Genomic DNA, 53,967 nt, shown 5'->3' on the forward strand with positions numbered 1-53,967 from the left:
CTGTGCACTGACACGTCTCTACCAGTATGTGGTGTGTGCCCCCAGGCTGGAAGCCACTGGGCTCTTCTGGGGAAAGCGTGCTGTACTGATAATTGCATCATGTTAGGTGGAAATATGACTTTGCTTTTGTATTTATTTGGACCTTACGTATGGTTAAGGAGATGTGTATGGGTGCCAAATGAACAAGGACAAGGTTATGATGGTCAGTTTTATGTGTCAACTTGGCTAGGCTACAGTCCCCAGTTATTTAATCAAACTAGTCTAGATGATGCTGTGAACGTATTTTGTAGATATGATTAAAGTCTATAATCAGTTGACTTTAAGTAGATTATCCTAGAAGATCTGGGGAGTCACATGGGGGGGTGAGGGCTGATTCAGTCAGATAAATGGGCAGAGCTGTGGCTTCCTTTCAGAAGAAATTCTACCTATGGGCCACAGCTTCAGCTAGTGTCCAAGAGTTCTGCTGCCCTGCGTGAAGCTTGCCCCTATGTGCCTGGCACTTCAAGGAAGGTCTGGGAGAAAGGGGAGGAACGTCTGGGGTGTATACACACACACACACACACACACACACACTTCCCAGGATTCCAGTATGGGGACCTGGGCTCTGGGTGAATCGCAGGTCTCCATGGTCCCGGGTTTTCCTTACAGATGTGGAGTCCAGGACAGGAGGCCTCTGGGCGGTGCCATGGGAACCAGGGTACAGAAGGTTTTGGGTGGGTCAGTCCCCCAACCAGGCTGAGTCACTTGAGCCTTTCACACCCACCAGCTGGGCCTGGGCTGGTAGCTCCGCCCTATACTTGCCCAGGCCTGAAGGCCATGGGGAAGCCTGGTGGGGCACTCCCTCCCTGAAGCCCCCTCCCCAAGGTCTGCTTCCCGGAGCTGGGGCCCAGGCGCCTGTCTTCTTCCCCAGGACTGATGATTCACCCCTGCTGGGGCCTTTTCACTTCTCCTTTGGGGCTAAAAATACAGGGACCCAGGCATCCAGTTGGGCCAGGCTTCACCGCAGATTGCACAACGCCCCTCGTTTGAGTGCTGCTGACGCAGACCCCAGCTACGGGGGGTGGCGGGCTGGGTTGCTCCCCAATCGGGCGTGCTGAGGTCAGGGCCTAGACCCCTCCACTTCCTCTTTCCTGGGTCAAGTTGACATGGGAGGTACTGGGGATCCCTGGATATGACTGTGGTCCCTGGAAATGAAGCTCCTTCTAGCCCCAGGTAAGCCAGGGGTTCTGGCTTCCATTTTGGCCCCCTGCACAGACACAGAGTCCCAGTTGGGAGCTGGGGGCAGAAGACAGCAAAGGGGCACTGGGAGAGAGATGGTCAGAGACAGGGAGATGGGGACAAAGAGATCGAATGACACAAGATGCTCAGAGGAGCAGCTAGAAAAAGGAGCAGGCACAGAGACCACCCCCAAACTGGGACAGAATCAAGGAAGGATTGAGGGAGAGGGACCCAGTCAGGGCTCCAGAGCCAGGCCAGGTCGGGGGAGAGCCCCTGGAAGAGGTCACCAACAGGCACAATCCAAAGTCCACCCTCAGCCAGGGAACAGAAAAGGCAGCCCGCAGAGGCCAGGCCCCGCCCTGGGTGCTCCCTGCTGGCCTCTGCTGCCCCCTGCTGGCGCCAGCCGCAGTGCGCAGGCAGGAAGAAAAGTCAGAGACATAGCTGCTTTGAGGCCACTCTTCATTCCCTCCCCCACTGCCAGCCCCACTCCCAGCCCTGCCAGCTCACAGGGCGCCCCCTGGGCCCGTAGGCGGTGCAGGCGTCTTGCCTGTGACCTTGTTGGCGCAGTCCAGCAGGGCAGTGTGAATGTCCTTGGCACAGGCAATCTGGGCTTTGATGACCGCCAGGTATTGCGGATAGGGCAGGCTGTCAGGCTGGACGGCGTCAGGCTTGGTGGCTGTGGGCACCAGTGTCGGAGAGTGCTTGGCACTGTCGCAACTCTGTGACAGGCACTCATGGGCCAGGCGCTGTGGGCAGGCAGGCAAGGCGTGGCATCAGCCTTCACTCTGGGTACTGCCAACCCCACCCCAAGGGCCAGCCCGGGGTAGCCTTTTCAGCCTCTGGAATCCTGGGGTCTTGGGGTCAGAGCCTGGCCCTGCCGCTCGCTCGGTGACCTCAGGCATGCGGCTGCTCCTCTCTGCATCTGTTTCCTCCTTTGGAAAATGGGTTTAATAACTACTCCTACTATCTAATAAGGTGAGAATGGTGAGAGCAGCGTGCAAGAGACACAGGCACAGGTCCTGGCAAGTTAACTTAAGTGCTAGTTGATGAATGTCAACTACTATTGTTGTGACTGTCCTCACCCTAGGCTTGGCATTGGCACTAGCTTCTCTGGCGGCACCTGCTCCTCCTGGTTTTCCTCCTACTTCTCTGGCTGGTCCTTCTAGATGCTTTTTAATCTACCTAAGCCTTAAATGTGGTCATTCCCGTATCCCTTCTCCTCCTCTCATTCTCATTCCCTCTAGGGGTTGTCTCACCCACACACACCACTGTTCCGACCTCTGTACTGATGACACCACTTCTGTGCGCCCAGCCTCCCCTAAAATTCCAGAGTTCCCATACTCTGCCCCCAAAACCACTCTCCTTCCTGGGTCCCTGTCTCAGGGACGGCCCTACCGTTCCAACTAGAGCCCTGGGCCTCATCTTGGAGGCTCCTCCCCCAGCCTGTCAGTCCCATGGCCCTGTGCACAAAGCCTTCTGAGTACCTCTCCCACCTGCCCTTTCCCACTTCCTCAGGACCCTGCCCTGGTGGAACCTGGCCCTCCTGAATCCTGCCATGGGCTCCCAGCCTCCACTCTCAGCCCCTTGCACCCATCCCTCATGTGGCAGCCAGAGGCATATTCCTAAAAAAGCAAATGGGTCCATGTCCTTCCCTGCTTGAAACCCTCCATGGCTCCCCAGCACCCTCCAGGCTATATTCAAAATCCAACAAGCGCCAACGCCTACCACACCTCAGCCAGACTGAATTTCATGATGTTCCTAAAGGGAACTTAAAGCAGAAGCTGTTCCGTCTGGCTGGAATATCTTTCTACCACTACGAGGCTCCTCAGACTGACTTTTCCTTCAAAGTCCAGTTCAAAATAATCATGACAATGAAGATACTACAGGAAACATTTGCCATGTGTCCATCACCAGGTTAAGTGCTTTATATGCAAGATCTTGCTGAGCCCTTCCCAAAAATCCATTTTCCAAAGGAGGAACCCAAGGCTCAGAGGTAGAGATTGGTGGTCCATCTGACTCCAAAGGCTGTGCTCTGAGCCATTTGCCCTCCTCTCAACTCCTGCCCTTTTTCCATTTTTGTTCCAGCCTCCGCTCAGATGTGCTCTCCACTAGTAGTCTACCCTGAGCCACTTCCTCCCTAAACCTGCCCTAGGCAGGGTCAGGGGCCTTCTCTGGACTTCCACAGCCCCCCTGAGCTTCCCTCATTTTAATCCTGCCCCCTCTGCCTGTGCCTCCACGACTCCAGCCCTGAGCCTTCTGTCTGTGCTTCCCCCTTCAGAGCCCTCCATGGCCTGAGTTTCTCCCATCAGAGCCCTGACTACTCTGAGCTGTCACTGTTTGAGGATATATTTGTCACCCCACTGAACTGGAAGCTCTGTGAGGGCAAGGATTGGGCAATATTGTGCCCCCAGCATCAGCTGCAGCGTCAGCACAGGTCTGGGCCGCAGGAGGTGCTCAGTGAGCGTGTGTTGATTGACTGAATGAAGGTTCCTGAAGCACCAGGAACTGAGGCAGGGCTGTGGTCACCCGGTGGCTGGGAGACCCCTTACCAGGCAGAGCTCTAGCTGGTCACAGAGTGCGTAGAACTCCTCCAGACACTTGTCAAAGCGCTGAATGGGTCCATCGCTGCTCTTCCTACAGTCCAGGAGAGGAAGGTGCGGAATGTATTTCCAGTCTCTGGGACTAAATGACTACCCAACCAAGTATCCATCAGAAAACCAGGTATAGGCCCAGGAGACCCAAGGCAGGGCCTAGGGGACAGTTAATAGAGGAAGGGGCAAAAAGGGCAAGATCAATTGCTAGGGAGCCAGGCTTGAAAATAAGAGAAAAGTGGGGTGGGTGTGGTGCAAGGGGGATGAGTTTCTAAGACTAGGATGGAGTTAGGAGAAAGAGGAGTACTTACTGTCCATTGTCAATGTTAGTGTTCTGAATCAAGTTCTGGGCCGCAACCTTCATCAAGGTCTAGTTTAAAGGAAAAAAAAACAAAAACAAAAAAGAGGTGCAGGAGATGGAGAAAGAGAAGAGGACACTTTTGGTAGATCTACACTCTTCCTTAAGATACACCAAATCTCAGGCCTCCTCTTCACTTGGCGCTTACCCTCCCGTCACTCCAGAGTAACTCCAGCTTCCATTCCTCTATGGCAATAACCGCCTGTATTTTCCCGGAGGCCCGCTCTCACCTGCGGTTCTCGCCAATACCCTCCCGGACATACCTTAGAGTCCTCCCTCACCCACCAGTCACGGTCAGTCTCTGTACAGGCCAGTCCTTTCCTCAGGCTTTAACGACTAGAGCTAAGTTTCTCCTTTAAATTCCCTCCCCCTCGAATTGCAGTCAGTCTCAAGCTCAAGATTCGCCCTGATCCCACCTCACACTGTCAATCCACAGAGCTTCGCTTTGGCCTCACGAAGAAGCTCAAGTCTCATCCCTCTTCCCTGCCTAACGCTCCTTTTGCTCTCTCCCTGACTAAACAGTCCCTCCGCCCACCCCCGTGATGTCAGAGAGCCAAATCTCCCGACCAATCACCTGCAGACTTTCCTTCAGCTGCGGGATAAGCATCTTATAGCGCTGCACAGGATCGAAGTCCTGTTGCTGTTGCTGCAAAAGCCCGCTCTGGGCAGGTCCCACAAGCTGTGTTGGTGGTTGTGGCTGCTGCTGGGGAACCGAGCCACCGGCCGAACCCGGACCTGACACACTAGCGGCAGAGGAAGCCGCGGAAGCCTGCTGCTGGGATGCAGCCATCTTTCTCGCTTCGCGCGCGGGAAGTGCGTCAGAAGCGCGTCTTCCCGGTTTCTTCTTAGCGTCTTGATCGCTAGGCCCCGTTTACTGGTTAGCTCCGCCTCCCATAAAATTTAACCAATGGGAGGAAAGAACCCACCCTCCAACTCGACTCTCAAATCCGACGTCTAGACTGAGATACCGATTCACCAATCACAAGAGGCCCTCCCTGCCTCGCTCCGCCCTCTGCCCAGACGCTCGCCAATCCGGGTGTGGTTCCAATCAGACTCTATTTCCCAGAAGGCGTCGCCGCCTGAGGCGACCTGCGGTCCTCAGAGCACTGGCGGCAGTTGGTGTTCTGGAGCTGTGAGTCAGTCCCTGGTGTTGTTTGCGTGTTTACCTGAGTACTACGTAGTACTCCAGTGTTGCTGGAACGCTTCTCACCAGCCCACCTCACTCCGACCCTATCCCTGAGGAGAGCGGTGTCAACCCGAGTCCTGCCTCGGATTGGGCGTGCGCCGAAGTCGGCACGCCTTTTACCGTGGCTCTTTGAGGCTCTTGTCAGGACTTATCTCGCGTCGTCGCCATGGCGCCCACTATCCAGACCCAGGCCCAGCGCGAGGATGGCCACAGGTAGGCATTACGGCGCCTGACTGTACTGTTTTTCTTTACGTTTGGGTAGGCATCGGCGAGGTGGGAGGGTCGAGCCCAGCTGCCAGCCTACAACCTCACCAGCCCCCCAAGTCAGCCCGTAACGTCACGGAGCGCTCACCCGTTCACGGGGGCGGGTCTCAGAAGGCGTATTGCCCCCGTCTTTCCCTGCCGCGGAGTTCTGGAATTAAGCTCTTGGGGACTTTACCCAGAAGGGATTGAGTTTTTATTCTTCCAGTCAAACGTTTGGAGATCCCTTTTCCCAAAAACAATTGAGCATGCGACTCTTTATTAAAGCACTTGAACACATCTCCTTCAAAAGGGATTGAGCACTTGGCTTCATTCATTAAAGCCTTTAGGGACACTGAAAGGAATACGTGACACTCTCATTAGAGCACTTGGGACACCCCTACCAAGAGGAATTAGCGTTTGTCATTCTCTCCTTCCCTTTTAAAAGCTTGGAAAACCCCCCTTTGCTCTCCTGTCAGTCCCGTTCTTTCCATCTTTTGTCAGCGTCTCTCTTTTACCCACCAGGCCCAATTCTCACCGGACTCTGCCTGAGAGGTGAGCTCCATTGTGTTTTCTTAGGACGGGTGGGCCAATGGGGGCTGCGAACAGAGGTGGGGCATCAGGGGCCGGGTTTTGAGCCGCTGTGTTCCCAGGTCTGGAGTGGTCTGCCGAGTCAAGTACTGCAATAGCCTCCCTGACATCCCCTTCGACCCCAAGTTCATTACCTATCCCTTCGACCAGAACAGGTGAGACTGCGCATGGGGGTTAGGGAAACACCTCACTTAGAATATGAGTTCCTTGAGGGCAAGGACTGCTTTTCTCGTTGACTGTTCAGGCATACAGCAGTAGCTAGCACATACTAGTCGGTGCCCCGTAAATATTTAAGTACAGAAGCAAGCAGCATCCAGGTCTCTTCGAGAGCTGCTAGCCTGCGGACTCCAACATGGGGGACATTTCATTCCGAGTTCCTCCCTGGAGGAGCTTAGCCTCTGGGAAGCAGGGATGTGAGGGATAAGGCTGGAATTAGGCAACCATAATGGGCATGTTTCCCCACCCAGGTTCGTCCAGTACAAAGCGACTTCCTTGGAGAAACAGCACAAACATGATCTCCTGACTGAGCCAGACCTGGGAGTTACCATTGACCTCATCAACCCTGATACCTACCGCATCGACCCCAATGGTGTGTTGGGAGACAGGGAGGGCCTGCCCTAGGCTAGCGAGGGCTGGCTGTGGTCCTCTGTCATAGTGCTTCTCTCACCTTGCTCTCTTCTAGTACTCCTAGATCCAGCTGATGAGAAGCTTTTGGAAGAGGAGATTCAGGCCCCTACCAGCTCCAAGAGGTGAGGGGGTGCTGAGTGGGGACTCGGGACGGGCTCTGATGGGAGGAAGGCAGTGGGGTCCTGAGGTGCCCGATTCTCCCGCCCCAGATCCCAGCAGCATGCAAAGGTGGTGCCATGGATGCGGAAGACAGAGTACATCTCCACCGAGTTCAATCGTTATGGCATTTCCAATGAGAAGCCTGAGGTTAAGTAAGTTGCGGTGGGTAGCGGGGAAGGTGGAGCATTCACGTATATCCCGTGGCCTCTAAAGGCCTTTTTCTTCCTCCCTAGGATTGGGGTTTCTGTGAAGCAGCAGTTCACTGAGGAAGAAATATACAAAGACAGGGATAGCCAGATCACAGCTATTGAGAAGACTTTTGAGGATGCCCAGAAATCCGTAATTGAGGGACCGGGACCGGGGGGAGGCAGGCAAAGGTGTGGTTCCAGAGCACTTTGTACTCCTTCTCACCCCGTTTTTGCCTCTGCCAGATCTCCCAGCATTACAGCAAGCCCCGAGTGACACCAGTGGAGGTCATGCCTGTCTTTCCAGATTTTAAGGTCAGATCCAGGGCAGGGGGCAGAGAGGGATAGCCTGCCATCTCTCCCTGTCCCAGTCTAACCCCAGTGCCCTCCATCTCCCAGATGTGGATCAACCCTTGCGCTCAGGTAATCTTTGATTCAGACCCCGCCCCCAAGGACACAAGTGGTGCAGCTGCATTGGAGATGATGTCTCAGGCCATGATCAGGTAAGTGGCCCTGCTGTCCACCTTGGCCTGCTTCTTATTGTCTCTTTCTCCTCACTCACTCTTAACTGCTCCTCCTCTTCCCCCAACCAGGGGCATGATGGATGAGGAAGGGAACCAGTTTGTGGCTTACTTCCTGCCTGTGGAAGAAACACTGAAGAAGCGAAAACGGGACCAGGAAGAGGAGATGGATTATGCACCAGATGACGTGTGCGTGGGTTGGGGTTAGGTTTTGGGTATTGAGAAGTGTCTCCTTTTCTCCCTCACAGGGAAGAAATGGGGCTGACCCTATCCCCTTTATCCTCAGGTACGACTACAAGATTGCTCGGGAGTACAACTGGAATGTGAAGAACAAGGCTAGCAAGGGCTACGAGGAAAACTACTTCTTCATCTTCCGAGAGGGTGATGGGGTTTACTACAATGAGTTGGAGACCAGGTACTCAGCACAGTCCTACCTCACGCAGATTAGCCTGGGCTTGTACTTCAGTACCCTGGGGTATGCAGGAGCCACCTTGGAGGTCATTTATACCTAAAGATTTGCCATGTGCATTTGTAAGAGCAGAAGCCTGTTCATGCATGTGGGCTGGACCTGGTTCTGACACAAGAACCCAGAAACAAAATCTTTACTTAACACTGGAAATATTTAGAGCTTTCACGTAGGGTAGGACTACCAAGTTTACCGATACTAAGGAGACTTCATGTAAGAGTAAACATAGCTAAAGTATGGAGTAATACATAAAATTAGCATGAATGTTTTAAATGAAGCGCTAGATACCCAAGTTCAAAAACCATGACCCCCCAGACTTCCCTGATGGTTAAAAGTTTACTGCCATGTTGGGACCCTTGGTGTAAGGTTGGGAAAGTGTGACCTGGAGTTTCTATTTAAAGGAGAGATCCAGATCCTGATCCCATTAAGACAGGCAAAAAATCTTAAAAGGCACAGTGGGCTGCTGGGGGCTGGGTGACCTGGAGCTCTTGGCAACCTCCAAGGGGCACTGTGACCAGCACAGCAACCCATTTGCCGCTATGCTCGGGGTGGGGGTGGGGGGTGCTGGCAAGGCAACAAAGGCCCAGGGGGGGTCACAGAATCTTATTTTCCAAAAGCCAGAAATCGAGATTATGTTCTTTTAAAGTGTTGGTATCCAATTCACATTAAAGTCTCTTTCTTTATACGATTATGTGTATGTGTACAGGGCATACATATACACATATATAAAGTGCAGGGCAACCAAACTGCTATCCTGATGGCTATCATGCCGCCCGTCCCTTACCCCCAAGTTTAGTCTCCTTTATTCAGTCTGTACTTATTCTGGTCTGCTCTAGGCTAAGCATAGATGAGTAAGGATGGGTAAAGAACCATATTAGACCAGATTCCCCACGGGGGTCCTTAACTGAATCTCACGCACCCCTCCCCCAACTCCACCACCGCAGGGTCCGCCTGAGTAAGCGCCGAGCCAAGGCTGGGGTTCAGTCGGGTACCAATGCCCTGCTTGTGGTCAAACACCGGGACATGAATGAGAAGGAACTAGAAGCCCAGGTAACAAGCACCACTGACCCAGGGCACCCATGGGGTGGGTGGTAGTTCGTGAGGAGTGGGGCAGGAACCAGATAGAACACCCTCCCCTTCCCCTCAACCCTGCTGCTTCCAGGAGGCACGGAAGGCCCAGCTGGAGAACCACGAACCCGAGGAGGAAGAAGAGGAGGAAATGGAGACGGAAGAGAAAGAAGCTGGGGGCTCAGGTAAAGCTGGACGGGCCAAACTCTGGGAGCCCTGGGAGGGTGGGGAACTGGGTCTTACTTCTTCTTGCTCCTTCACAGATGAGGAACGAGAGAAGGGCAGCAGCAGTGAGAAGGAAGGCAGCGAGGATGAGCGCTCAGGCAGCGAGAGTGAACGGGAGGAGGGTGACAGGGATGAGGCGAGTGACAAGAGTGGCAGCGGTGAGGACGAAAGCAGTGAGGATGAGGCCCGGGCTGCCAGGGACAAAGAGGAGATCTTCGGCAGTGATGCTGATTCGGAGGACGACGCTGACTCTGATGAGGAGGACAGAGGACGGGCCCACGGCAGTGACAATGATTCAGACAGTGGCAGCGATGGGGGTGGCCAGCGGAGCCGGAGCGCCAGTCCCTTCCCCAGTGGCAGCGAGCATTCTGCTCAGGAGGATGGCAGTGAAGCCGCAGCTTCTGATTCCAGTGAAGCCGAAAGTGACAGTGACTGAGTCCCAGGGCCTTCAGGGCTGGTGCGGATAGTTATTTCGTGCAGGAAGGCACTTTTCGAGTGGTCTCTTTGTGAGCCTTTTGCTTTGTTTCCCTCTCCTCCAAACCTCTGCTGTTAATAAAGCCAACTTCCCTTTACTTACCCTCCCAGGCACCATGGTCTCATTCTCCTGCCCCCACCCCCACCCCGCACCCCTGGTGCTTAAGGCATAGAAGCAAAGGCCACAAAGGCAGGGCCACTAGGTTTTTCATGAAATGTAGCATAACAAAGGTCAGAATCCTTTTTGTTTGTTTTGTTTTTTTTTTTCCAAAATAAGCCCAGACCATTAAACAAGTGAAACTCCAACAAATAAGTCTTCTCCAACAGCGAGAAAAACTGTACAGTTACTCAAAGCTGATTCTGCCGGTGGGGCTGGGAATAGAAGGGAGAGTGAAATCATGGAGGAGGAGCAGGGGCCGGGGAGGGTCGGGAGTGGATCAGGGTCCTGCCCATCAGAGTGGGGCCGCCTGCGTCCTGCACACTCTGCTGACAGGTGGAGGGAGGGGGGCAACTCTTGCCTCCCACTGTGTATGGGGGTGTCCCTCACCACCTCCCAGGGCCGGGAAGACCCAGCTCACCCTGATGGGTAATGAACAAGACAGGACTGGCTGGGAAGAGGTGAGGGTCTCTAAGAGGAACACCCTGCTGATTCCAAAACGAGGTGGCCCCTGTCCATCCCACTTCCCCGGGCTAGGAGAGGATTGGAGAAGCCCTGGGAGTTGGAGGGGAATGAGCAAAGGCACAGAAACATGGAGGGGCCGGGGTGGGGGACTTGCATAGGTTGATGAGTGTGCAAGAGGTACATAAATAAACCTGACACCCTACCCAGCCCGGCACTGGGAGAGGAGGTGGGGACCTAGAGCAGGTCCCCAGGGCCACCCCACCCCCTGGCTTCCTCCCCCTCCCTGGGCTCAGAGTTGAGGGAGGTCCAGACCAGGAGAGCAGAGGCAAGAAGGTCTGGGGAATGGGTGAGTGCAGGGAGGGTGGTGGTTTTAAAATTTTTTTTTTTTTTGGTTTTTTTTTTTTCCCAACATTTTGTATCTTTAATAACATACACAATGGTTACCAGCCATATTCATAACAAAAGTTATTCATAAAATGTATCTAAAAATAACATTTTTTCCTTTTCGGTGTGAAAAGCTTGAGAATGTCCCAGTGTGGGGGGGCGGGTTGAGGGGGACAGGGGGTTGGAATAGAGGACCCTGGCTTCCCTACAGCCTGAACCCCCAAATCCCCTCCCTCCACCTGGGCCCCAGCACAACCCCTCAGGAGGAACAGGGATCAGAGGGTCTGTATGACTCTGGGGCTGGGACGAATCTCTGGCTTATGATATAGTGTTCCACTTAAGTGAGGTCATGACAGAATGGGGGGTGGGGGTGGGGTAAGGGTGAAAGAAAAGGGGATGGGGGTGGGGAAAGAAACCAAAAACCATCCCCTTTCCCTTATTCCTTACCCCCAAGTCTTTCAGCAACCAGACCTGGGAGTGGAGAAGGGTTTGTGTCGGTGGGGGAAGGAGACGTTAAGGCAACAGACTTCCTGACCTCACTGGCTGCCCTGGCTCCCGGCCTTCAACCTCCGCATCTGGGGAGCCAGGGCTGGGGGCAAGTGGGGAAGGGCTAGAGGGGTCTGGAGGAGAGGGCGCTGCCCTCCCCCCTCGTAAAATTCAGGCTCCCCCTGCCACCTTCTTGGCTCAGAGAGAGGCCTGGGGATTCTAAAAAAATGAGAGGGAATGATCAGAGAGAAAAACCGTTAAGAACTATATAAATATGTATCTTAAATAGGCCTAAGAAATTAATTGCAGAGAACCTCTGATAAACAGGGCAAAGGGAGGTGAGGGAGAGGAGAGTGGCTCCTGTCCTTGGGGAATGATGGGAATGGGGAAGGAGGAGAAGGCGGCAAGGAGGTGAGGGGGGCGGGGGGAGGGGGGAAGGAGAGAGAGAGACAGAGAGCATGCCAAGACAGACACGCTCCTCTCCTCACCCGCCTTTATCTCCTCAGCTCCTCTCAAATAACGTTCAGGAGAGCAGATTATCTACCTCACTCATCTCTCCCCAAATGTCAGATGGTTCTGAGCAGGCCCCACAAGATAGTGGGTCAGTGAGTCTCTGGGGGAGACTGTTTCCTTGGGAGGGGCAGGTGGCCGGCAGTCTGGAGGAGGCAGGGGTGGGACGGGGCCAGGTGGGGGATGAAGGAGGGAAGGAGGGGGCAGGCAGGCTGGCCAGTCCCTGCCCCCTTTATCCTGGCTGCCCCCTACCTCCCTGGGCCTCAGCAGAGATCCCTCGACGGGCCTGGGAGTGAGCAAGGCATGTGCCAATGTTAAACAAAAGTTAAAAGGGTGAGAGAGTAGAAAAATATTAGAATGTATAGCTGAGCCAGCCCACCCTCTCGCTGTCGCGGAGAAGCCCGTTGGGGGTTGGCCCCCGCCCGCCGCCCGGGGAGCCTATGGGTGCGCTGGGCTGTGGGTCCCGTCAGATGGTGGAGGTTTTGTCTGTCCCATCTGTGGTAAGAAAGGGAGGAAGGGAGGAAGGTCAGGAGCTGGCGGGAGGCCCAAGAAAAGGTGCTCAGGTAGCCTGTCATCCCAGTCAGGCCCTCCCTGGAGTCCGGCCTCCCCTGGGGACCCCTCAGGATGACTCTGAGTTGCTCAGTTCAGAGGTGGAGACGCTGGTGGGTAGGTGGGAGCTGGGTCAGGGAAAGAGGAAATGCTCACCACCCAAGGCGTGTTCTGTCATGCTCAGACACAGAGACTCCAGAGTGGGATTGATCTCCAGGTCAGGCCCAGGGACCGGGCAGTCTGGGTGGGAGAGAGGAGAATGGAAGCAGTAAGGACTGGACTGGGGTGAAAGGTAGAGTCATGAAGACAAAGGCTGGCATGAGGGAGAGGCTGAGGGGGACGAGAGGGAAAGGGAGGAAGGGAAAGTAAAGGCAAGAGACAGAGACACAGAGAATGTAAGACATGCACACACTTGGATGGAAGGTATGACTGGGCAGAGTTGAAGGACAGACAGGCCTGGGAGTGCCACTAAGCAGGCAGAGGTGATGATGGCAAGGGCAGAGGCTTGGCAACACAGAGAAAGGCTGACAGGAAGTAATGTAAAGCTGGGGGAGCTGCTTGGAGGCCACGACTATTTTGGACACACTACACATTCCCTTGGGCACAGTGAGGGCATCTGCCCTGAGCACTGGGCAGCCCCGTGCTCCCTGACTAATGACTTGCTCTGTACTTGGTGTGGAAGCTTCATTAGAACCCTTCTCTCCCACCTGGACTTGCTCCTCTGGCAGGATGCTGTTGGGGAAGGCCTAGCAGGCAGGGCAACTCTGGACAGCAGCCATGGGGGCTGGTCTTCATACAGTCTTTCAAAGGGCCTCCTGTTCTGGCACCTGGGCAAGAGCCCACTAGGTCCCTGGGCAGACCTGACAGCACCCACTGCTTAAAACCCTTCCTGGGCTCCTCACTGCTTCTAGAGGAACTCTGAGCTCTCTACCTAGGTTTAGAAGACCCTGCTCTTTCACGCTCCAGCATCACCTCTCACGACCTCCCCTCTGAACCCATGAGCCATGTCAGACCATCTGTCTGTCCTTAACAAAAAAAAATTTTTGACCTTGGGCAAATCACCTCTCTGAGACTCAGATTCATGACTAATAAGATGGGAATCATATCAGTGCCTTCACATGTGCAGTTGGGAGGATTTCATTCAACAGTGCAGAAAAGCTGTCTGACACACAGTCTAGCACACGGCATACTGGTGAAAAGAACTGTTCTCATTTTTTACTCCTGTAATTCATCCATCTAGTCATTTAATATCATTTACAGATGCCTACCATGTGCTAAGCCCTGTGCTAGGATGAATGGGACGAATGGGGTCTCTTGCCTCCCACAGATGGCAGTTTGCATAATCTCATAAAGAATCCCTATTGATTTGGCTATTTGTGACATGAAGAGTTTAGGGTCACAGGCAAATCTAAGCTCTCTCTAGAGGCAGCCCTTTCCAAACCAGCCTTATCTGCTTCTGCAGCCTCAGTGCCCAGCAGCAGGCCTGGCACAGGGGGTCACCTCTGACTTACTGAGCAAGGCAGGGCTAGCGCTTCTCTAACCTCCCTTTTGCCCACTTTGCCCTCATTTTAATCTCCCATCTCTAGGCTGATCTGTGAGCAGAGGGGAAGACAGCCCTTCCACCCTTTAGTGTAGAACCCATCCCAGGAGCTGAAGTCTGCTGGTTCCTGCTCGGTCGCCTGGCTCCTGAACGAATGCCAGCGGACTGACAGGCAGGACGACTCCCTTCTACAGACGACTGGCTGCTGTGGCTGTCTCATCCCCTCCACCCTTCCAAACTGAGTACTTAATGGTTCTCGAAGAAGACGGGGACAGAGACCAGTATGAACACTAAGATTATGACACAGGGAGGGAGAGAGATAGAGATGGGGGGTGGGGTGGGAATAAGGAGTGAGAGAAGAGGACAGGGAGGGGGAGAAAGACAGACAGACAGAGAGACAGAACACATGCAAGGGATAGTGTGTACAAGACCCAGGAGAGAAAAGAAAGGCCAGCTAAGGGTGCTGTTGAGGCCGAGTCCTAAGGGGGGGCACTGTACCTGGAGGGAACATGAGAATGGCCTGGGGGGACGAGTGGACCGGGAGCGAGTGGGTCCGCTGCACAGAGCTCCGGCTCTGGCTGGGCATGCTGTTGCTGCCTCCAGGGTTGGCGAACCACAGGTTCTGCATGTGGCATATGGGAGAGAAGGCAGTGGGTGAGCGGGGAAGAGGCCCAGACCCAGGAGCGGTGGAGCGGGCAGAGTCGTCCCCTCCCCTCTACGCTGGGCCCAGACACAAAGATATGGACACATGTCTCAGGCACCACCACCCCAACCCCAGAAGTGCCAGGTCCTTTGCTTCCAGCTGGCTCACCTGTCGGCCCTGGCCCCCAAGGCTGGGGCTGGTGAGGGCATGTCGAGGGGAGATGCCCCCAATGCCCGAGGGGCTCAGAAGGCCCATTCTGCCAGGCGGAAGGGCCCGGGGAGGCATTGGGAACTGCCGCTGGGTCCGCCGGGCCACCCCCATCCCCACAGAGCCAGCTATGGGGAGTGAGTTGGAGCCGAATGCCCAGCTGTGAGAGAGCAGAAGGCAGGGTGTCAGTTTAGGTGGATGGAGCCCATCTGTTCACCTCTTCCCCACACCCCCCGCAGCCCCCATGGGTAGACAGAACACAGATCTGCTCTGAGCAGGGATTCCCTGTCCAAGTCCCTGCTCTGTACATTGTCTCCTCCTGCCCCAAGGGTACTCCCAGGATGGAGACGGGGAGTGTACGAAGGTTTCCTCAAGTCCACTCCAAGTAGTTCTCCTAACCTCAATTCTCAAGCACAATATTTCTGTTGTTTGTTTGGAGTGAGAAGGGACTTCAGAGTCCTCTGCACACAGGTGAGGAGAACAAGGGACAGGTAAGGGGCCAGCTATGGGGACACCTGCTAGTTTTGCCAGCTCAGCACTCTATTCTAATGGAAAATCAGGGACCACCTGATTTTCTTATGGCAAAGTCCTCACTGGGTGACTTATATAACGACACCCAGTTACTGAATGAGTGTAACAGGATTCCCAGCCCAGAACGCAATCACCCCTCTAGGCACTATCTGTCAACCAACGAGGGCCTAGGGAGGGAAGTCCCTGTGCCCTGGCCGCCCGCCTACCCTTTCTGCTGCCGGTAGTTCTGCATCTCTAGTGCGGCTTTGCGCGGGAAGGTCCGGAGGAGCTTCAGCACTTGCTGTTTCCAGGACAGCAGCCGTTTCTTCTGCGTTTCCGTGAAAGCCTAGAATTAGGGGGGTGAGAGGGGTGTGTGTGCTTCTTTCACATTTGCCTTCCATCCATTTGCTCAAATATTTATCAACTGCCTGTGCTGGTCAATGCTGGGACACAGAGGTGACCTGTGCTCACGGAGCTTACAGTTTAGTTGGGGAGAAGGTACACACGCATTCATAACAGTGATAACGCTGTGAGGGAGAAGCACAGGAGGCACAAGAAACCTGATGTTATGAGGGGCTGGTCAAGGCATCCCTGAGATACAGATGTATCAACTGAGATCTGAGGGGTCAGCAGACGGGAGGGGGACTTACTCCCCAGAAGATTATGTACTAAGGCTCTAAGAATGAGCGCTCAGGGGCATCCACTGAACCCAACACTGGGAAGGATGAGGGCTGGAGAGGTGGGCACGTGCCAGTCAGGCAGGGCCCTATTGGCTGTATAAGGAATGTTGGTCCTGAGAGTGACAGGGCAGCCTTTCCCTTCTTGGGACCCCTAGAGAAGGCCTCACCTCATGAGTCAGGCACTTTTCGATGAGCTGGAGGTAACTGGTGATGTTCTCCTCGTCTGGTCGGGACACCAGCAGCTGGGTGCACACTTGGGGACATGGGAAAGGGCAGGAGGTTAGCTACCAGCGTGCCCTCTGCCATGTTCCAGCTTCCCTGGCCCAGCTGGGTGGCCCAGAAGGTGGGTCAGGAAACTCATGCTGGATGAGTACTAGCTATGTGCCAAGCACTGTACCTGGCTTATCACAAGGATATATGAAGTGCCCACCATAGTGCCTGGCATAAAGCAGATGTGAAGTCAATGATACCTTTTCTCCTTTTTAAGTCTTGCAACAGTCTCATCAATGTAGGCACTTTTAGCCTGAGGCTCAGAGAGGTTGAGTCACTTGTCCCAGCCACACAGCTAAAAGAACTTAGACCTGGGACTTCCCTGGTGGTGCATTAGTTAAGAACCCGCCTGCCAATACAGGTGACACGGGTTCGAGCCCTGGTCTGGGAAAATCCCACAGGCCGCGCAACAGCTAAGCCCGTGCGCCACAACTACCGAGCCTGCGCTCTAGAGCCCACGCGCCACAACTACTGGAGCCCGCGCACCTAGAGCCCGTGCTCTGCAACAAGAGAATCCACCGTAACGAGAAGCCCGCGCACCGAAATGGAAGAGTCGCCGCTGCTCGCCACAACTAGAGAAAGCCCGTGCACAGCAATGAAGACCCAATGCAGCCAAAAATAAATACATTTATATATAAAAAAAAGAAAACAAACTTATTAAAAAAAAACCAAAACTTAAACCCAAGTGTAAAGTTGCCTACACTGTGCTGCCTTAGGAAAAGGCGAGCCCATTAAGAGCTTCACCATACCCATCCCGTGGACTTCAGTCCCCTCTGAAAGAACCAACGGATTCGCCTTATCTGTTCACTCTTTACTGTATGCAGTTTCCACTGACACAATGTCCCATCTTCTGCTCAGGCTGGAGACACTTTGAGGGTAAGGGCTGTCTCCCACCATCAGCCTGGACGCACCGGAGGGCAGGGGCCCTGTCATCTCAATCTTAGCCACTCTCTGTAGTGCTCTAATCCCCAGAGTGCTTTGAAAAGTTTTGCTTCCATCATTTAAACTGGATTTGACCTTTGATGCCTGGGTTCACTTGGCACCCTGCCCCAGAATTTCCTGCTGGGCCCTGGGTGGTCTCACCTTTGCCCATCACCCGTGTAAACTGACTGGGGATGTCTCCGTCAGCGACGGGAGCCGGGGCTGGCTCACTGCCATCAGTGGGAGCTGGAGCTGGTGGAGGGGGGTAGCCCTCTGCAGCTGGAGGGTCCTTGGCCTCACTGCCCTTGTCTGTGCCAGGGTGAGCCAGGGGAGGCTCCGCACCTGGCAGCGGCGGCTCCCCCCGGCCCCCATCCTTGGCAGTAGAGGTGGTGGCGGCGGCCACAGTGGCCTGGAGGACACTGTAGGCCTTGATGGGGGTGATGATGATCTGCTGCAGCTCCTGCAGAGCGTTTCGCAGATTCCCGCCTTCCAGCACATCCTGAGTGGGGAAGACACAGCCTGGGTCACATGCCAACCCCCAGAGCTACGTAGAATGACTATACACGTGGGTTCAAACAGTCCTTGCAGAGGGCTGGTGGGACCCTGGGTTCCAGCACACAGAGAAGGCAGGTAAGGGCACCGCCAGAGCATACACACACACACACACACACGCACAAACACACACATGTGTACATACACAGTCCCTCTTCCCCCCCTCAAGGTAGAGTCCCACGTAGCTTAGAAGGTGGGGCCTCAGGGTCCCACCGAGGATGGAACCAGATTCAGACCCAGAGATCTGGACTAAGGCACTGAAGGGGGCAAAAACCAGAAGGTAAGTGGTGGGGAAAGGGAAAAAGGGATGTAAATCAAGGCAGATGTGTAAGGAGAGTGAGCGGATAAGAACCAACCAACTGGAAAGAGATCATGCACACAGGGGAGACACTCTGCTCTATCAGAAAGAGCTGTTAGAAATGGAAAAGTGAAATGGAAGAGAGGGGCCGAGTCAACAAACAAGATTCTGGAGACACAGGCCAGGACAGACAGGGAGGAGAGCCTCTTAGCTTAGCCACAGCAAGTGGGCCCTGTGATCCGACCTGCACTTGGTCCCTGGACCCTGGTTCCCTAGGGCTGGGGAGGTCCCGAGATGGGGGCCACATGGGCAGCAAGGCTGACCCAGAGACTTCAGCCACTAGCACCACTGGGTAGCCAGTTGGCCTTGGATGGGGATACCAGGTCCTCACCTTCTCCAGGGATTTGAGGACACTCTGCCTCTCGCGCAGCTTCTGGATGCTCAGGGCTATCTTGTGGCGGGCACCTTTGGTGACATTCTGTGGTAGGGCAGAAGGGGATAGGAAGCTGGAAATGGGAGGCTGAGGTACTCAAGGTGCCCCAACAAGGCCCAAAGAGACAGAGGAGGCTTGGGCTGCAAGGGTAATGCCCAAATGGTCCCGCCCCCAGCCCCGCCCTGATGGTCCCTCTGCTTCACCTGAGACTCCAAGTGCTGCTCTGTCAGTGTCATCATCTCCTCATAGCTCATCTGTGAGAAGAGGGCCGCGTACTTGTGCAAGCGGAGGCTCTTAAGCCACGAGGGCACATCTGTGGAAAAGAAGGGAGGGCCTAAGATCAGGAATCTGGCCCTGGTAACAGTTGTGGGGAAGGAACAGGGATAAATCATAGGCAGCCTTAAAAGCTGTAGAAAATTGGAAGGAGGTAGGGAGAAGCCAAGGGTCCATAAGCTACCTTCTTCTGTCCAGCCAGACCCTTCCAGGTGGCCTTCCCTGGTCAGAACACCCGATCCTCCTGAGTTGCTGGGTTGGATGTGTACTAGGATGACCTCTGATGCCTTTAAAAGTATTCCTGGAACCTCTATTCCATCAGTTACCTCTGTGTCCTGGCTTTCTTGTCAGACTGGCGTGCCTGAGGGCAGGGGCTTTTCCCCCATCAGACTGGGACCTGTGGGGGTCCCTCTGCTCAGTCTTAAGCCCTAAGGGCAGGGCCTGTCCACTCTCCTCAGACCTGTCCCCTTCTCGGGGATGGAGTGGGGGAGAGGAAGAATTGGGTGGGGAGGGACAGGACAGGTGGGGTGGCAGCTACAAGCTCTCTTCTGTCCTTTTAAGTTCTGTGGAAGCCTCTTGAGGAGGGTCCTAGTGCTACTCTCCCCCATTGTACCTTTCATGCCACTGCCGTCCTCCTGAAAAGTGTTCCGGCTGGAGCCCTGCTCCTCCGTCTGCTCGCTGCCAGAGGAGGCCACGCTGCTCTGGGGCGAGAGGGGTGCGTGGTCGGGCGTGGTGAAAGCAGCCCGGGCCCCAAGCTCCTCTGGACTCGGCCACTCACCAGGGGCCTGGGGGCTCGTGGGGATGAGCGACATGGAGCGCTTCAGCGGGCTGGGGTGGATTTGGCAGGGGAGACCTGGCCGGAGGGGGAGAGAGGCAAAAGGTCAGGCTTGGGGATCTGACCACAGGAGACCGTGTCCCCCTGGTCAGTGCCATGGACGGCAGCTCAGCCCTGGAATCCAACAAGAGGAAGGGACCCTGGGGTCTGAGGGGAACCACCTACCGGGTACTGCTGGTTCCCTCATTCCCCCACCCCCCAATCCATCAGCAAGCTCTCAGCCGCTTCTCTGAACTGCTCCACTTCCTCTGCTATAGCACCTGGGCCAAGTCACTGGCGTCCCCAGCTGGAATTACTCTCACAACCTCCTCACCGGCTTCTTGCCTTCATCCTTGCCCCCTACAGTCTAGTCAACTCACCACAGCCACACTGATCCTTCTTAAAAATGCCAAGTCTGACCCAGTCAGTCCCCGATTAAACCTTACCTGTAGCTTCCCTTCACACTGAGAATAAAATTCAAACTCCTCCCCCGACACCTACGAGGCCCTGCAGGATCTGGGTCCTGCTCACCTCTGACTCCTCATCTCTCATGACTCACCCCTTTGGTTCAAGCCCTTTTAGCCTTTGCCGCACACCTGCCCCAATTTGTTCCTGGAACACTCAAGCTTGTTCCAGCCTCAGGACTTCCGTGCTTGCTCGCTCTTCTCGTTCTCCTGATCTTAGCAGTGGGCTCCCCCAGGTCTCATCTCAATCACCTCTTCTGAGGCTTTCCCTGAACCCTCAGTCAGCAGTAGCTGTCCCCCACCAACCCACCATCATATCACTCTGCCTTATCTTTCTTACAGCACCTATCACAGCTTGAAATGACCTTATCTAGTTATTTGTTCACTTATTGACTGTTCGCCTCTCCTACAAGACCTGTGACAGCAGGGCCCTGTCCTGTCGTAAACATCATGGTATCCTCAGTAATTACAATGGGGCCTCGACTAGAGGAGGTTCTTCACAACTACTTGCAAAGTAAGTGAATGAAGTACATAAACTGCTTCCTCAACATCTCTGTTATTGGGCTTCACCACCTCCCAAAGATTTTTCCTATCCTGAGCCCAGATCAGGGTGAATCCAGGCCCTCATCCACAGGATGTTTCGCATCCTCCACCCATCCCATTCCTGAGGTAAGAAAAAGGATCCAACTTGATTTTTAACCATTCTAAGGACAGGGCAGGTTCTCATGAGCTTCCAGACCTTTACAAGTGCTATTCCCTCCCCCTAGCTCACTGCTCGTCCACCCTTATCTGCCAGCCACTTCAGCCTTCCCTCCTGGCTCACGTGTTCCCTCTTCTGTGACTCCTTCCTCTGCGTTCCCTGGGCCCCTGTGCTGCTACCTGAAGTCCAGCACTTACTGCCCCCTTCACGAGCCTGCCTCGCACTGGACTCTGGGCTTCTGTAGGATGGCAGCAAGCCTGCCCAATCATTTCTGTACCTCCGGGTCAGGGCAAGATACACAGGAATTTTCAAAGTTTCACTAAGTCCAAAAGGAGGGCACCCACCATCCTAAGGGTGCTAAGGGGGCCTCTGAGCTTGACACAGGAAATCTAGAAGTATCCCAAGTCAAAAAAAGAAAAGGAAACAAAGCCAAAAAGCCTCACCCTGGGTAGGTGAGAACATCAAGGCCTGGGGAACTGAAATCCTTTGCCCCAGTTCCCACAAAGAGTTGGGAGGCAGAGACAGAAGAACCCCAGCCTTGTTTCTGATGGAAAGGCTGGGATTCCTGCCAGTGCTACACTGACACCCAGCCTCAGAAGGACAACCAGCCTGGTACAGGCCCCCAAAGCACCTTCCCTCATCTGTGACAGTTATCTGTGATCCTAGCCAGGAAGTCACCTGAGGGAGAGGGCAGTGCATTGATCCCACCCACTAAGGCTAGCCTCCTCCCCCTATCAGTGATTTCTGGGGCTCTCTGCAAGGGGCTTCTCCAAGCCTCTGGACTCCTAGAAGATGTTACCCTCTGGGCCCTGGGGAGGGCTGGGTAACCCTTAACACAGGCCTTTTTTTTTTTTTTTTTGCCTGTCTTGGTGTTCCTGGCTTCCTCCTTCCTCCCTTCTCAACCAAGAAGCGGGAAGGCGAGGCCGAGAGGGCTGGAAATTATCCTGATTGGAACGATTGTGCAGTTCCTGAGGAGCCCTTTTTGGACCCACACTGGGGTGGAGGCTGGCCACAGTATAAGAACCATAAAAACAGGAATGCCGGCCAGACATCCAGGGCCTCACACTCTCCAAGAAGCCCTGGCCTGCCCTTGGCAGCACCCCAAACCCACCCTGCCTGCCCTTACGGGCCAATCCTTGCTCCCCACTCAAAAATAGTTTAATGGCTTCCTGTTTCCTGCAACTGCTTGAAATTGAAATTGAAAAGCTTCATCCTAGCCTTCAAGGCCCCCTCTGAATGTGGCCCTAACATACTGAGATCTGAGAGTCAAGAGAGACCTGCGTTCAAATTCTGGCTCTGCCATCTATTAACTTCATGATCCTGGGCAAGTCACTTCATCTTCCCCCTCTGTCTCCACTTCCATGTGAAGTCTCTGGCACAGGGTAAACATGAATATTTGCTACTGCTATTACTCATTTAAATCCTCGCACTTCTCCATCCTAGCCGGACCTGTCTGCATACTGTCCCCTCCAATTTGTCACCCCTATACCTTCAATTCATGCTGTGCCCTCTACCTGGAATGCCCAATTCCTCTTCTGGTTCAAATCCCCTATTCAACATTGTTCCAGCTTGGTCCTCTAAAGCTGCTGTCCCCATCGTGGGGAGGAAGGAATGTATGGGCACCCTGCATAGGTGACCCCTCCCCTTGATGAGCATCTTCGGGAGGGTCACTTTTAGGTGGGGGCAGTGTAGCACAGTAACAAAGAATATAAGCTGAGGAGCCAGGCTGCCTGGATTGAAATTCTGGCTACAACACCTTGGGCAAGTGACTCCTCTGTGCCTCAGCCAATGAACTTATAAGTATAAACTTCTCAGAACAGCTCTTGGCAAAGACTAAACGCTGAATATATTTTATCTAGAATTAGCATTATTAATATACCCTCCCAACCTGGACCCAGAAACTGTCATGCTCTGAGACTAGAAAACCAGGTCCAAGACACCTTGGGTTGCTAGAGTTCCCGAAAGTGCCCTTCTACCCCTGTCTTCCCTGATTCTTGCCAGCATCTGGGAAGGAGGCAGGTGACCAGGATATCCATATTCAGCTGGGGAAGAAAGAGGCTCAGGGGTAACTAATATGTACCAGGTGCCACACAGCTGGGCAATGAAGACCCAGGGTTCACCTTACCCACTGGCACGGGTAACATTCCACTGCCACCCTCTCCTGGCCTGCTTTAACCAGTGCCTGCAAAAAGGGGCCGGCTACCTTGACGTTAAATTTGGAAACTTCTTGCTTTGAGTCAGGTCCTGTCACCTCATCAATCCTTGGAAACGCCATTCTCCCTTATACTGTTCAACGAATATTTCAAAAACTCTCTGGAATACCAGCTCCTCCCACTGACCCCAGCCTCTGCGGGTGCTTGCTAAGAGACCACTTAGTTGAAGGATGGCACAGTGGTCAGACGCAAGCTCTGGTATCAGACTGCCTGGGTCTAAACCCTGGCCAGTTCCACCACTTGTTCTGTGACCTTGAATACAAGACTTCGTCTCTTTGAGTCTCAGTGCCTTCATCTGCAGAATGGGGCTAATAATATTGTTGTGATGAGGATTAAACGAGATCATGCCTGAAAAGTGCTTATAAAAGAATACCTAGCACAGTCAACGCTCCACAATGTTACCTACTATTACTAATGCCTTGCAGCATGAGTTACATCTAGTATGAACAGGCTTACAAACATACATTTCTCAGAAATGAGTCTGTACGCTGGAGCCAGATACAAAAATCCAGAATGTCTGGGCTGGAAGGGACCTCAAATTATGATGGTCTACAACTGAAGTCAGGCAGTTATCACACATGCCCAAAGTGGGATGGTAGGGGCAGAGGCCGACTGGGACACATGTGCAGGGTCAGAAGGCGGTGATCAATATTCAACTCCATCTTACGGTTGCCACCAGGAATACAGGCCTTGAGTTGCCAGATCTTTTGACTTTTCAAGAGAAGCTGAAAATCCGGATTTTTAGGAGAAAATTCCCAATTCCTTACATCACCAAATTTATTTAAAAACATAAAAAAACAAAACCCGAAGTTTTGTTGAGTTTGAGCTCAATAAAACATGTCTGCAGGTCAGAAATGGCTCTGGGAATGCCAGTTCACAACCTCTGCACTGTCTCATAAAGCTGAGGCCCAGAGAGCTTACGTGACTTGCCCAGGGACACAGAGCGAGTGAAGAGAGAGCCCAGTCCAACCCTTTTCAAGTAGGCATGGCCTCCCGGACTCCCACCTCCTCACCTGCGTTTGCGTTGCTCCCAATACTGTTGATGGCTGGCGGCACTGAGCTGGGTGGGTGGAAGGGCACGTGTCCATTTTCCCGGGGTGGCTTGTCCTGCCAGCCTGATCCTGCCTCCCCAGGGCCCAGCTCTGCAGGGCCACCCCACTCATCCGAGCCCTGGCGTGAGTGGTAGGTGGGCTCAGGCCGGGTGCGGAAGCCGCTAGCTAGCCGCTCTTCCAAGTGACTCAGCCAGAGGGCCAGCGCATTGCGGTCCTCCAGAGTGGTGGCCGGGTGGATGAGGGCATAGGAGAGCAGCTGGCGGCTCTCCTCGATGAAGGCGTTGCTCTCAATCGAGTAGGCCAGCACTTTCTGCAGCAGCCTCATGTACTCCGACTTGGCCTCTGTGTTGCCTGGCTGAAGCAGGGGTAGGTGGGACAGCAGGAGGGACACCACCTTCTCTTTGGACTCCTGCTGCCACTGGCTGACGATGGCTGCAGAGGGGACAAGAGGGAATGTCAGGGGAGCCAGGGTGGGGGACTCCCATAAAGCCAGGAGAAGTGCCTATAGCCTGCTCCCTCAGCTCCAATCTCATTTCCCTTCTCCTTTCAGGACTCTGACCTTGTCCCTCATACAAGTGATATCTAACACACTCAGCCTGCTTCCAGAGTAATTTTTTTTCTGGTTTCATCACTCCCACTCTCAGAAACCTGCTATGACTCCTAATAAGCCAAACTTGCTACTCTGGAATCTGAGCCCCTCCTGCTGCCCCCAGGCCTGCTCTTCTTGCTGTATCCCCACTCTTTATCTTCATGGCCTGTACCTGCTTTCCCCTGACTATCAAAACAGCCTCTCTTTCCTGACTTGGAGGACAATGGAATACAGTGGTTAAAAGCTTGGACTCAGGAATTCCCTGGCAGTCCAGTGGTTAGGACTCCGCACTTCCACTGCAGGGGGCAGAGGCTCAACCCCTGGTCTGGAAACTAAGATCCCACATGCCACATGCGTCGGCCAAAAAAACCCCAAAAAAACCTTGGGCTCTGGAATCAGATGGTCTGGACTCCCCAGCTCACTAGCTGGACCTCTGTCTCTTGAACCTCACTGAGCACTGATTTCCTCACCTGAAAATTTCTGAAGATAATTACAGTACCCAATTCACAGTGTTGCTCTGAGATTCAAGAAGTTAATAAAGAATGGAAAGTGGCCTGGCATACAGAACATAGTTAATAAATGCTTACTGTTGCTTTTTATTTTTATTTTTTTTCCTGGTATGCGGGCCTCTCACTGTTGTGGCCTCTCCCGTTGCGGAGCACAGGCTCCGGACGCGCAGGCTCAGCGGCCATGGCTCACGGGCCCAGCCGCTCCGCGGCATGTGGGATCTTCCCGGACCGGGGCACGAACCCGTGTCCCCTGCATCGGCAGGCGGACTCCCAACCACTGCGCCACCAGGGAAGCCCTTACTGCTGCTTTTTAAACTGGACTCAGCCTCTAGATTCTCCCCTTCCAATTCATCCCATACACCCAGATGGAGTGATCTTCCTAAAGCACACCAGGATATCATGTTCCTGACCAGGAGCTTATAATGGCAACCAGTACCAATGGACTCAAGTTCAAGAGCTCCTAGCCCAACATCACCTTCATTTCCAGGGCACTCCCCCACCTCCTATTCCTCCAGATAAAGACTTGGTTTAGGATATCCCCAAACTCCCTGGGGCTCTCTCCATGCCATATTCATCCAAGCTTCCATACTCAGGCTGAGATTCAAGGCTTTAGCCTGCAACAGTCTCCTTCCTCCTATCCAAATTCTACTTCTTTTAGGGACTGCCTACACCTGCCCTTCTTCAGGAAGCCTTCTGTGGCTACTCCATGCCCTGGTGATCTGGTGATGTCTCCTTCCCATCCCATCGTCTGAGGGCCTGTCTGTCCTGTGAAGATGAGTAAGGTTTCCTCTCTCTACCCAGAAGTGAGCTCCCCAAGAATAAGGCCCCAAGCTAGCCACATAAAGGAGGCCTCGGTACTCCTTGGTGGTCCAGTGGGTATAACTCCACGCTCCCAATGCAGGGGGCCCGGGTTCGATACCTGGTCAGGGAACTAGATCCCACATGCATGCCGCAACTAAGGGCCTGGATGCTGCAACTAAAGGTTCCTCATGCCGCAACTAAGACCCGACACAGCATGAATGAATGAATGAATGAATGAATGAATGAATAAATAAATATTTTTTAAAAAAAGGAGGTCTCAGGAAGGAACTGTTACAGGACTGACTGTCCTCCTTGAAAACCTTGTTACCACTTCCATGACTAGTTCAATGGAGTGGAGGATGGCAGGTAATGCTGATGGGGCAAGGGAAAGGGACAAAGTATACCAATACTTGAGAAAAGAGACAATGATCAAAGACTGGGACCAACTCTGCCCTCACTCTTGGGCAACTGAGCTCATATCTATAGCCACGGTGATGATTTTCAAACTTCTAACAAGGAAGTTCTGAGAGTTGAGTTACTGGGATATTGGTGAGGTTTTGGAAAGGGACAAAGGAGCTGGTTCTAACCGAACAGAGCTAGGACCCTAGAGGGGTGGGTGATGAAAAAGAACAGGCAGTGATGTGGCTTATGTCCCGCCTCTCCTACTTACTGATGTAAATGGGATCACTTCACTGAGCTCTACTTTCTCTATCTGTAAAGTGGGGCTCACAGTCACTCCTACCTGGCATGGCTGCTATGAATTGAGACCAAAGCACAAAATAGGGCACAAAGTAAGTCCTCAGTAAACATCAGCTGTCATTTCTAACACCATGGTTATTATATCTTACAGGGGCTCCTTCCTTTTGAATACCCACAGAGATTCTCAAGGCATAAGCCAACTCCTGGACCAGGAAACAGAGAGGTTGGGAATGGGCATGTATAGAAGGAGGGCCTCAGAATTCTAGCCATCTGGGTTTCAAGTGAGCCCCGATCTGGATCCCTCTGCCTCTGATGGCGTCTCAACCCAATTTCCTTAAGGCTTAATATTCCAAGGACCTCTGGTCTCCTCTGGCCACACTACAGACCGGACACCTGGCCACTGGGAGCCTTGCATAAAAACCTGAGAAATACCTTTTTCACACATTTCTTTCCCTTAATGACCTGTCTGGAAATCTATGTCTTGGGAATTCACATAACTAATTCTTACATTTGTAGCTCTAAGAAAATGAAACACATACACCTCTCAACTCCTGGCCATATAAGTGAACATTTTCTTGCCTGGGCCTCTCTGCCCCAAGCTTCCTAGAGAACCCCTGTTAAAATGTGCAAGGGTTCATCCATTTATTCAGAGTCATGTTATGCCCACAGTACTGGCCAAAAGAGAACAAAGAGTAATACTACACAATAATAGTAATAATGGATATTTACTGACCATTTACTCTGAGCCAGACACATGCTAAGAACATGACTGTCTTTCATCCTCACCTCAACTCTCGTTTTAGCACCCCCATCTTGTAGATGAGAAAATACATTTGGGAAGGTGACGTCCAAGGTGACAGAGCCAAGATCTGAACCCAGGTCTCTCTGCCTCGAAAACTGGGAGGAACTTTTACCCACAACCCTCTACTATCTCTCCAATGCCGCGTATCTTCTTCCTCCCCCGTCCCTGGCTTTCAAGATCCCTTTCAGGACCTGCCACACAAGGCTAGGAAACCTCATCCCCTCCACCCATCTTCTCCTGAACTAGCTCCCCATGATCATGAAGCTATCTCTTAGGTCAGCTCCATATCTAAAGATCTTTCCAAGGTGGGATAAGCCTTCCTGACTTCAGGGAGCCTTCACCTTTTGAGCTCTCCCACCTCCATCTGGCACTGGATCACATGGGAAGGACCTTCCTGGTACTCCATTTCCCTGACTTAGTCCCTGAGTTTTTAGTTTTTGATGAGAAGGAAGAAGAAATACAGTGATTGACGATTAGGGACAGAAAGTTAAGGACTTGCATCCCAGCTGTGTGGTACAGTTGCCTGGGCAATATGCCTCCTCCTCTGTAAAAGAGGGATTACAGGGCTGCTGAGAGGATTTAGGGAGACAATGAATATAAAGCACCTGACAGAGTCTGCCCATAGTAAGCACTCAGTATGTGACTCAATGATTGGTGTTTTTCTCCCTTCTCCTCCAGCAGAGTTGGCCTACCCCTTTAGCCCTACCCTGATGCTCTCAATCGCTGTTGTTCAGGCCTTGCAGGGTAGCCAGAGGCATCTGGGACAGAGAGAAGCCTTGTCTAGTCCCTCCCCCACCCCAGAGTACTGCCAGGGCTAAGGGACGCAGCTTCTCCTCTGGTACTGCCAGGGGACATGACAGAAGAGCCCCAAGGGTTGGGCTCAATGAAGGACCTTGTTCTACTGCAGTGAAAGGGGAGAGTGGTTTTGGAAGAATGGAGGCCGACCCTAGGGAAATGTGTGTTCATGTGTCTGTACAGCGATGAACTGGGAAGGGTGGGCCTCCCATGACTGGAAAGCATCAGTGAGAACTGGAACTGGTCCAAGGAATCTGCACAGCCTCAGGCCCCTTGGGGTGAGCCCAGCAGGGGCTGCAGATGACGGGTAGGGTAGGGATGGAACTTCTAGTTTCCTGCCCAGGGCAGAAAAGTCTGGCCCAGAGTTGAGGCACAGCAGAGGCCCAATGAATACCTGCACAGCTGAACCCTGATGGTCCCCTGGAAGGTAGTGGTGTGTGTGTGTGTATAATGTGTCCTGTCTAGGATTCCTTGACCTTAGGTCTCTCTGTCTCATGTCCTAGCAGAGTATACCAAGTAAAGAGTACAAGTTCAACTGGCAAACTTGCCTCGATTAGATATCTAGCTCTGCCTCTAAGACGCAGGTCAACGTAACTGTGGGCCAGTCCTTTAAACCTCTCTGAGCCTTGGTTTCCTCTTCTGTACAATGGGGGTAGTTAAAAGCCCCTACATCACAGGGTTGTTGTAAAGATTCAATGAGACAATCGTGCAAAGCACCTGATATGTGTTAAGTGCTCCATGCATTTCAACTATTATGGTCATTGCTGATGGTTGAAGATCTAAAGCCTATGCTATTTCGGGGCTGGAGGGAGCAATTCACACAGGAGGGCACATCTGGTCTCCCCCTTCAGATTCCCCACAGGGGTGGGGAATTTCATGCAGTTATTTACCAAAAACAGACACGTCTCTGGTTCCTCTGAGCTAGAGGCACAACAAGCGATGATGAAATTCTGGAGGTGGGTGGATGGGGGAGGGGACTGGGGAATGCCATGATGTCAATGACTGCTGCTCACCAAGCTGCAAACCTGGACTCCAGAGAGGATGAGGGAGACTGCATATGAGTGCTCTCCTTGGCCAGGTGACCAGAGCTAAGTAGGTCATGACCCTGGTTGCTGGCAAATCACAGGAGCCAAATATATCTTGGAGACTGCCATAAGAGCAAATCCATTTTTACATGCTGGGCTGTTGCAACAATCGTGGCAGCCTGAGGCACCAGCCAGAGGGGATGCGTTTTGGCTCCAAACATGCCCCTCTATGCTTCATCCAATCTCACACAAACATAGGGGAGGGCAATGGGGCTCACATTTTTGTTTGATGAACTGTGTTAGTAGAGTTTGAAAGGAGGGTGGAGGCATTAGAGTTGAGCTTGGGTGACTCACTCACCCACAGCCCCTTCTTGACCTCGGTTTCCCCACCCAGATTTGATGAGCCAGAGAGGGCAGGGCTTAAACCTGCTGGATAGGGGGACTCTGACTCAGAGGACAGGCGGAGGGAAGAAATGCAGGAAATGTGGCCCAGGAAGCTATAGGACCAGGGAGGGAAGGAGATTTCAGCTTCCCCGGCCCCACCCTTCTGGTCCAAGTCAGCATGGGAAGTGGGGTGGGTTGCAGGATTACTGTAACAGCTCCAAGTAGGCAGGAAAGACAGCACTGAGAGAAGAAACAGGGATAATGACAAGGGGAAACCTGGGGCTTCTCCTTCCCTGTTCCAGAGACCCTTGGGTGTTGCTCTTCTGTTCCCAGGTTTTATCTCAGACTCTGCTTCCATGAAACCAATGCTGGCTGCCCTGGCTGGGGGACTTCCCTACACCCTCCTAGCTGCTTGAGAGGAAGGGACAGCCCAGACCAGAGCCTCTTCCATGCCCCGTTACTCTCCACTCCCAGTAGGTCATGTGACAGTACCTTCACCACCTTCCTGGGCCCACCCAGAATCAAGTGTCAGCATCAAGACTAGTAGTTCTCCACTGGATGCACATAAGGGCCAAGTAGGGAGCTTAAAAAACACCAGAATCTCTGGAGAGAGGACCGAGGCCTCAGGTTCTTTTTATAAAGTGACTCTGACATGAAGCCGGCACTGGAACCCACTCACCAAGATTGAGCTCTCTGCATTCCCTGGCCCTTTCTGAGAAGGAGATGGGTGGGTAGGCAGCTCTGACCCAAACCTGAACCCAGGGTTTCCCTGGGAGAACTGAAGGAAGTAGCAGGGTTGGACGGGTGGGACATGGAGTATAAACCCAGAAAAAGGCAGAGGATCTGCCTCACTGTTCAGCCCTCCTGGCCTGACGGGATCAGAAAAGCTGAAGAAGAGCTTCAGATCCTGTAACAGGCAACCCTTATCCAGAATTGGTAGACCAACTGAACTGAAGATTTGGTTTGTGGGGTAAGTGTGCATCTTGGTGGGAAGGAGGGACAGGTTCGCTGAGGGGCCCACCCCATAAAATACTAAGGGCTACTGATGTACTTGGAGAGTATCTAGAACAATCCCCGTACTGTCTAGTGAATCCTCAGGCCCAAGAGGGATGGGGCTGGCCCACGTCACACAAGGTGTTAGTGGCAGAGCTTGATCTAGAACTCCTGGGTGTCCTGATTCCTATTCTCGTGTCCCATGACAAATGAATCATCAGTAGAGCATCATCTCTCAAACTGCCTGGTCAGCAGGAGAACTTGGGTACCCACTACCAGGCCTATCCTCTCAGAACTCTGACTGAGTGGGTCTGGGTTGGGGGCCCAGAAATCTGGATTTTAGGTCACATTCTCCCCCATCAGGTGATTCTGATGATGCAAATTTAGGAAACAGTGGGATAGGAAAGCTGTAATGAACAGAGGATGCAGAGCTCCTCCAAGCCCTCCAAAAGGATGCAGGCCTCCAAGCCCAGGAAGCAGCTCCTTCCTTCACAAATAAGGCAGGGCAGCTGCTCTACCTGAGGTTGGGAGGGAGACAGGAGACACAGTCTTGGAGCCCCCATGTCTATTAGGGAGAGGCCTTCAAGGCCCCACAGGATTTACCTCTGTGATCACTTCTCCCTCCAGTCATGCTCTGTTCTAATCCTGGCAGGCTTCCTGCTGACTCTGGAACACACCATGGCCCTCCTTCTCTTCCTTCATTTTAAGTTTTCCCTAACTCTCCATCCACCCAAGTACCAACTTGTTTTCCTCTCACCACCTGACATGGGGCTATGGCTGAAGACCTTGATTCATATATTCATTCACTAGTCAACTCATTCCACAGCAATTCTCAAGGACAGGCATTAACCACAGTATCTTAATGTAAACTGTCTGAGATGGGTCTCAGGCATAAAGTATACCACGGTATAAAGTGTACCATGTCTTTCAAGGGCAATGTGGTAACAACAAATATTTTAAACGTACATAACTTCGAACTAGCAGTCCCACAGAATTCTAGAAATTTATCCTAGAGATGCTTAAAGGGTACTCATTACAGCACTGCTTATAAGAGTAAGACCAAGCATACCATGCAGCAGAGCCTACTGATCAAGAGGAAGAAATTTAAAGTCAAATTCCAGCTCCACCTCTGACCAGTTGTACAACCCAGGGCAAGCCACTAATCTCTGCAGACCTCAGTCTTGTTTGTAAATGGGGGAGTTATAAGACGTTCCTTACAGAGCTGTTGTGAGGGTTACGAGTAATAAAGGTAAAGCACTGCTTGATACACAGGTCAGGCTCTGTTACCTTACTATGCTTACAATCAAGCAGCCATTAACAACGAGGTATACACGTATGTGCTGAATATGGAATGATCTTCAAGTTATACTGTTAAGTGAAAAAAGCAAATTGGTTAATATGTGCAATGTTCTATGTGCTAAAACAATCAAAACAGTGAAAAAGCTGGAGGGAGAACTTGTATGTGCTCATACATGCACAGAATATCTCATAAAACATACACAAATTGGGAACGTGGAAGTCTGGAAGGGGACCTCACTTTTTACCTTTCATATGGTTTGATTTTACCACAAATTTTGAAAACAAAAGCAAAAACTAAAAATGCTCTAATAAATAAATAGCAGTAAGCACGAGTGTGATTCTGATATATAGCCAGGATTGGCACCCAGTGCTCACCCAACTCCCTGCTCAGGATGGGGTGGTGGGGATGTGTGACCAAGCTTCTTAAGACACTGGCCTGCCTCAAAGGAGCCCCCACTCTAGGGGCAGAGCCATACCACAACCCCAGAACGCTTGCCCTGGTGCTAGAGCAGAGGGGAACCCTCCCTGGTGGGGAGGACGGGAGGGCTGTGAAATGGCTGAGGTCTGAGCTTGCTGGAGCCAAGCTGGGTTCCTGCTGCCCACTGTCTGCAAGACAGGGACTTAAGCTGATGATTTCTGGCCTGAGGAACTGTCTTCCCCTACAGCCATGGCGCTTCTGTGAATTGTACATAAAAACTCAGAAAAATGAAGGTGACTGCTGCTAAGACGGGTAGGCCTGAGAAGAGGAAGGAAGCAGCTCTGGGGGTCCCCAAATCCCAATCCTAGCAGCCCATGCTGATTTCCTCACCTATAAAATGGAGACAACACCACTACCTATCTCATGAGGTTGTTGTGTGGACTAAACGAGTTACTGACAAGAAAAAGAACAGTTCACATTTATTGAGGGTTTACTACATGCCAGGCACTGTTCTCAGAGGGGTTGTAACTAACCTAGAAGCACAGTTTTCATCTTGATTTTAAAGATGAGGACACCAAGGCTCAGAAAGGTGAAGTTACTTGATTATACAGCAAGTGACAACTGGGATTTAAACCTCGACAGTCTGACTCTAGAGCCACCAAAGAACACTGTTTTCAAAGTTACTATACAAGTCAAACCAGTACTTGGCTTGTTGTAGGGACTCAATGTGAACTGTTATCCTGAGGAAGAACATGGGAAAGGTTTGGACACATGCTACATGGGGTCCTGGGGTCCCCTCCCCAGCTAGCTTTCAGGTGCACATACTCCCCCTCTTCTAGGGCCTCCATCACTCCCACCCATCACCTAGGTCAACACCTCTCCATCCAGCCTTGTGGAGGCCCAGAAGGCCAAAATGGCTTCAGCAGTGCCCCTTGAGATGGTTCTCTGGACTGACTCCTAGCTATACCTGGGGCCTGAGGGAGAGGTTCTAGAGAAGCCTAGCTCACCCATCCCAATGTCAACTTCGTGGGACAAAGAGCACTTCTCTACTGAGTGTTCAGGAAACTGATACGGACTATATCTAAATTCAAAACTCTCTTGAAGCTGTTTATGCCTTAGGTGCAAGCTACCTTTGAGGGGGTAAAGAATAGTATAAGATGACATGTGAATTTTGGAAGAGTTCTAAGAGTTCTAAAATTTCCTCCCGTAGCTTGAGAAATGAATTAATGCTCACCTTCTGTCCCCCTTTCATAGGTAATGACTTTAGTCTGTTCCTTTTAGCCGCCCAGACAAGCCACCCTACGTGACCCTTCCTCTGTTACGGGTAGTTTCTAGTTTGCACTGCACTCCCCCAGGAGTCCCCCATTCCACGTCTGCGGATTTCTGGCAACTAAGCCCCCGAGGAGCCATGATGATGACTCGGGAGGTCAGGGACTCCTCACCTACCAACAAGCCTAGAACCCACATTTCCTAGTGCCGCTGCTGGGTAGGCCTCCTCAGACTCCTGACATCTGTTCCTGTTCCAGGCCTCCCTCCTGCTGTGCTCCCACCTCTGGAGACTCACCAGCACTGTTGGCCTCCGACTCCAGCAGGTGAATGTCACTGCAGTCCGCCAGGGAGTGCTCCAGGCAGAGCTGTAGGAAGCGGGCCTGGGTGCGGGTGACCCGCTTCAGAAGTGACAGCAGGGCCACTGTCTGTTCACACTCATTCCAGCCCTTGAACCAGCCAGCAAGGATGCCCACCTGGTCTCGGAACATCATGGTGCCAGGCCTGGGGCCAGGGTGGGGGGGACGGCGGTGGCAAGGGCCAGCGCCGTCACATGGTCTCGGCTGCGGGCTCCTGTTACCTCTCCCCTGAGGGCCAGGGCTTGAGGATGTTCCCTGGCGTGGTGGCAATGGGTGGTGCAGGGAGGAGGACACCTGCTCACATCGGGGGAGGTCTTGGTCTAGCCACTCCTCTCCAGGCTCCTGGAAAAGGAAGCAAGGTGGTCAGAGAGAATGAAGGGGCTGGAAGTGGCCTGGTGAGTGTGGGCTGAAGGGGTAAGGAGGCCTCATGCCTTCCTCTTTCAGGGTACCTACTCTGCTGAGCTACTGGGAGAAAGATGAAGCTAACCAGATACTAAACCAACTCTCCCTCCAATCTCCAGATCCAGATAAAAGGCTTGATTGGGACTCAGAGACCCAGACAAAGGAGAAGATGCTGCCCCTCAGGTCTGGCTGTCACAGGGCCAAAGGAAGTGGATTTAAAGCAGAGAGTAAGTTGGCAAGATATTCTAGATGGGAAATAGGAGACAATGCACACTGTGGCAAAATATCTGAATTAATGGGAGACCTGGCCCCAGGTGACATGACTAAGCAGACATGTGATGCTGAGCACATGCCCTTTCCTTGCTGGTCTCTGGTCACCTCCTTCAGGGAGCTGGGCAGAGTGACTGCTCGCCTCCTAAAAGGACGCTATGGACTCTTTGTATTATTTCAAGCTAAGACCCACAAGGCTAGGATATAGGTGGGTGGTGACCCTGGTGGAGAACTCAGGTATGTGGATAGCTAACTGATCAGTAACTGGGTGCCTAAGGGTAGGGGCAGAGGTCCTTTTCAAAGATCTCCGACATGCTGGGGGGATCTCATCTGTTCCAACCCAGCTCTCCCACTCTGATCTCTTAAGATCCCACCTATCCCTGTTCTGAAGTGAATCTCTCCCTTCTTCTTCATTCCCTTGAAGGTTACACCTGACCCAGGTCCTCTGGGTTGGGATGTCCCCTTGGCTCCCAGAGATGGCAGCTTGTCACTCAGACGCCTAAGAGCCAAGAGGATACCAACCTGAGAAGGCGACACATCAGATGTTAAAAACTCCCAAGCCAAGGAAGTGTCCAAATTCCTTTTGCAGGCAGGAACTACACAGGAGCTGTGTCAACTGGGCAGACAACAGGCCTATTCTTCAGTTGACTGGTTTCTGGACACTACTCCTAAGGTTTTTTCTAAGTGTCTCCTGTTCCAGGTCTCCACTCACATTTCCCCTCTGTCTCTCTTGCAACCAGTGCTCTTGGCTCCATCCCCAAACCATTTGGCTCCATCTCCCTCTGGCTGCCAAGAGGACTGAGAACTCCATACAAAGACCCATTGAACCTGCTGGGCTAGGTTTTAGGGAGCTATTGCCATCTCCCTGAATGTCCATGCTCCTGCTGAGGAGGGCTGTGAGGTACGACTGACAATGGCTGTGACTCACCTCAATAGATCCTCAGTGGGACAGCTGAACAGAGAGAACTGGTCTGGCTGTCAATCCCTTTGGATATAAGAAACAAGAGAAAGTGTGTAAGGGGGGAATGAAACCTTGCTCCCAGAAATCTTTTCAAAAGACAAATCAAATGTTGCCTCCCTGGCTTAAAATCCTCCAATGACTTTCTACTGCATTTAAATAAAATGCCTACAGGGCTCCCTGCAAGACTCTGGTGGCCCCTCCACCCTACCTGTGTACCAAGTTCTTGTTCACTTGGACCTATCCGTGGCTTCCCCCAGACCTATGCATGGCTGGCTTCTACCTGTCACTCAGGTCTCAGCTCAGTGTCATTTCCTCAGAGAGATCTTCCCTGACCATCCAATCTAAGGAGTGTCTCTCTGTCACTCTATTATATTAATGCTATTTCATTTATTCTATATAATTTGGCACCCTCAGATATCATCATATTTTTGTTTGTTGTTTCTCTCTTCCCAACAAATGCAAGCTATATAGTTGCGCAGTGCCCAGGACAGTGACTAGGACTTAGAAGGTGCTCAATATATATTTATTGAATGAATAAGTGAAAGTGAGCATGGAAGCCACACTTGGGACTTCTACAGCCCCTGGGGAGGTGATAGAAGGAATGGCCCAAAGGATGGTAAAGGGATTTGGAAACCTTGCCCTAAGAGAAAAATTTGAAGGCACTGGGGAAATTTCCCCTGGGGAAGAGAAGACTCAGGAGGAATGGCATAACTGACTTCAAATACCTGAAGGGGTAGCACACAGAAGAATTAGATTTGTTTATTTACTCCAGAGGAGAAACAGGGTAGATGGCTCTAAGTGAGAGGCAACATGAGATATGGGAAATGTTGAAAGTCAAGAAAATTCAGTTCTAGTCTTGCCCCAGCCACTCTGTCACTTTAATCTTTGAGCTAGTCTGCTTCCCTTCTCTAGAATGTGTGAGATAAGGAGCGAGACTGGATCAGACATGACAAATGGGTTTTACCTCACAGGCTAACTCCAATCGATTGGTAGTGGCTGCCCAGAACACTGCAGTGAGAAGGGTCCTGAAGAAATGAAGCAATGGCAATACCCATCAATGGAGAATGACTAATAAATTGGAGCATACCTCATATAAGGGGATGTTATGTAATAATTAAAAATATGCTTGATCTTGATAGCAGCATACAAACAATATATTTATATCTAAGTATAGTGTTTGATCTTTAACTACCAAGATGGAGGGATGTCCATAAGTACATAGTAATATGTACAATGATGCCATTTTTGTAAAATGAAAAAAAAGAGCCATATACAAAAGCCCTTATATCTCATATGTCCATGTCTATGTATGTATGTATGTATGTAGAGAAATGTGTATGCTGTTCATATTGGTTACCTTGGAGAGAAGGAGGAATTATTAACACTCTCTTTATATAACTTTGTACTATTTCACTAGTTGCAAATGAACATATATTACTTTTGTAATTTTTAAAGATAAATTTAATTTTAAAAAGTTAAGGCTGCATTTTACTTTCTGGCTCAGTGAGAAAGAGTAATGTGATTGATTATCCATGTCTGCCCTGGATACTGGATGGATGAGTGGTAGCTCATGTGCCTAAAAAATCAGTTTCCCTTCCCAGCTCCAGCACTTTGTGGCTTTCAGTCCCAAGGAGACAGCAGCTGCCTCAACATAAGGAAGAATTTTAAAATAATGTATCTGTCCAAGAATGGAACTGGCTGCCATATGAGGAGGTAATAAGCTCCCTGGCTGCTGGAAGTGGTCAAGCAGAGGCTGGATGAATATCCCTTGGGAGTGGGAGGGATTCCTTCACTGGGTGGCAACTCATAAGATAGAAGGACATGTTACTATTTCAGAGGGAACAACTGTGATGGGAGGTTTGCTATGCCAACAGCGTTTACGGCAAAAAGATGACCAAATCCACAAACAGACCAAAGTTGTGCACACTCTTTCCTATAAACACTTTTACTGGGTTGTTACTTTTCCCAAGCAACAGCACTGTGCCCCCCAAATAAACTGTTGACTGAACATTAATCTAGTTTCTTCCCCTGAGCCAAATGCTAGAAGCAAAGCCTTGGGACACAGCAGGATCTCAAACATGATGCTTACAGGCCAGGTTTTGAATGGAGCAGGCTGGTGAGGACTATGGTGAGCTGGAAAGCACACACCCTGTCTAAAGGGAGAAGTTACTATTTAGCTCTAATCAACTGCTGCCATGTAGGAATTTGGGTCCAGTATTGTTAGATTTTAGATTATTATATATTTTTTAAAGAGGAGCCAGAAATCTGGATTTTTAAATAAAATTCCCCTTTTTTTTTTTTTTTTGCGGTATGCGGGCCTCTCACTGCTGTGGCCTCCCCCGTTGCGGAGCACAGGCTCCGGACGCGCAGGCTCCGGACGCGCAGGCTCAGCGGCCATGGCTCACGGGCCCAGCCGCTCCGCGGCATATGGGATCCTCCCAGACCGGGGCACGAACCCGTATCCCCTGCATCGGCAGGCGGACTCTCAACCACTTGCGCCACCAGGGAGGCCCAAAATTCCCCTATTTTTAAATGTTGGAAAATAATTCATATTAAAAGAGCAACAATGAACCACTATACAGAACAAACAAAGTCTGTGGCCTGCAGTCCTTAGACCAGATAGACACAAACTGTGATAAGACCAAAAGTCCGATAACTATCCCTCTCGAGGGCCTAGGGAAGGTCCTACACGTTTAAGCCACCCCACTGCTCAAGAAACATAATTGGCAGAGAGGATCTAGTGTGCCCAAGTATGGCTTGGACAGTCCTCAGGAAACACTGGGGCTTTAGGTAACAAACAGTCACTTTTAAGAATATACTATTAAGGGAGGAACAAATCAGGAGTTTGGGATTAGCAGATACAAACTACTATATACAAAACAGATAAAACAACAAGGTCCTACTGTATAGCACAGGGAACTATATTATCTTGTAATAAACCCTAATGGAAAAGAATATGAAAAAGAATACACACACACACACACAGACGCGCACACACACTTAACTGGTTCACTTTGCTGTACACCAGAAACTAACACAACATTGTAAATCAACTATACTTCAATAAAAATCATCCCTAAAGGAAGTGTTTCTATGTTTTGGACAGGAGAAGAATGCTGGGTGTTTGGTCTGGATGGTGACTGGAGAGGAGAACTGGATGGCTTTCTTCCATCAAAAAGCCAGAGGCCCCCAGCTACCTCCTCTCCTGCGTGCTTGGCAACAGTGAGAAAGGAAGACCTGGCTTGGTGAGACTGGCCAGGGAAGAGGCATCAGCCCTGACTATCTGAAGACATCTTACTGTGGTAGCAAATTACCATGATACACTGGTGGATTTGTCTGCCAAACATCCATGCCCATCTTCTGGTACCAGACCCCTAAATTCCCTTTGGAGAATTAACTGTATTTCTTGGATCTAGGAGCATACATGGAGTAAAGCCTGGCCAAGGAAAGGCCTCCTTGGACTTTTGCTGGAAGTATTGGGGAAAATAACTTCTTGGTTAGGGTTGCTCAGATTATACAACATCTCCTGATATTCCTGGTTGCCACTTCTGCTACCTCACAGTGAGGGCCTACCTCAGAATGAAGCCAATACAGATGAAAGCAGAGTCAAAAGAGGGGAGAAAAAGAGAGACCTGTTCACATCATTTGAAGACCTGTCTCCAGTTAGCCTGAAGCCCCCCATCCCAGACTTTTCAGTTACATGGACCAATAAATTCCTTTTGTGTTGAGGTCAGTTTGAGCTGGGTTTCTACCACTTAAAGTTTCAACTTTAAGCCTTGACTGCTCCCATACAAGAGAATTCACCACTGCTCTAATCTCTATCCTTATGTGACCAAAAATGACTCCCTGCCTTTGAGAAGACACTAGAGGGGAACCCCTATGGTAAAGTCTTTCAAATAGTCCAACAATATGGCTGCCATACTTGGTCTCTAAGAGACCAAGTAACCTTCTTGAGAAGCATCTTCTAACCCTGGAGGGTGAGAAATGGAGTCAAAAATTGGCTAAGAGGTTCCAGGAAAAACTGTCCACTGGATTCTTTCTTTGGCCCCAGTGAAAAGCAGCCCACATATAGGAGGCGCCTCTGGAGGTCAGCTCTCCTCATCCACAAGCAGCACCGTGGAGTGAGACCTGGCTGAACCAGAGCTCTCCTACTGATACTAACTTGCTGTGTTGACCTTTGGCAAGTAACTCAGTTTCTTCCTCAGTGAAGCTTGTTTTAAGAATGAAATGAAAGAATATATATAAAAACACCTAGCATGATGCTTCAAATGTCTTCACATCATATATTATTGTATCATGTGCCAGGCCTTATGCTAATAGCTTTCCATGGATGAGCTCATCTGATCTCAAAAACTATAAATATAAATATACATATGTATATAATAATATTCTCATTTTACAGATGAAGACACTGAGGCACAGAGAAGGTCAAGTCACTTACCCAAGACTGCACACAGCTAAGCTATTTTTAAGGCCAAGCAGTCTGGCTTTAGAGCTCTTGCTTCTTCCTGCAAATAATGCTACAGCGTATTTATTTATATTTAATTATGTAAACTTATAAATATATGTAAGTTTATATATATATTTATAAGTTTATATATTATATATTTATATATATTTATAAGTTCCCTTCCACTGCCTAGAAAGCTGGACCAAAGCATACACCCTTTAACGCCAACATCTCTGGACAAATAACGGGAGGGTCCTGTTAGCCTTCCCACCTATCCCTAGCCTTTCTACAGCATCCACATAGGCCTTGGAGGAACTTGTTCACTTCATGAGTAAAGTAATAGGCTAGTTACCTAAGGTTAACTCACTATCCCAACTTGAGAAGAACAGGAGAATGTCAGAAGCCAAGGGAGCCCAACTTCTCTCTTGTGAAAACCAACCATTATTTTCAGAAACTCGTGAAATATGTATACAAAATATGTATATTATTGCCTCAGCCAAGAATGAGGCTTTTGTATGAATGGTCCTGGAGAAGGGAAGGAGAGGAGGGGAGAAGCCAGGCAGGGCCTCCTGGAAGATAATAGAGCCTGGGGAGCTCTGGGAAACCTGCATAATTTGGGGCAAATGATTTTACCTTGCAGTGTCTTGTTTTCTCATCTGTAAAATGGGTTTAATAATAGTACCTACTCTCATAGTGTTGTGAGGCATAAATACCCTCACAGAGTTGTTGCCTAGTATCATCATCCTGGATTCCTCTTTCTCTAATCCCATCATTAAGTCCTGTTTTCTCAACATGGAACATGTATCTGTATCTCTCCATTTCTACTACCACCACCATATTCAAGTCATCATCCTTTCTCATCTGGACAAATGTATTGCCTCCTGCTTCCATTCTTGCCCGTTTTTCTTGCAGAAACCAGTGAACTTTCTTTACAAACAAACAAACATGCAAACAAATCATGTCACTGTCTTGCTTTACAAATCCTCTAAAAGGGACTTCCCTGGTGGCGCAGTGGTTAAGAATCCGCCTGCCAATGCAGCAGACACGGGTTCGATCCCTGGTCTGGGAAGATCCCACATGCCGCGGAGCAACTAAGCCCGTGTGTCACAACTACTGAGCCTGCACTCTGGAGCCCGCGAGCCACAACTACTGAGCCCACGTGCCACAACTACTGAAGCCCGTGAGCCTAGAGCCCGTGCTCCACAACAAGAGAAACCACTGCAATGAGAAGCCCACGCACCACAACAAAGAGTAGCCCCCACTCGCCGCAATTAGAGAAAGCCCGCGCACAGCAACAGACCCAACGCGGCCCAAAAAAAAAAAAAAAAAAAAAAAAAAAAAAAACACACCTCTAATAGCTTCACAATGCTCTTACGTGAAAATGTAAACTCCTTACCATGGCCCACAAGGCCCCAAATGATCTGGCCTCTGTCAACCACTCCAAGCCCTTGCCCCTTCTGCTTCACTTATGCTTCAGCCACACCGATCTCCTTGATGTTCCTTGAACACATCTCAGGGGTTTTGCACTGGCTGACCCCTCTACCCGAAATGTTCTTCCCCAGATCATCACATGGCTGGTTCCTTCTCATCAATCAGATCTGGGTTCATGTGTGCCCCAATCTTCCTCATCTCCCCAGTAGGAAGGAGTCTTTGGTCTGATATTGTTGTCAAAAAGTGTTTCTTCAAAGGCTGCAGCTCTTCCGGAAACACCTAGACTGTAAGATCCACGAGGGAAAGGAAGACTGTGGCTTTATTATTCACGGCTACATTTTCAATTCCTAGAATAGTACCTGGCACATAACAGACCCTCAGTAAGCATCTGTGAAAACTTTCCCCACCTTGTAGCAGTCCTTCCTCCACATGTAACAATGCTTAGATTAGAACGCCCAGCTCTTAGATCTTCCCCCAACTGGTGCCTTCTCATCTTTCAGGTTATCAGGCTCAACTGTCACCTCCTCAAAGAGGCCAATTCTGACCACCCTGTGTACAGTGGCCAACCTCCCACCCCCTTCACACTGTTTTAATTCCTTCATAGCACATATCACTATCTGATTTCTTTTGTTTATATATCTTCCCTCCATCAGAATATAAGACCCAAGAGCTCTAAGACCTTGACTGTTTCATTCACTGCTGTATCTCCTGTACCCCGAAAAGTGCTTTCATAAATTCTTTAATTGCTGGAGACGTTTGAGATGTGCACACTCTACACTGCTGTTCTGTTACTTGCCCTCGACCAGACTCTATTCAACAAATTTACCCTAAAACAAACAAAACAAAACTCTACTCACAGTAATCTACTTAACCTTCTTCTAAAGCTCTGAGCCCTAGAAACCCAAAGCTGAGGTAAGGAACTGAACATGAGTACTTCTGGATTCCACTACCCCAAGGCTATAACCAAACCAGGCCAGTTATCTCATTCCTGTTTCTCCCAGTGAGATCCCAAAGGAAAGTCTGGTGGGGTCAGACCAGCCATAAACTCTCTCTGGATCCAAATGACCATAGAGAAGAGAATGATTGGGGCTGGGGAACAGTGAAGAGAGGGACTACCATCAACCCTCAGAAAGGTCATGGGATGGAATCACAGTCCTACCCGGTTTAGCAAGCAAGAGAGTCTCTAAGAGTGCCGCTCACCTAAACATGTCTCAAAGGATCTTCTGTCACCATTTCACACTTATTCAGAGAGGAAACTGTTTTCAAACTGGGGCTCTCAGGAAAGAGTTCTCTTTCCAGTGAGTCTGCTAAGAAGGTAGGGTTTAAGCCTACAGTTGCTGAGGGTCATCTTTGTCGTCACAAAGCAGAAACCAGCTGAGGATGAAGCTAAGTCAGTGGAGAAATGGGGAGAGATTACTAGGAAGAATGAACTCCTGGATGCAGGTAGGTCTAGAGCCATCCTAGTTCTGGACTTTTCAGTAACATGAGCCAATTAATTCTCTTTATTTTTATTAAACCAGTTTGAGCTAACGTACTGTCACCTATATCTTAGTGTCTTGGTTGATATGAACTTTTTTTTTTTTTTTTTTTTTTTTGCTAAAACTGAGCACTTATATACAGGGCATTGTTCTAAATACTTTATACATATTAACTTATTTAATCCTTATAATAGTTCTATGAAGTAAGATATTATTATTACCTTCATTTTTCAACTCTGGAAACTAAGGACCAGAGACGTTCAATAACTTGTCCTAGGTCACAAAACAGGGGGTAAGCAATGATGTGGGATGCAAATCCTGTCTGGCCCCAGAGTCTGCGTACTTGATCACTACACTACAATGCCCCACTGCACCCAACCCTATCTGAACAGAAAATCCAACTCTCTGACCCCAGACACTATCATCCTGGGACGGACAGAGCCCAGGACCTTCTATTTGTGCCACCTGTCCTCAATTTCATCCTTTGTAAAATGAGGATAATCACAGTTTACCTACCTCAGAGAGTTCTTGTGAATATGAGATGAGACAATATATGTGAAGCACTTAAACAGTGACTGGCAGATAATAATAACTCAATCAACAGTGGTCATTAACATTATTACTCTGTGGGTCACTAAAGTGCAACTGGCAAATACAATGCAGATGGAAGAGATCTGTTTTCTTTCACCTCTGTCCTTTAGGTGAAGAGAAGAGATGCCACGGGTTAGAGATGAAGAGTCTTTCTTGTCTTTCACCCACTGCATAAGCTGCTTCCTCTGCCTGGAAGGCCACTCATCCTTGTCCCAACTCTTGTGGAACAGCACCCAGAACAAATACCACCTCTTCTATGAAGTCTTTCCAGATAGAGGGTGCCTTCTCTCACTGCCAAATTTCCACAGTATATAGTTTGTACCTCACGTTCTGCCCCGTGTACCTGCCCAACCTCTCTACTGTACTGTGAGCTTGCTGAAGGCCGGCCCCAGTATTTACCTCATGATCTGTTTATTCTTCTCAAACTTAGAGAGAAACAAAAACCCTTGGAGAAAGTTGAGAGCCCTGTGGAGGCCCCAGACCTACAAAGGCTGAGGAGGGCTGAGAAGCCAACTAGGATGGGGTGAGGCAGATCCCCAGGAATAGGACGTGGGGTAGCTAAGAATCAGGAAACAGCACAAAGAGAAGTTCCAGGTGAGAGAAGGTGGGGAAGGCAGCCTCTCCTAGGAGGAGTGGCAAAAGGAGCTGGGTAGAGAGAATAAAAGAGGTGAGAGGACAGGAGCGGGTGGATAAGGTGTGTTGAACCTGAATGGGGAGTGAGAGTCAGGAGCTCAGAGATTTCTGACCAAATGCAGGAAGGGCTGCCCATGAGCCAATGATTCCTAATAACTTACAGAGGGAAGGATCCCAGCTTGTGGGATTCAGAGAAGAACAAGTTACATCCTGGTACTTTCCACGCTCCCAGTCCAGTGAGGGTGAGTGGACAAGTACATGAAAAACTACAAGGAAGAAGATGAGCGGTGCCCTAAGAAGTACAATGGAAGGCTCTGGGCAGTAAGACACAGAGAATGAAAAGACTGGAAGGTGCCTTAAGGCAAGGGTGCCTCTGTGGAGAATAGATGAGGAATAGATAAGGAGAAGAGATGGACCTGTGTGTTCAAGAGGGCAGCAACTTGAAGCAGAAGCACAGAAAGGGGATGGTATGGAGGGGTGGAGGGGAAGCCAGAAGGAGAAAATGCTGAGGGAGGTCTGAAAGGGAACCATTCAAAGGCGGAATATGAAGTAATTGCTCAGAGGGTGGGGTAACCTTGTGGAGAAGCCAGAAACCTTTCAAAGAGGGTAAGGAATCTTCTGGAGGGTAGGTACTTCACAAAGGGGACTCCCAGGAAAATGGGGGTGGGCAGTAGGGCACAGAGGCATAGGCTGAGATATCTTTCAGGGGGACTTTCTGTGGGGAAAGGGAAATCCTCTTAGAGGGCAGTGGTTCTCAAACTTGGGCATGCATCAGAATCACCAGGAAGGTGCCTAAAAGCAGCTGGGCCCTACTCCTAGGTTTTCTGATTCAGCAGGTCTGGGTTGGGACCTAAGAATTTGCATTCTAACAAGTTCTCAGGTGATGCTGATGTTGCTGGTCCAGGGACAACACTTTGAGGGCCACTACTATAGGGGGAGGCATTCTTTTGTGAGGAGGCCCTCACAGTGGAAAAAGGAAGGAGAAGGCTTCAGAGAGGAAAACTGGGGGAGTCTTCAAGGAGAGTCTAAGGAGGGTGGGAATTCCCTGGCGGTTCAGTGGTTAGGACTCCATGCGCTCAATGCCGAGGGCCTGGGTTCAATCTCTGGTCAGGGAACTAAAATCCCACAAGCATTGCAGCGTGGCCAAAAAAATTAAAACCTTACCAAAAAAAAAAGAGTCTAAGGAAGGTGTTAAGGGTCTCTCCATCTCTCTGAAGGGGAGATCTAAAGGGAGAAGGGGTCTATGAAGGTTGAACCTAAGAAAAATGGTCTGAGAGAAAGATCTCTGAGGGTTGGGATTTCAAGAGGTGAGGGTATCTCTTGAGGATCTGTTTAATAAAAGGGGACATAGAGGCTCTTGAGAGGGGGAGTCTGTAGGATGCTGGGGGCCTATGGTGGGACAATGGGGGAAGGAGGCTCAGACCTGAGAAGGATCTCTAAGTTGATTGCAGAGGAAAGAGAATGGAGGAGATGAGAGGGTGTAAATGGGGGTTCTAAAAGGGGTATATCTGATAGGGCCCTGAATAAGGTTTCTTGGGGATGTCAGAGGGAGAACCTGAGAGTGTTCTGAGGAAGTCTTACGAAGTGCTGGAGTTGTTGATGCTCAGCAATTTTGGAGAAAATTCTCTAAAGGGAGTCTGTGGAGGTGTGGTCTTCTGTGAGAGATCTTAGATTACTGGAACAGGATGACAGAGGTCTTTTTAGGAACAACTCTCAAAGAGCTCAGATGAGAAATCTCTAAGTAAAGGTCTCAAGAGAATATACGGCGAAGGTGGGTCTTGGGGTGGGGGAATATGGGAACATCAGAGTAGAGGGTTTTTCAAAAAAAATTCTGGGGCTTTCTAAGAAAAGGAGCCGGTTGGTGCTGGGGGTCTTCTACAGATGGTTCTAGAGGATTTGAGGGAAGCTGTGAGGGTGAGTTCAGGGAGGGAATTATCTAGGAAAAGTCTCTTAGTAAGGCAGGAGGTCTCTAAGTGCTGATTCAAGGGTCTATGTGCTGGAAGGGTCTCTGGGAGGGATTTCAAGGGCGTATCTCAGAGGGCTCAAGGAGGTGGCTGGGGTCTCTGTGAAGACAGGAGGAGGTCTTGAAAAGCTGCATCTCAGAGGGGTCGTGAAGAAAGAGAGGGTCTTAGGGTTTACAGGGGTTGTGAGGAGGAAAGTTCATCTGAAAGTAGGTCTAGAAGGAGAGATTTTGAAAGGGGGATTCGATGAGCAATTCTAGAAAATATCAGAGAGAAACTATGAGGAAACGTTTTGGAATCCTGAGGAAGCAATTTCTGGAACATTTTGTGTGGGTTACTAGGAGATTTGGGATACATAAAAAGGGTTTTGGAAGAGACTTGTGGAATGTGGAAGAAGAGTTCTCCAGAGATTTCAGGGAATCTCTGGAGGAGATTTTTGGGATAAGTGAGGAGGGTCTCGGGGGAAGATTTCTGGGGTATCTGAGGGTGATCTCTAGGGCATTTCAGGGTGGTGAGATTTGAGAAACATGAGGAGGTCTTTGGGAGAGACTTTTGGGACCCGTGGGAGGGACCAAATGGATGACTTTTGGGATATGTCAAGGGGGAGTGTATATGGGAGATGGATTGGCGGCGGGGGGGGGGGGCGCTCCAAGTGAGTTTTGAGGATCCGAGGCCATTTCAGAGAGTCTCTGAGGAAGATTTTCAGGGGACATCAGGGGCATTCTGGAGGATTCCAAGGGGAGGGGCTCTGAGATTTGGGGGCTATGAGTGGAAAATCTCCAAGGCGATTTCTGGTATGGGGGTAGGTGGGAGGGAAAATTCTTGGGATGTGTGAGAAGGAAGTCTGGGGGAGACTGTTGGGATGTGCGAAGTAGGTCGCTGAGGGAGATTTCTGGAATGTACAGGGTCTGGAGAGGATTTCGGGGAATCTCTGATCTGAAGGAGATTTTTAGGGCTTACGAGGGAGGTTCCTGGAGAAAATATCTGACACATATCGTTGGAATATGAGGAGTGGCCCCGGGAGAATATTTCTGGACGGACGAGGAGGTTCGGGGATCTGGGACCAGACGGGGGTTCTCTGAGGAAGATTTTTGGGGCGTAGGACGGGGTCTGGAGCAGACGGGGAAATATCAGGGGTGGCCTCTCGGGAAGCCTTTCGCACCGCGGGAGGGTACAGAGGGCTTCGGGCGGATTCGGGGGGTCTGTGGGCGTGCCCTCCAGGGAGGTGTCCGAGGTACACCTGGGGGGTCACGAGATAGGCTGCTGCCGGGCCCCCCGGCCACCCCGAGGGGCGAGAATTTCGGAGAGAAGCTCGAGAAGCGGCCTGTGAGGGCGACTCGGGGGATGGGTGTGGGAGATTCTCTCGAGGGTCGGGACCCCGGAGGCCCGCGCTCCGCGCCTGCCGCCTCCCGGGGTCCCTGAGGGGGCGGGGCCGCCCGCGGCCTGGGGCGCCCCGAGGTGAGCCCCGCGCGCTCTGACCCGCCGCCGCCCCGCGTCCGCTCGACCCTGCCCACCACTCACCGCCTCGGCCTCCGCCGCCGCCGCCGCCGCCGCCCGGGCCTCCTCAGGCCTCCGCCACTGCCGTCGCCCCTTCTCCGGCCCGCGAGCTCCCCTCCCTCCTCCCGCACCGACCACCGCCGCCGCCACCGCCGCCGTCGCGCTGCGTCATCGCGCCGTGCGTCACCGCCCCTGGCCCCGCCCCGACGGGACTGCCGCGCGCCGGCATTAGCTGACGCCGCGGAGAGGAACGGTGCGCCCGCCAACGGGCTGCGAGGGCAGCCCAAAGGGCGGGAGGTGTGCGCGGAGAAAGGCGGGGTCCCAGCGGAGAAGGGGCCGCGGGGGTTGAACGAGGCCCACGAGGCCCGCCCCCCGCTCAGTGGGATTGGCCTGCTGCGCGGCTGACGAGCAGTCGGCCCGGCGGGCGGGGAAGGGGCGGGGCGCGCGCGGTGTTGCCACGGGCAACGGGCCCTGCGGAGCTCGGCGGAGCCTGGGATTGGGCCTCCCGGCCTGCAGGGGGCAGTGTCGCGCGCGTCTACCTCAGCGGCCTCGAGCTAAGTCACAATTCCTGATTCTGGCGTTCAAGGCCCGGCTGTGCGCCCCGCCTGCACGCTCCGCGCTAGGCCTGGGCCCCGCCACTACCTGACTGTCTAGGTTGTGAGTAACCGCTCCGGCTGCTGGAGTCTCAGCTTTCCCACCGCAACCGTCTCTGAGCCTGTTGCTTCTTCTCTCAGATAGGAATTGAAAAAGAGGAAGCATTTAAAAGCGCTGGGCAGGGCTTCCCTGGTGGCGCAGTGGTTAAGAATCCGCCTGCCAATGCAGGGGGTAATGGTTCGAGCCCTGGTCCGGGAGCAGCTAAGCCCGTGTCCGGGAGCAGCTAAGCCTGTGTGCCACAACTACTGAGCCTGTGCTCTAGAGCCCACGTGCCACAACTACTGAGTCCGCGTGCTACAACTACTGAAGCCCGCGCTCCTAGAGCCTGTGCTGCACAAGAGAAGCCACCGCAGTGAGAAGCCCGCGCACTGCAACGGAAGACCCAATGCAGGCAAAAATATATAAATAAAAATTTAAAAAATTGTTGATTAAGCGCTGGGCGCAAAGCCTTCAATAAGTTGCTCTGACTGTTGTAACCTATTCATTCCGCACACTGTCCTGGATCAGCGTGAACTAAGCGGGGCGCTCACTCAGAAGGCTGTCAGGTGACAGAGGCGTGGTTGTTAGAGGAACCCAAAGAAAGGCAGTCGGAGTGGAACATAGAGTTCACCGCGGCCAAAAGTTTGGCCACTTGAGAGAGTTTGGATTTGTACCGAGGACGCTGAGGAGCCATGGAAGGGCTTCAGGCCAAGGCGAGTCAGTGGGGGTTTGCAAAGATGTCTCTGGCTTTTATATGGAAGATGGATTGGAGGAAATAGAACTGGAGCTGAGGGTCCAGGGAGGCAGCTGGGGTAGGAGAGGGGTGTTTGCACCAGGGTGGGACTGTGGGGAGGGGAGGAGGAGTGGGTGGCAGGGCTGGATGCCCAGGAGGCCCGGGGAACCTGCTCTGGGACTGAGTGGCCGCAGAGGGGTAGGGAGGGAAAAGTCCAAGACGAGGCCCTCTGGCTAGAAGGTTGGGGGGAATGGGGGCTTCCCTGAGAAGGAGACCCAGAGGAGAAGCAGGTTAGGAAGATGCTGAGCCCAGTGTGTGCCACCCAGCATGAGGATTTAGGTGGCTCCACACCCCTGGGTCTGGGGCTTAAGAGAAAAATTGGGGCTGGAAACCAAGATCTGAGGATGATCAAAGATGGTAATTGAAGCTGTGGGAGTTAGTGACCTAGCCTGCGGAGGGTATGAAGGATGAATGGAGACAAGGACTGGACAGAACCTTGAGAAGAAGAGACGTATAAGGTTTGAGCAAAGGAATTGACACTCTCAACAAAGATTGAGAAGGAACAGCCACAGAGAGAGGAGGAAGAAAACCAGGAAAACATGGCATCTCAGACGCTGTGAGGAAAGGCCATTTTATTTATTGTTATTAAAAAAATTTTTTTTAGTTAAAATTTTTATTTATTTTTGGCTGCGTTGGGTCTTCGTTGCTGCTCGCGGGCTTTCTCTAGTTGTGGCGAGCGCGGGCTACTCTTCGTTGCAGGGCGCGGATTTCTCATTGCAGTGGCTTCTCTTGTCGCGGAGCACGGGCTCTAGGCGCTCAGGCTTCAGTAGTTGTGGCACAAGGGCTCAGTAGTTGTGGCTTGCGGGCTCTAGAGCGCAGGCTCAGTAGTTGTGGTGCACGAGCTTAGTTGCTTCGCAGCATGTGGGAATTTTCCCAGACCAGGGCTCAAACCCATGTTCCCTGCATTGGCAGGTGGATTCTTAACCACTGCGCCACCAGGAAAGCCTGGAAAGGCCATTTTAAAACAGAGTGGGGGGGGATATCACAAAGCCTAAGCATTACCCCCTCCATTTAAGCAACAACTTTCACACCATATAGAATGGTTGTGCTCTAAGGATGCTGGTTCATTTATTCATTCAATAAGATTTCTTGAGTACCTAAAATGTGCCAGGCACTACTCGAAGTGCTAAAAATTCAGCAATGAACGAGGCAGGCAAAAATCCCTCTCTTCATGAGGCTTACCTTCTAGTTGGGGGGACAGAAACAAATAAATACTTACAATGTAACTTGGTAATAAGTTCTATGGAGAAAAAGCAAGCTAAGGGGATTGAGAGATGGGGTTGGCACTGTTTTAGATGGGGAAAAGCACCTTTGATCAGGTGACATTTGAACAGAAATCTGAAGGAGTGAAGGGGTGAACCGTGAAGGAAGGAGGGTTCCAGAAAGAGGAGCCAGCAAGTGCAAAAGCCCAGTGACAGGATCATTCACAGAACCAAAAAGGGGCTAGTGTGGGTGGAGAGGAGTGAGCAAAGAGGAGAGTATTGAAAGACAAGGTCCAAGAGGTAATGGAGGAGGGGTCGTGGCAGATGATTTAGAGTTTTTAGGGCCACTATAAGGACTTTTGCTTTCACCCAAATAATAGTGGAGCCATGAGAGGGTTTTTGAGAGGGCAGGCATGTCATCTGGCTTGGTTTTGTTTTGTTTTGTTTTGTTTTGTTTTGTTTTGTTTTTTGGCCACGCTGCGCAGCATGCAGGATCTTAGTTCCCCTGACCAGGGATCGAACCTGTGACCCCACAGTGGAAGCACAGAGTCCTAACCACTGGACAGCCAGGGAATTCCTGGCTTGGGTTGTTTTAGGATGTCTCTGACAGTCCTATGAAGAACAGAGTGTTGAGAGGGGGGCAGGAGCAGAGAAACAGTGAGGAGGCTGCTGTGAGATTTCAGGCAGAAGAATATGGGCTGTGGAGGGGAGCAGTGGACCAGTTCTGGTTATATTTTGAAGTTCAGAGCTGACAATTTCTGAGGTACATTGTCAGAGGAAACAGACGGGTCAAGGATGACTCTAAGACATGCAGATGGATATGTCACACTGGCAGTTGGATATAAGCGCCTAGAGTTCAGGGAGAGGCCCAGCTGGAGAAATAATTAAGGTATTACCCCTTTGAAAACCAAGAAACTGATGCTATCAGGAAGACAGGAAGATGGATGGAAAAGAGAAGGGGACCGAGGACTGACCCCTGGGACACCTGACTGTTAAAAGGAGGCTGACATATGATCCTGCAATCGCACTCCTAAGCACATATCTAGAGAAAACTATAATTCGAGAAGATACATGCACTGCAATGTCCCTTGCAGCACTATTTACAATAGCCAAGGCATGGAGACAACCTAAATGTCCATCGACAAATGAATGGATGGACCTAGAGATTATCATACTAAGTCAGAAAGAGAAAGACAAATACCATATGTTATCACTTATATGAGGAATCTAAAATGTGACACAAATGAACTTATCTATGAAGCAGAAACAGACTCGCAGACATAGAGAACAGACTTGTGGTTGGAGGGGTGTGGGAGAGGGATGGACTGGGAGTTTGGGGTTAGCAGATGCAAACTATTATACATAGAATGGATAAACAACAAGTTCCTACTGTATAGCGCAGGGAACTATATTCAATATCCTGTGATAACCAAAATGGAAAAGAATATGTAAAAAAAGTATGTACGTGTATAACGGAATCACTTTGCTGTACAGCAGAAATTAACACAACATTGTAAATCAACTATACTTCAATAAAGTTTAAAAATAAAAAGGTCTGGGGCTTCCCTGGTGACGCAGTGGTTGAGAGTCCACCTGCCGATGCAGGGGACACGGGTTCGTGCCCCAGTCCGGGAGGATCCCACATGCCGCGGAGCAGCTGGGCCCGTGAGCCATGGCTGCTGAGCCTGCGCGTCCGGAGCCTGTGCTCCGCAGTGGGAGAGGCCACAGCAGTGAGAGGCCCGCGTAGCGCAAAAAAAAAAAAAAAAAAAAGAAGGTCTGAGCAGGCACAGCCTGAAGAGCCAGAGGAAAACCAGGCCAGGGTGGTATCCTGGAAGCCAAGTGAAGAAAGTGTTTTGGGCATGGGGAGTGATGGATGGTGTCAGATGCAGCTGACAGGGCACAGCAGATGAAGACTGAGAATTGACCATTAGGTCCAGCACCACAGATGTCCTTGGTGGCCCTGACAAGGGTATGTCATTGGAGAGAGACAGGAGTGAGTCTGCTGGGAGAGAGTTGAAGAGTGAATTGGGAGGAGAAATTGGAGGCAGTGAGTGTGGACAGTTCTTTCAAGAAGTCTTGCTGAAAAGGGAAGGAAATGAATGGGCAATGGCTGGACGGGAGACAGGGTTTTTAGTTTTTTAGATGGAAGACATAACACGGCATGTACGCTGAGGGGAAAGATCCAGTAGAGGTGAAGACATTGATGATGCAGGGAGGAGAGCAGCTGCAGCAGTGCCCTTGAGGAGGTGAGAGAGGGTGGGATCTGCCCACTGCTATGGAGGGAAGTCGGTACAGTGGGCCAGACATCATGGGGCTGGATCCTTTAACAATTCTCTATTGTTTGCTTATATTTTCTCACGGAAATGCACAGGCTTCTGATCAATTACTTCCCTTGTATTTCTCCTTTATATGACAATTAGGACATTATATTGATTTGGGGGAGAACTTATGTGTATATGTTGCATTATCTAGGAATTTCATTTCAGGATGGGAACTGCGGGGGGGCAATACAAAATGCTCTTAATAAGAAAGGAGGTATTGGACTGATAGGATGGAACACCATTGTTGTAGTGCTATTATAAGGCCCATGAGGTTGAATAATTGCAGGAAAAAATTCACCATTACTTGGGTGCTGTGGAGTCTTCTCTCTATTCTCCATTTCCCCATCAACCTACTAAGTGGCAGTTTGACCAGCAAACATCTCTAAGTTCCCCCTTTCAGCTCTGGAATTAAAATATTACAGATTGGGGGGGGGGAATCCAGGAAGGCTTCCTGGAGGAGGGGCTAAAGAGCTCATTATTCCATTATCAAAAAATCTACAGATAATAAATGCTAGAGAGGGTATGGAGAAAAGGGAACCCTCCTACACTGCTGGTGGGACTGTAAATTGGTACAACCATTATGGAGAACAGTATGGAGGTTCCTTAAAAAACTAAATATAGAACTACCATATGATCCAGCAATCCCTGCACATATATCCGAAGAAAAATATAATTCAAAAAGATACATGCACCCCAGGGACTTCTCTGGTGGTGCAGTGGTTAAGAATCCGCTTGCCAATGCAAGGGACACAGGTTCGAGCCCTGGTCTGGGAAGATCCCACATGCTGCAGAGCAACTAAGACCGTGCGCCACAACTACTGAGCCTGCTCTCTAGAGCCTGTGAGCCACAACTACTGAGCCCACGTGCCTAGAGCCTGTGCTCTGCAACAAGAGAAGCCACCGCAGTGAGAAGCCCATGCACTGCAACGAAGAGTAACCCCCACTCGCTGCAACTACAGAAAGCCCGTGCACAGCAATGAAGACCCAATGCAGCCTAAAATAAATAAATTTATTTTAAAAAAAGATACATGCACCCCAATGTTCATTGCAGCACTATTTACAATAGCCAAGTCATTGAAGCAACCTAATGTCCATTGACAGATGAGTAGGTAAAGAAGATGTGGTACATAGATACAATGGAATATTACTCAGCCATAAAAAAGAACAAAATAATGTCATTTGCAGTAACATGGATGGACCTAGAGATTGTCATACTGAGTGAAGTAAGTCAGACAGAGAAAGACAAATATATATCACTTATAGGTGGAATCTAAAAAAATGGTACAAATGACCTTATTTACAAAACAGAAATAGAGTCACAGATGTAGAAAACAAACTTATGGTTACCAGTGAGGAAAAGGAGGGGAAGGGATAA

At 50.9% G+C, this 53,967-nt stretch overlaps 3 protein-coding genes across 9 annotated transcripts; 1 reads left to right on the forward strand and 2 right to left on the reverse strand.

Annotated features, from left to right (window-relative positions):
- Window positions 1-1,660: 1,660 nt before the first annotated feature.
- Window positions 1,661-4,993, reverse strand: MED29 (mediator complex subunit 29). Its single transcript, XM_060085665.1, has 4 exons — window positions 4,742-4,993; window positions 4,121-4,179; window positions 3,768-3,852; window positions 1,661-1,964 (listed from the first exon to the last, which is right to left on the reverse strand). The coding sequence occupies exons 1-4, from the start codon at window positions 4,955-4,957 to the stop codon at window positions 1,722-1,724; spliced, it is 603 nt and encodes a 200-aa protein (XP_059941648.1). The 5' UTR covers window positions 4,958-4,993; the 3' UTR covers window positions 1,661-1,721.
- A 226-nt stretch (window positions 4,994-5,219) lies between these two features.
- PAF1 (PAF1 homolog, Paf1/RNA polymerase II complex component) lies at window positions 5,220-10,007 on the forward strand. The gene is made up of 14 exons (XM_060085664.1): window positions 5,220-5,566; window positions 6,119-6,148; window positions 6,247-6,339; window positions 6,652-6,773; window positions 6,867-6,933; window positions 7,021-7,122; window positions 7,204-7,309; window positions 7,402-7,470; window positions 7,555-7,658; window positions 7,749-7,865; window positions 7,963-8,091; window positions 9,087-9,192; window positions 9,305-9,395; window positions 9,474-10,007. Exons 1-14 carry the CDS (start codon window positions 5,520-5,522, stop codon window positions 9,869-9,871), a joined length of 1,581 nt encoding a protein of 526 aa, XP_059941647.1. The 5' UTR covers window positions 5,220-5,519; the 3' UTR covers window positions 9,872-10,007.
- A 133-nt stretch (window positions 10,008-10,140) lies between these two features.
- SAMD4B (sterile alpha motif domain containing 4B) lies at window positions 10,141-47,763 on the reverse strand. 7 transcript variants are annotated; one of them, XM_060085660.1, is made up of 16 exons: window positions 47,668-47,763; window positions 41,449-41,767; window positions 36,567-36,627; window positions 35,570-35,626; window positions 33,909-34,311; window positions 23,992-24,462; window positions 19,401-19,640; window positions 18,718-18,827; window positions 18,473-18,559; window positions 17,394-17,730; window positions 16,208-16,293; window positions 15,588-15,706; window positions 14,812-15,010; window positions 14,499-14,622; window positions 12,617-12,700; window positions 10,141-12,406 (listed from the first exon to the last, which is right to left on the reverse strand). In XM_060085660.1, the coding sequence occupies exons 5-16, from the start codon at window positions 34,102-34,104 to the stop codon at window positions 12,378-12,380; spliced, it is 2,082 nt and encodes a 693-aa protein (XP_059941643.1). In that variant the 5' UTR covers window positions 34,105-34,311; window positions 35,570-35,626; window positions 36,567-36,627; window positions 41,449-41,767; window positions 47,668-47,763; the 3' UTR covers window positions 10,141-12,377. The 7 variants fall into 7 exon arrangements, with proteins under 7 accessions (XP_059941643.1, XP_059941644.1, XP_059941641.1 ...); XM_060085661.1 differs by lacking the exon at window positions 41,449-41,767; XM_060085658.1 differs by lacking the exon at window positions 36,567-36,627.
- Between the last annotated feature and the right edge of the window lie 6,204 nt (window positions 47,764-53,967).

This window comes from Mesoplodon densirostris, chromosome 19 (assembly GCF_025265405.1).
Source record: "Mesoplodon densirostris isolate mMesDen1 chromosome 19, mMesDen1 primary haplotype, whole genome shotgun sequence".
Classification (NCBI taxonomy): Eukaryota; Metazoa; Chordata; class Mammalia; order Artiodactyla; family Ziphiidae; genus Mesoplodon; species Mesoplodon densirostris.

What these genes read in the sequence shown, in the direction of transcription:
- PAF1 (XM_060085664.1), top strand. Translation starts at nt 5,520, where the DNA reads ATGGCGCCCACTATCCAGACCCAGGCCCAGCGCGAGGATGGCCACAG. An exon ending in CTACCGCATCGACCCCAATG is followed by an intron (nt 6,774 to 6,866) that starts GTGTGTTGGGAG and finishes GCTCTCTTCTAG; the next exon opens with TACTCCTAGATCCAGCTGAT. An exon ending in GCCCCTACCAGCTCCAAGAG is followed by an intron (nt 6,934 to 7,020) that starts GTGAGGGGGTGC and finishes CTCCCGCCCCAG; the next exon opens with ATCCCAGCAGCATGCAAAGG.
- MED29 (XM_060085665.1), bottom strand. Translation starts at nt 4,957, where the DNA reads ATGGCTGCATCCCAGCAGCAGGCTTCCGCGGCTTCCTCTGCCGCTAGT. An exon ending in AGCTGAAGGAAAGTCTGCAG is followed by an intron (nt 4,180 to 4,741) that starts GTGATTGGTCGG and finishes CCTTTAAACTAG; the next exon opens with ACCTTGATGAAGGTTGCGGC. An exon ending in ACCAGCTAGAGCTCTGCCTG is followed by an intron (nt 1,965 to 3,767) that starts GTAAGGGGTCTC and finishes GCCTGCCCACAG; the next exon opens with CGCCTGGCCCATGAGTGCCT.
- SAMD4B (XM_060085657.1), bottom strand. Translation starts at nt 34,104, where the DNA reads ATGATGTTCCGAGACCAGGTGGGCATCCTTGCTGGCTGGTTCAAGGGC. An exon ending in TACACGGGTGATGGGCAAAG is followed by an intron (nt 16,294 to 17,393) that starts GTGAGACCACCC and finishes CATGTCCCCAAG; the next exon opens with TGTGCACCCAGCTGCTGGTG. An exon ending in AAAAGTGCCTGACTCATGAG is followed by an intron (nt 15,707 to 16,207) that starts GTGAGGCCTTCT and finishes CCCTAATTCTAG; the next exon opens with GCTTTCACGGAAACGCAGAA.